The following is a 72,089-nucleotide window of genomic DNA, read 5'->3' as shown; positions in this document are numbered from 1 at the left end:
AATGGCCATGTTTATTGTTAATTGTCAGCTTGACAGGACCAGGAGTCACCTAGATGAGAAGCCTCTAGGAACATCTATAAGTAATTATTTAGCTTCTGATCATCATTGTTGATTAGGTTAATTGAAGTAAGAAGACCCACACTAAAAGTGGGCGGTACCATTCATTCCCTGAACTTGGTGCCTGGACTATATGAAAAGCGAAATGTTAGCTGCATTACAAGCATTCAACTGCTGTCTGTTTCTTGATTGTGGATGCAACACCACTGGCTGCCTTAAGCTCCTCTGGCTTAGTTTCCCTATGATGGACTTGACCTTGAACTGTGAGCCAAAATAATATCTCCCTCTTGAATTGCTTTTGGCAGGGTATCTTTTCATAGCAACAGCAGAAGTAAGTAAGACACTGTCAAAGAAGTGACACGGTGTCCAATAAGCATATAAACATGTTCATCTCTTATCATTAGAGACTTTCAACTGAAAGCAGTAAGACAATATGACTACATACCTATTAAAATGGCCCAAATCTGTAAACCTGGTAACATCAAAGGCTGGTAGCAATAATGTAAGAGTAGAAATTCTTCCATTGTAGGTAGAAATGTTTGGAAGACAATTTGCATGTTTCTACATCATATATGCTTTCACGATGAGATTAAGTGATTTTACTTCTTGGTATTTATGCAAATGATTTGAAAAAACTTATTGATACCTATACAAAAATGTCTGAATGTACAAAGCATACACAATTGCTGAAATTTGGAAGCAATCAATAAGACCTTCAGTGGGTAAACAGGTAAATAATCTGTTGTATTTGTACAAAGGGGTATTACACCAGGATAAATTAAGTTCTAGCAAGCCATGAAAAGAAATGGAGGCATCTTTAGTGCATATGGATATATCGGAAAATGATGAGACTATATCCTGTGTGTTTCACAGTATGGCATTCAGGTAAGGAAAAACCATGGATTTAATAAAAGATTATGAATAATTACTGGCAATTCAGCAGGATTACAAATGAAGAACTAAGAGAATACAGGTACTTTTTAAAAGACTTACTGCCTTTTTAAAGTTATGTGTCCACTTTTGTCTACATGTGAGCATATGCATATGAGAACAGATGCCCACAGTGTACAGAAGAGATCAGGAAGTTGTGGACTGCCTGATATGGGTGCTGGGATCCAAACTCTGGATCATCTGGACAAACAGCATGTGCTCTTAACTATGGAACCAAATCACTCAGAAGGAGGAAAACAATTCTGTATGCTTTTTCAATATAAATATATAGTATTAAATTTTTGTGAAAATCACAGACTATATGACAATTGAAACATTGTACAAATTATAAACTTTCATTAATAGTGATTTGTAGCTCAAATCCTAATTGGTCTTAATAATAAAATCCCAGACCCTGATATCAGGGTAAATGCTGAAGATCAGTAAAGGAGCCAGCCACTAGAGAGACTTCTTACCTCCAGGATTTTCTCAGTTGAAAGGGGCTGAGCTCCTGTCTCCTCCTGCCTTGTATTCCTCTCTCTGCCCAGCCCACTTCCTGTCTCCACCTCCCTAGTGTTGGGATCAAAGGTGTGTGCCACCACTGCCTGACTCTACTTCTCTTTTAGACTGGATCAATCTTGTGTAGCCTAGAGTGGCATTGAACTTCTGATCTTCCTGCTTCCTCTTCCCAAGTGTTGGGATTAAAGATGTGTGCCACCACTGCCTGGCCTCTTTGGTTATCTAGCTCTTTGGTGGCTAGCTCTACTCTCTGATCTTCTGGCAAGCTTTATTTGCTAAAGCACAAACAAAATATCACCACAGTGATTACAAACACAAATTCATCATTTAAACCAATATGGTACAATAGCTATGATGCTAATAATAGGGAAATTAGAAAGGGAGCATAATGACAGAAATCTTGGCATCTAGTGAGTACCATGAAAGGATACTGATAGATACCATTGAGCATAGAGTATACAGGGCAGCATTCTCCAGATGAGCAATATCCAGTCAAATCGCTCTCGCTCTCGCTCTCGCTCTCTCTCATTCTTTGTTCACGCACAAACAAACGCACACACATCACTTTTTTCACTTACCAAATTAATTAGAAGTGAAAAATGCCTTTATTAATGTTATTTAACATTAACAATTTAAATAATAGAGATAGCATTTGTAATAAGCATTTTTAACCAATATTTGAATAGTAAAAACACAAGTTTTTTTTTAAAAACAACTGCTTCATTATTAGATATTTCCAAGCAGAGACATTCTTTGATTTCAGGTAATCTAATGATCATATTCAAGCCTGTTAAAACAGGGAAACTTCAACAGTTAGGGTTTTTACCAACTCTTGTTTTTGGAAAAAGACAACAGCCCTAGCATGGAATAATAGAAGATTAAGGGACTCTGGTATCACTAGTAACTCTTTTAGAGCTTAGTTCTGCTAGCAGAGTTCTAGCAAATGTTACATTCTTCACTTGGACAGTGATCTCCCAGTAGGAGAATTTCTTCCCTATAGAATAACTGTAAGCCCAAATACCCAGAGATACAGGGAATCATCCCCCCCCCCCACTTTGGGAGGTCTCGAGACTTTAAGACATTTAAAGGGACATCTATGCATTGCCTATACGGTTTTCAAATTATGTTCTTCACTGCAGAGTCACTGTTAACCACATTTTCCCTCTGTCATTAATCCATCTTACAGCTAAGGCAAAGCTGAAATTTCTAGCTGTGGACAACAACAGTCTCTTGTTAGATGGGAAATGCTAGTACTTGATTGTGAAGTGTTGCAGTTATGCAGAGTTACCTGGACTGAGTGTAGATCACACCTTATGGCAGTCATTATCACTCAGGGTAATTTTATCTCCTAGAGGACACTTGTCAGTACTCAGATGCACTTTAGGTTGTCTTAGCTCAGTGGTTCTCAGCTTTCCTAATGCTACAACCCTTTAATACAGTTTCATGTGTTGGGGACCCCCAACCACAAAATTATTCAAATTATTCTTTTTTTTTTTTTTTTTTTTTTGGTTTTTCAAGACAGGGTTTCTCTGTGTAGCTTTGCACCTTTCCTGGATCTCTCTCTGTAGACCAGGCTGGCCTCAAGATCTGCCTGCCTCTGTCTCCCGAGTGCTGGGATTAAAGGCGTGCGCCACCACCGCCCCGCTACAAAATTATTCTTGTTGCCACTTCATAACTGTAATTTTGCTACTGTTATGAATAGTAATGTAAATATCTGTGTTTTCTGGTAGTCTTAGATGACCCCATGAAAGGGTCATTCAATCCCCAAAGGGGATGCAACACACAGGTTGAGAACCACTGTCTTAATTGGTAGAAGGATTAATCCTAGAATTTTCTAAAGAGAAACAAGTCATGCTAAATACCTACAATGCATAAGACAGGTTCTTACAGTAGAAGGTTATCCTGCCCGTATATCAGTGTTGTTAAAATTGCAAGACACTTCTCTGTGCAGTCTCGTGTCTTCGTAGCTTTGGATGGATTTTCCAACTTGCACATTACATAATAATAACTTATGCAATTATAGCTTAGAGGTGAATTACTCAGATATTTTCTGTGCAAGCATACAGTTGTCCAGAAATATATGTCAAGCCATACAATATTAGAAAATATTTTTGTTGTAATTCTCAGCAAGCTTGGAAAGAAATTTTAGCAGAGTGGGTGAACTTTCCTAACCAAAGGTCTTTTGACATTCAAATTGAAAAGGTATCTTCTGTCTTCCAGAACACATACATTGAACATAAAATATATGCTGGATGAAATAATGGGATAGGAGTCTGTCTCTGTAATAGAGTTCTTTCCTGTTATAAGTTAAAGCCCTGGGTTCAAGTCTCAGTAACATCAACCAGCTAAATCATACTCATCATTCAAATATTTACAACTGTTACCTACTAAAAGATTCTCTTCAAGTGCTATGATAACATTGTGGTTTTTCTTATAAATTCCTGGATAAACTGTGTATGTTGCCTCACTTACCTCTAAACTACCATTTTCCATAGACAATTGCCTGCATTTGAATTGCACAGAAAGTTAAGGTTATTAATACAGTTGAAAGTTCTAAAACTGATCACTAGAGTTAAATGTCACTCATCACCCACAAAAAGCCCCGTTTTAAGTGATTTTGTCTGGTATTCTCAAGATTTATGCACTGAAACACTTTAACGACAATTACAAAAGGTGGTCTTCATTGTGCTCCTTATGAGTACTGGTGATTATCCTGTGTTTTATAGTCATTTGAGTGCAGCTCGGTTGCCTTGGAGTTAGCATAATAATTTAACATGTGCCTAAGGAAAACTGATATTTAACAAACTCACTCTAAGAGTGGTGTGGGTATTTATTGTAACCTAGAAATTTTTTAATCTGTAATTAAATGCATAATGAGATTTAAAATGTATATTATTTGTAACTAGTATGGAAATGTCAATACTTCACTAAAGCTCTTTTGCTCTAGACACAAACAAGGAATCAATACTGGAGTCTATTGAAGCCTGGAAAAATAGAGACTTGAATAATTGTCTAGTTAATTTAATAAATGTTGACAGCTGACTGAGATAAATCAAGTTGTAAAGAAATCTTTTACCTCATTAGCATTTTGGGCCTGAATTATCCAGATAATTATTGCAATTTTCCACATCACTTTGCTCATATTGACAGTATCTTTCTTTCAATTTTTCATGTAAATGTATTTCTTCTATTCTGCCCCAGCTCAGCAAGGTGTGAGAGCTTTATGATGCAAATCTAGCATTTTGTTGTCTTGTTGCTACTTTTCAGAATGCTATCCTTTCTGTTTGTATGACCTTTCACTTGCTATAGATAATTTCACTTTGGCAGTTCCCAGGGATCCACTCATGTGTGATACAATACTAAATAGGGAATACCTCTTGAGGGTTCTTTCTATTTTTCTCCATTTCTGTGTAGTTTATTTGAATTTCCACAGGACATGTCTTTAATGTTTCCTTCTCTCATATTATTTCCATTCCTGTGGGAAATTAGTTTTATTGCTCACTTGGTTTATAGCTAACTATACCTATAGCAATGTTGTTTTCAAGGCATTTTGAGTTTTTCCTCTATGCCATAAAAACTAATGTGATTCAGTTTATCTATGTCTCATCAAATAGTGCTTTTCCAGTTAATTCCAGACCAGAAAACATATAGAAAGCAGACTCTATTGTATATTGCATCATCATTTCTTTACCTAAAGACCAATGGGAGCAGGAGGTAAAGGGTCTGCATGCGAGGTACAGAAATCGGATCACAAGCGTTGCTTTATCACTGTATATTCTCATTCACCCAGCCATTATTCAGCAATGCATAACAAGTCGTCATGTCACTATACACATCATGATTTTGTTACATTAGGGGGAAAAACCTGAACTGAGAAGATGTAAAATTCTGAAATCTATTTGCAGAGTATCAATGATTTCATTAGTACATCATTTACATTCTGTTGCAGTGATAAAACTCCATGACCCAAAGCGACTGACAAATTAGAGTTTCTTTGAGCTTGTGGTTCCAGGGGAAGAGTTCATAGCGGTGAGGAAGGCATGGCAACAAGTGATAAGCATGTGACAGGAGCAGAAAGCGGAAGAATCACACCTTCAGACAGAAACATTAAGCAGACAGGTGGAACCGGAAGTGGGGCAAGGTTCTAAACTCTCGAATCCTACCCAGTGACAAACTTCCTCCAGCAAGCTTCCCTAAACATTCCCTAAACATGACTTCCTTAAACACCGCCACCAACTGCGGACCAAGGGTTCAAATACAGGACTGTATGGGATACATGATCACTAATGCCAACATAGGCAGGGAGCCCAACTTTGTGTATTATTATGTTGTTTCTATCTTCAATAGTCAAGTACATACACAGGATTTTAAAAATTTTACTACCAATCTTTTGATCTTTTTGTATCTTTATTCCTTTTCTTCCCATTTTTTCTTTTTCTTTTTTTTTAAATGTGTTGTCATGTACCCCAGGCTATTTTGACATGGGCATATTATACTCTTGACTTTTACCTTTCAAAACTAGTACTACAGGCATGTGTCACCTCACATAGGATCAAACCCAGGTCCTACTGCATGCAAGGCAAGCATTCAACCAGTTGAGCTATACCTTAGCTCCAACATGGGTTTTTCAATTGCATTCACTTTTAAACCATTCTAAGAGTTAACTAATATTCTATAACACGTATTGCTCAGGCTCAGTGGCTTTCAGACAAACATCTATTATGAGTAAAATGTTGGTAGGAAAACAGAGACTCCTTCTAATCTTGTACATGGCTTGTACATGTAATTGAGGTCTTCTCTTGGTATACTGAGAACTGGATCCTGACTGGTTGCTCCACTAGTAAGTCTGAAGGCTAGTTCTCAGTGGTAGAAGTCTGAAAATCTGGGACACTTAGCTGTTATCTACCCACTGATCTTTTTGACACACAGTCTCAGGCCTCAAAGACAAAGTAGAAGAAATGAGTAACTTAGTCATTCAAAGAAAATGTTAAAACTAAAAGCATCCAGGCAATCTGGGACATCATGAAAAGACCAAATCTCTGAGTAACTAGTATAGAGGAAGGATTTAAAAGAAAGATCAAAAGCACAGAAACTATTTTTTCACAAAATCATAGAATAGTTTTCCCAGATCTAAAGAAGAGATGCCTATTAAGGTGCAAGGAAAATACAGAACACCAAATAGACAGGGCCAGGAGAGAAACTCCCCAGAATACATAATAATCAAAATACTAACTATACAGAACAAAGAAAGTGTATTTAAAGCTCCAAGGGTAAAAGACAAAGTCACATATAAAGGCAAGCCCATTAGAATAATATCTAACTTTTCAGTGGTAAAATCCAGAAGAGCTTGGACAGAAACTCTGCCAACTCTCAGAGACCCCAATGTCTATACCCAGAAAAACTATCAATCATAATCAAAAGAGAAGGAAAAATGTTTCATTTTTTAAAAAAAAATACTTTCTGTCCACCAATCCAACTCTTCAGAAAGTACTAGGGGGAAAACATCAGTCTGAAAAGGCTAATTACAGACAAGAGAACACAAGGAATAAACAATCACAGAACAGGTAACCACAGAGCTCTAAGAAAATACCACCATGCATAATAAGAGCAAAAATAAACAATGTTTAATAATAACTCTAAGTATCAAAGTGTGAAATCCACAATAAAAAGACATAGACTAACAGATTGGAATAGAAAACAGGATCCATCTTTCTGCTGCCTCCAAGAAGCACACCTCCAGGTTTTAAAAGAGAAGAGCAGAAGCAAATAAGGTTTAGTGTATATGAAATATGATTCCTCCTGTACTCACTTGATTTACACAATCAGAAAGGTAGCAACAACAAAAGGAATAAATGCCACTATTTGTAACATGATCTGAAATGCTGTATTTCAGGTGGGGTATTGGTACAAGAAAAACTTAATTATAACTCTCTTGGGAAATATAACTTATTGTTATTTTTTTATATATTGTGGTATTTTGTTTACCTCTCATTTGTTTTGGATTTTTTTCTAAATGTTTGAAGCATATTATATATTTCAAACCATGCAAAGAAAAACAGCCTGATTGAAGCTGAATGAAGAAGTAACAGAGTGCTTGAGGGTGACATAAAGAGTAGTAACTGAAACAAACAAAAAACCACAGGACCTTACAAACAAGTGGAGATTAGATCTTATTCTGCAATTAAGGGTAAGCAATAGCAGGCTTGATGGGAACACACATGGTCAGTTACATTATATAAGGAGAGAAGTATGTTACGGGAGGGATGCAGGGATTATGGCGTACCAGCAAGGAGATAGGCTATCTGGCATCTATGTAACTGTTTGGAGAGGCAGCACTGTCTTGGGTTAGATGAGATGACCTTGTGTGAAAGCTGAGCTACAAATATCATTACAATGTTGGAATAATAAGCTTTGTCATGAGTTATGTGGGCTATATGTATTGTATATTACATGTGTAATATATTATTCATATTATATATTTATGCAATGAGTTATATGAAATGAAGAGACTGGGGAAAGGTTACTTTGAGGCATGTGATCCAAATCATTTCATGAATAAATGTAACTTTTAAAGAGTGGGAACTAATTTTTAGGAATTGTCTCAGTCAGCTTTCCCTCAGCACAACAAAATAGGTAGAAAATTAATGTATAAATGGAAAATCTTTTTTTTTCTCCTGATGTGCACTGAATAAATTTATTTGTCATATGAACTGCACCAATAAAAACTCTTTGGTTTGTTCCCTTGTACTTCAAATATCGTGTCTCAGGCACTGATAGACATTACTTCTCTCCCTGACTTGATCTTCATACCCACTCTTTCTAATGACATCATCATTTGGACATCATTATTTAAAAGTAGAATTGTTATTCTGCCTTTCCTGACCTTCACTTGTTTACTCATCTGTCTACATTTCCTGGATAGAAGATGATCAGGAGTCCTCCAATTGAGACTGCTCTAACCAGCACCTCGGGGGCTCACACATCCTTTCTTTTTTCTTTTGTTTTTTTTTTTTTCATTTTCTTTATTAAGAAATTTTCTACTCACTCCACATACCACCCATAGATCCCACCTTCTCCCTCCTTCCACCCCCCAGCCCTCTCTCCCAAGCCACCCCACATCCCCACATCCCCCAAATCAAGTTCTCCCATGGGGAGTCAGCAGAGTCCCGCACACTGAGCCTAGGCAGGTCCAAGCCCCTTATAAAGGGAAAATCTTTATTTTCACTAATGGTTCAGGAAGTTCCAGGCAAAATTCAAGTGGCCTCAATTTGGGAACCTCCAGTAAGATATTCCAATCCACACCAAAGGCAACTTAGGAAGGAAAGGTTTTACCTCAGCTTACATTCACAATCCCATCATCAGGTAAAGTCAGGGCTGGCACTGAAGGTGGGAATGAAGCAGAAATCACACAGGAATGCTGCTTACTGGCTTGCTTTCCCGGGATGGCTCAGCCTGCTTTCTTCCTTCCTTTCTTTCTTCCTTCCTTCCTTCCTTCCTTCCTTCCTTCCTTCCTTCCTTCCTTCCTTCCTTCCTCTCTCTCTCTCTCTCTCTCTCTCTCTCTCTCTCTCTCTCTCTCTCTCTTTCTTTCTTTCTTTTTTTTGTTTGTTTTTTGTTTTTTTCGAGACAGGGTTTCTCTGTGTAGCTTTGAGCCTTTCCTGGAACTCACTTGGTAGTCAAGGCTGGCCTCGAACTCACAGAGATCTGCATGACTCTGCCTCCCGAGTGCTGGGATTAAAGGCGTGTGCCACCACCGCCTGCTTCAGCCTGCTTTCTTATACAACCCAGGACTGCCTTCCAAGGGTTTGCCCTCCCGCAGTGGGTTAGGACCTCCCATATCAATCATTAATCAAGAAAATGCCCTACAAACAAGCCCACAGGCCAATCAGATCGAGGCAGTTTATCAATAGAGGTTCCCTCTTCCTAGGTAACTGATGTTTGTGTCATGTTAACAAAGCCTAGCCAGCAGATAAGGGTCACATATCTCAAAATACCTCATGGAACAAGAATGAAAGAGACTGAGAGGCCAGGGTGCAAAATCTCTTAAAGAAATCTCTGGTGATTGGATGGCCAAACACCCTAACTGTCGTGGTAGAACTCTCATCCAATGACTGATTAAAGTAGATGCAGAGATCCACAGCCAGGCCCCAGGTTCTTTCGGGGAGAAAGAGGAGGGTTTGTATAATCGAGAGATGATTGGGAAAAGCACAGGGACAAATAGCCAAACTAGTGGAAACACATGAACTATGAACCAATAGCTGAGGAGTCCCCATCTGGATCAGGCCCTCTGGATAAGTGAGACAGTCGATTAGCTTGAACTATTTGGGAGGCCCCCCAGGCAGTGGGACCGGGACCTATCCTCAGTGCATGAGCTGGCTTTTTGGAGCCTGGGGCCTATGCTGGGACTCTTTGCTCAGGCTGGGTGAAGGAAGGAGGGGACTGGACCTGCCTGGACTGAATCTACCAGGCTGAGCTGAATCCCCAGGGGAGTCCTTGACCTGGAGGAGATGGCAATGGAGGGTGGATGGGTGGCGCGGGAGGAGGGAGGACAGGGGAATCTGTGGCTAATATGTAAAATTAAATTAAATTATAAAATATAAATAAATAAATAAATAAATAAATAAATAAATAAATAAATAAATAAATAAATAAATAAAATTTCTAACTCGAGTTCCCACTCTTCTGGCCTTCAATAGGCACCAGGCATGCATATGCATGCACACAGATATACACAGAGACAAAGCATGCACATGTAATCTAATACAGTATCCTTGAAATAACCTACAGCCTTCACAATACGACTCTACATCTCAAAGAGATGACTAACTCTCAACAGCACAACTCTGGGATATGTGTGCCAGTAGGAAACCCTCATTCAAACCCATAGTGGTGGAACAGTTGTTACTTGGGTACTTGTGACAGTTTAATATCAACTTTTGTTTTTTGCCAAGTCTCATTATCCTCTGGAATCAGTTTTACTGTTTGTCTGCATGCATTTTTATATTTGGAGCTTTTAGATTCCATCATAATTCTGATTTTTCTACCCTGTTTTCCTTTTTTAGATATGACTTGTGCTGTGCACATTTCTCAATCTCCTGCATGTGAAAGCTCATTTTCAGTAAGGCCTCTCCTATATTTATTAGTATCTACTTTATTAATATCTAGTTTTTCTTCCTTGTGGTTACCCTTGAGAATTCATCAATTTTGTTCATTAAAAAACAATACTGTTGGATTCTGTGGTGGTTAATGTCTATTAACAACTTGGTTAGATTAAAAATCCTATCAGGAATTAAGGAAGCATTCCTTTGGGTATGGCTGTGAGAGCTTTCTATCAAGGGTTTACTGAGGAGGGAAGACATCATCTCATGGGCTGTATGCCTGGACTGAGAAAACTTACTGAGCATCATTATTCCTTGTTTCCTGCTTCTTAGGCAGCTCAGATCTGAATGGTTCGAGCCATAGGCTCCAACTACCTTCAGCTCAACCATGCTTTCACCTCCTGGGTGGGCAACACCCTGTTAAACTCTGAGGAAAAGTAAATTCTTCCTGCCCATGGAACTGGTTATTTCAGGTATTAGTCACAATGATAAGGAATTAATATAGAATCTTAAGTTCATTCATATGCCATTTATTTTAGTGGTTTCTGCTCTGTAATGCTTCCTTTTAAGTTTCATTACTTTTATTTTGTTGTTCTCTTCTCATATTTTAAATTATCTACTTACTGAAGTGAATTTCAGTGTTTTCCCAAATACAATTTCTATAACTATTACAAAGTTTGCTCTAAAGAAGTTGCACTTTTCTAAAATATTTTTAAATGTTATTATAATTTATACTTTGATTATAAGATATTTAAATATATTTTTTATTTTTCAAAGTTATTTCTTAAAATGTAATATCCTTTACATGCACACATAAGTATATATCACTGTGCTATTCACTAAATGATTGCAATGCTAATATTATAAACATCGCGGTCAAGAAAGAGATCCTGGCCAGTAGAGTAGACTGCCTCCTCATTTCACTGCAATAACCAGTGGACAACAATACACTCACCTCTGGAATTACAGATTGTCTGTGGTCTAAATTTATCCCAGAAGGCTCTCTTCTTGGAGATCCCCCTTTCCCTACACTGCGTCTGTGGCTCTATCCATGCTGTAGCACATAGAGGTGGTTGATTATACTACATTTACAATAGTCATGAATGTTTTGTCTTTCTGGTGTTTTTGTGGTAACAAATACTCTTTTTCTGAACATTCTGGAATTTTCCTTTTGGTGAACACAGGTGCATGCTTATTCTGCATATTCATGTTTGATAAACAACTCCTAGAAATTTTAAGGATAATGCCAATTCATATATAGACAAAACAGGTTTGATTATACTGCCATGTTCTAAAAAGGTAAGATCCACACAAATCACCCAAAGCCTGAAGTTGGGTCACAACTGGCCGTGGTAGAGCACAGCAGTGAACCACAGGCTCTGTACCTATATAGAAGTTCCTAAATGAGGCAGCCTACACAGTGTAGGGAGACTTTGATGTTGTTGTTGTTGTTGTTACCTTGAACAGAGCTGGAACCTGGAAAGGAAGGAATGGCAAAATGGGGAAATCCTCAGGATGTTTCTCACTTGAGCACACATACTGAAAATGGGTGCCTGGAAATTGAAAGTAACTAGGTAAAAATTAAAATAATTCATTGTGTATTGGTGGACCCCAGAAACCTCTGAAAGCACTGAAAGGAGTCCTAAATTATAGCACACTGGGGAACAAAGCTGCAATCATGGGTACATGCATTTGTTCTAATTTAGTGGATGTCTCAAACAGCTTTCCAAAGCCATTGCATCAATTTACAATCTTACAAGCTGTGTGCTAGAATTGCACCGTCTATAAATAGACCTGTGCGCACATAGTGTCCTGTTTTGTTGATCGAGTGAAACAGGTGGAGTGGAGAAAGGATGGTCTCTGTCTTTAGTGGCATGGTGATCAGTTGTACCTGCGTAAGGGACAGGTCACATTTAGAATGGCCCCCATCTCACAGCTTCCCTTACCAGCTGGACATGAATTGTAAATCTAAATGTAACTGGTGAAAACAAGACATATTTTAGGGGGAAAGGCATAGGAAAACATCATAAACATCATGATGATGTTATAAAAGGCTAAACTTTAAACAAAAAAACCAAAGCACTGTGATTTAACATGACCAATTAAATAATATAAATTAAGAAATTATTCATCAAACACACATGAAAATGTGAACAAGTCAAAACTAAAGGATATTTATCATATATTTATATGTACACACACACACATATATATATATGATCTGAAACAGAAACTATACCAAAATATAAGACATTCTACAACTCAATAAAACACAGAGAGAATTGATTCACAAGCATATTTCACAAAGAGCTAAAACTGTAAGATACATGTTGGACATCTTAAGAAAACTGAAAATGTTCATCCAATTAAGAGAATTATGCCAGGCTCAGAAAAAAATAGCACGTGTATTCTATCATTGATGATTTCTAGACTTTATATAGATACATATAATTATGTATATATGATATAAAAGTAGAAATGAACACATCTAAGGAGACAAAGGGAGTTAGTGGGAGGGAGAGGAGTGAACAGCTGAGTAGGGGTTTATGGGAGTAATAAACTCCATATACAATATATACTTGTATGAAAACTTTAGAATATATGTGGGTAGCATGCCCCACATGAATGAAGTTCTGAATAAATGTGTGCTGATGACATGGAACAGCCATGTCAAGGATGCCAATGTCTCAGCCCCATGGGAATGGCATCACCCTCTCCAGGCAAGGCTCAGAAGGATGGCAAAGCCTTTCTCTGATTCATAGATGATGTTGTTAGTGTGTGTAGAAAATGCTTACAGCTCAAAGACGTTCCCCTATGGAGAGTACTCCTACTGAGGTCAGTTAGACCTGCCTCCTTGGTTAGCTGTATTTAAAAACCCTGAATCCTCATTTATCTGCATGTGATAACCATCATCCTTGTTTAGCTGTGTACCTTTCTGTTCAAATGGATATAAAAAATGCACTAAACTTATGGAGGTGCTGTGGTTTCTTTATCAGAAAACCCAGTTCTCTTTATCCCAGCTTTTCTGTGTCCATGTTTTTGTATGTGGGTTTGTCTTTTCTTGGTTCCTCACTTGCTCTAGTCAGGTCAAATCCCTGGAAACCATTCAAGGACATGGCAAGTATAAATACTATTAAAAGACAAGTACCTTGTAAAGTATGCTGCAGCAAGATTAAGAAAAAGTGTCTAGCGAGTTCTAAGGGAATTGCCCATAAAAGATAACAGATTATTTTAAATGAAATACATATTACTTCATTAGGTCACAGCTTAAAAAAAGGTACCGAACATTATAATAAGGAAAAGAAGTATGTTTCAAATAAATATACTCTCACTAGCAGCCTCTGCTGCTGATTTATACCTAATTTAATCAACATCTTTTCTGGGTGAATCTGTCAGGATTTATCTTTACAACAGTTCCAAGAACATTTTAAAAGAATATGAACATGATTGCACAATATGCAAACTATTGATGTTTTAAGAACTATGTGAAATATTTGAAGGAAGTGACCCAAACTGACTTAGTGATCAGTGATCGCTACATGAAAAAGCAATTAACGAAGATGTTGTATAGCCAGCAATTTTTTTAAGAAATCAAAAACATCATGTTGGTGTTTTTTATGCATATAATAAAACAATGAAAACAGTGCACTCAGTAGTCAACATTCATTTCTAATTTATGCATCTACTGAACATTGATTGGATCAGCCATGGTGATATGCCTGAGGTTGTATAGGCTTACCTCCAACTTACAAGCTCTATTTAGGTCCCATTCATGCTTCTGGAATGAGTGGAATACCCAGGGGATATTCTGAAACAATTACAAAACTACAAGGGGAAGTGCAAGGCACATTGTTTTTAGTGCTCCATTTTTACCTGAGCTAGGGACATTATTTGGTTCATATAATGGCACAACCTGTAACCACACATGAAATTAACAGGTTCAGGAATAGCTTCCAACTCTAGGACCTGAGTATCTGTCAATAGTTTCTCTAGTCTCTCTACACTTGGGAGGTTTAATTCCTGAGTACTTTCTACATGATCCCATAGAGGATACAAAAGCATATGGAATCCCTATTACTTACAATAGTTCAATAGCAAACCACAACTTCCATCTTTTCATTATAGTTTGTAGTAGTGTTCCCTACTATTACTTGGAACATAGCTTACTATGAAATTCTCCTTTCAAGGGAGTTCAAACTAAACCATGTCTTCCTTAAGCCAACCAAGTCTCTGATTAACTCTTTCCATAACATATTACTCCCTTTCTATACACCTTCATGTTCTATCAGTGACTCACACTTATGTTTGCTAATTCTTTCTTTTACTGTGTTTGCTGGTGTGCTGATGTCATACCATGTCATTAAGTAAGTTAATCCTGTAATTACTCATATTTTGGGTATTGTGATTGCTAACCTTGATTGTCAACTTGACTGCTGCATCTGGAATCAACTAAAATCAAGTAGCTGGGCATTCCTGTGAGGCATTTTCTCAATCTGATTATTTGAAGTGAGAAGACCCACTCTAAACCTGGGGAACACTTCTTGGTGGCAACCCAGATATAATGACTTAGGAGAAGAAAGATTTTCTTTGTGCCCATTGCCCCGACTCTTGATGGCAAGTCCATCTATCTTATTGCTGCATCAGTCCTTCACCAAACTTAGAAACAACCTCCTCAGAGACACTCCAAGCCCCTTCTTCAGCAGTAACTGAAAACCAGCAGCTCTCCAAGGGATTCCCTAGGACTTCAGTGTCAGATTGGGGCTACCCAGATGGCATCCTTTAAGCCAATCCAATCCATATAGTTTTTCATTGTATCAGTTCTGTTTCTTCAATGAACTCTGACTAATGTAGATGTGCATTATTTTTCTTTTTAAAATACATTTGATTTTTATTCTTAAAATCTTGTCAAATACTATTTTTATGCACGTTCAGTGTTCAATAATGTCATTGTTTGTCTTCTTAACTCCTGGTTCTATTAGTTATGTTTTCTTTTCCCCGCAAACTATTATATATAAGTGTTTGTCTCTGCATAATTTTGGTATTTTTATTTTTAATTATAATGAACTTCTCATTTTCCTTGAAATTACACTCTTTTTGATATTGTCTGTGGACATCTATCTAGGTGATTATGTAAGATAATTATAATTTTCAATATCCAAAAAAATCAAAAGCAAATAAAACTTCTCAGGCAAATATATCAATTCCCCACTACATATTTGCCTGTCTACTTAGTATGCTGTTCTTGACTACCAAGGTTGTCTGTGTCAGGTAATTACAACAAGGTAGATACTAAAAAGAGTCTTTGAGTAAAGTAAAAATTTCAAAGTACCCCATAATACATTTTTCTAGGCTTCAATTTTGAACAATATTCTGATTATTTTTTAAGTTCCCTAACCATCCATGAGTTTTATGCTTTTTATGTCTTCCCTTTTTATTCTGTTGGAACATGTTGATCACTTTCTGTAGTTACTCACTATGAATTATTTTAAGTACATAAAAATAGTTTTTATAATCAAGTATATCAAATATATATATATAAACATATATATGTGTGTATGTGTGTGTGTGTGTATGTAGTGTTCAAATAGGAACATGATATTTGTAAAATTTTTCTTAAATTTTTTAAGGTATATAACATTATATCTTATTTTATATGGTTTTGATATATATTATTACAAAGTGAAAAAATATATATTTCTGTTTACCTGTGAAGGAGTTCTTAATTGCCACTTCTAATTTATGTATAAAAAAAAGTTTGAAAAAATGCTATTGTATTGGCTGAAAACAAACACCTTCATTATTTCTATAAGATTGATTTACTTCAATGCTTTTGATTTTTTCTTCCATCTAATCGTCTTGTGTATTCATTTATTAATATATTCATTCTAGACAGCATTTCAAAGATGCTGACTAGATATACTGATTACAAATTAAAAAATATAGAATACATCCTCTCTGCAATAATGTAAGGCCATTTAAGGACACAAAATATATAAATACAACCACAAGGCAAAGAGGAGAGAAATTACATAGTGATGGATCTAGAAGTGGTTTAAGCCACACCCTAGGTAGTTACAGGGCACAAAGAAGGAAAGACATCCGTCTCTCATCTTGATTTGCAGCAGAACCTGAGGAGCAAAATCATAAAGAAAACAATCTTTGTTCCAGCCATTAATTGGTTTAGCTGGGATTTGGTCATAGAGTGCTTGCCTACCAACTGTGAGGCTCTGGATTCAATGTCCAGTACCACACAAAAGATGGGGGGAAGATAGCCATTAAATATATAGGAACAGAAGCACCGCCAGTAGATTTCTACAGTTTAGGTAGGAGGTTTAATAAATATGTCACATTATTAAGTAGGAAGTATTCTTGAAATGCAATGCCGTGTTGAGTGTTACCTCTGGAGCCAGAACACACATTGGAGTCTCAGTTCAGGCATAAGCTCACTCCAGGACTTTAAGGCAAGAGTCTTTTGAATTCCCTGTGCTTCATTTTCATTCTAAAAATGTATCATAGATGTTTTTCTATCTTTTCTTTTAGTTTTCTACTTACACATAAACTGAAACAGAATTAATGACTTAGTTATTCATATTTTATTGCTATTATAACTACAGTTGTTATTTATCTAATTCTGCCAAATTTATACATGTGATTTGAAAAACTGAGTTATTTTTCTCTATATTAACAATGATATGAACTCAACTCATAGCATTTAATTAGAAGACATGTAAGACTCATAAATAAGTGCCAATTTAATTTAAATATTTAAATATTTTATTCTTTTTTTGAAATTTTAATTACTTTTATTGAAAACTGCACTGATCACTAAATGTCCACCTTTACAATAAACAAATACAGTAATGGTAACTTACACTAAAACAAAACATACTTCTGATAGCCATTATTTTTCTGTTTGGGACAACTTTAAAGTTTTTTTTTTTGTCACAAAAACAGAAATGTACCTATACAAAGGCTCAAAATAGGCCATCTTTAAAAACAAAAAGGCAATGATTCACAAAAGACTATGAATAGAACATGTAACTAGCTGATACAAATCTAATAGGATTTGTTAAAATCAGTCACATCTAATAGCACATCTGAAGTGTTCTTGTATAAAATATCACATGAAGAAAAGAATTTATCAATGTCTAACAAAGTGGGTTTGTTCATAGACAATCTGACAAGTTACCATAAAAAGCGTTTCCTGAGACATAAGGAAATGCAACATTATTCTTCTTGAACCCTGGTCTCCAGGGGCTGATGGCCTCCTTTGCTGGTAGGAAGATAAGCTGGGGAGGACACTGTTTGCCTGTGTAGACATCTACACGCACAAGGATTGAAGACAAAAGCTACCGTAAAGAAGTGTCTCTCAACTCTGAGCAGGCAAAGTTGGTTGTGAGTTCAGTAAAACCCTCTGATGATGCAAAAACAAAAACAAAAACAAAAAAAAAGGAAAAGAACAAAAAGAAAAAAGTATTAAGTTTCACAAGCTGTTTGTACTCAAATATATTTTCTCAGTTTCAGATCCTCAGCTATTTTATTGAGTAAATATTTTATTCTTAAAGTACCTAAATGGACACATGTTGAAGTGCAGAGAAGGTAGGTCTGCTGGGGCTCAAAAGAATAGAAATAAAGAACTCGACTACTCTAAATAAAAATTGAGCCTTCCTCAGAAGCCATAGTCAACAACCAAATGTTATTGGACATATTCACTTCATATTTCTAAGGTAAGATTTGACTTTATTTGAGGGTTAATGTCTATCTTTAACATGAGTTTTAGTCAGAGTTGATCAGGTTATATTGTAGTTAAAATAGTGCCCCCCAGATCAATGACAACACACAATTTTGTTCTGGTTTTCCTGTTCAGGAATTTGCTTGTCAGGACTTGCTCATTCTTAGGTCAGTCTATGGCAGGCACTGGCTCAGCATTCCAGGATGCGTTAACTCAAGGGCATTTTTCTCATGAGTCGATGCTGTGATGACTGACAGTAGAAGATACTTCTGGAGATCTAAGGCTTGGTAATTAATTCCTTCTACCTGGAAAAGATATGGATTACATCTACTCTTGGTGCATTTCCCAAAGTAATTCCCTTGACAAGTTCTATTTCAAGAGGAGCAGGGAATCAATCTTCTCATGAGCCCATAAATTATGAGCTGGCACTTGTATTAATATTTGACATTTAGCCAGTTTTCAAAAGAACCTTCTAGAAGTGCCAAAGCCTCCTAGTATACTGTTGAGGTGTCTATTTGTCTCTGTGTATATCTCCCTTTAAAATATTGTGAGTTTCTTATAATGAGGGCTTCCTGTCTTTCTTCATTTCCTAAGTGCATACAATGATACTGATGGTTCACTATTTGATTTCCAATAGTCATTAAGGTATGTCATGCTTACAACTTGCAATTAGTATTAAAGACAAACACCAGAAAACATTTCAAGAGCCAGGTTCGTAGGATAAGATTCTACATTCTTTTGTGTTGTCTTTTGTAAGAAAAAAAAAATACATTCTAAAAATGCTACATCATGCCGGGCATTGGTGGTGCACGCCTTTAATCCCAGCACTCGGGAGGCAGAGCCAGGCAGATCTCTGTGAGTTCAAGGCCAGCCTGGGCTACCAAGTGAGCTCCAGGAAAGGCGCAAAACTACACAGAGAAACCCTGTCTCGAAAAACCAAAAAAAAAAAAAAAATGCTACATCATTATATAGTTTCAATATAATTTACTTAGTACTTAAGCTAAGACTCACAGATCCATGGACAATTTGGCAATTTACCTAACTGGGTTTGCAGAGGAATATCTTGTTCTAAGACATCTCACTTTTCAGTTCTAAAACAAAACCAATACAGAAATAAGTTTAAATGGGACCACATGTTTCTCAAAAGCTTAAATGTTTCTCAACAAAATAGTGTTATGTGTTTTCTTTTTATCACTTTACATTACATGTGTCCTAATGAAAATTTTCAATTTCTGTCTATTTTCACCACAACAGTGCAAAGAAGCAAAATAACCTAAAGAGGCATTGCATGTAATCACCATCCAGTCCTGTCAGGTAGCTCTAATGGTCCAATGTGTGAATGGCAAATCTGCTTCCCTGTTCTATATTACTCAACCATCAAAATATACATATGGGAAAAGGAAGAAACAAAGAGCTAAAGAGGCCCACAGAAATCCACAAAGATACCCCCACAAAAGACTGCTGGCAATGGCTGAGAGACAGCTGGGACTGACCTACTCTGGTGATGGGATGGCCAAACACCCTAATAGTTGGGCCAGAAACCCCATCCAAGGACTGAGGAATCTGGATGCAGACATCCACGGCTAGGCCCCGGGTGGAGCGCTGGGAGTCTAATTAGTGAGAAAGAGGAGGGTTTATATGAGCGAGAATTGTTGAAACCAAGGTTGGATAAAGCACAAGGACAAATAACCAAATGAATGGAAACACATGAACTATGAAGCAAAGGCTGAGGGCCCCCCAACTGGATTACGCCCTCTGAATAGGTGAGACAGTCGATTGGCTTGATCTGTTTGGGAGGCATCTAGGCAGTGGTACCAGGTCCTGGGCTCATTGCATGAGTTGGCTGTTTGAAACCTGGGTCTTATGCAAGGACGCTTGGCTCAATCTGGGAGGAGGGGACTGGACCTGCCTGGACTGAGTCTATCAGGTCGATCCCAGTCCTTGGGGGAGACCTTGATCTGGAGGAGGTGGGAATGGGGGGTGGGCTGGGGGGAAGGGGAGGGGGTCAGGAAGGGAGAGAATAATGGAATCTGTGGCTATTATGTAGAACTGAATAGTATTGTAAAATAAAAAAAATAAAATATATATATTAAAAAAAAGAAAAGGAAGATCTGGGTCGATATATAAGCTGACAGTATTTTGTAGCATGTGTTCATCTTCCAGTTATTAAAAATTCACTGTAGGGTACATATCAACCACATTTGATAATTTTCATCAAAGTTTTTATTTTTACTCTTGTCCAAATAAACTAAAAGTTCCTATTTGCAAAAATATATATATATTCATATGTGTATATATATATATATATGTATATACATATGAATTCCCTCCTGTGTGTCAAGTACAGTGATACCTATGGGGCACATAGAGTAGAAAAGTACCACCATGAAGGTGGTGGCATCTGCCAAACACACTACATTTAGCTTCATGGAAGGGTGACTTTGTAACTCTGATTCTACACCTGAACTTCTATAACTAACTTGGAAAGGAAGGGAAATCCTGGGGTTGTCTAGTAATTACCAGATTATTGGTGGATCTGGGTTACCTTAAAAAAATACCAAATCAATCTTCTATGTAGATGCCCATAAATCCTATTTGTTATTAAGAGTAACAGAAGTAAGATAGGTACTTCAAACTTTTCCATAGGAAGAACTTGTTATTGTTACACACACACACACACACACACACACACACACACACACACACACACACCTTAAAGAATAAAAATTTACTAACTAATTCTGAATCTATGAAGTGTTCAAATGTCTCAGGGTTTGTGTTTTACCATTTTATGAAAAGATACACAATAAGCGTATATTTATATTATATTTACCTGTATACAACAATGCAAGAGAAAACATACAGAATTGAATGAAAGAACATGATTTTCCTCCCATTATCACTTAACTATTTTATTATGATAAAACAACAGCAATAAACTAACCCAGGGATGATTAACTTTCTAAAAACATCCCTTTTGTATGAAAGGCTCTGGCCTATATCCATTCTAAGTAATTGAAAAAAGCATCCCTAGCTTAGCAAAGCAATAAAATATAAGAAAGTGATCTCGACTTTAATGCTTCTAAGCATGCCTCCAGGAGTTTGTGAAAAACTGAAAAATTGCCAGCTGTACCCCAGAGAGCCTTCCATGGGGGCAGCTATAAAATCCTTAAGTCAATTTTCTTATAAGAACTCTAGGTCATTTGGAAGGAATGCTCAATCCTGAATGAGGAGAAGACTATAATCACAGATAGAACAGAAGTGGAAGGTAAGGCAGCTTGGGATTTGGGTTCTACCTCTACCCAAAATACTACAGTGTATGTGAGATATACTGCTAGGCAATGAATAGCTATGCAATATCAACTTAAAACTGAGCACCTATAGATGTAAAGATTCTGTGGATGAGGAATTGCAGCGTTGATTAATAAGATTCTCTACTCAGGTTTGTACAAGGCAGGTAGGATCAGGTTCACATTTAGAGCTTCAAATAAGAAACTGTCTTTTCAGGCTTCCCAGATTGGCTAACAGAAGACACTTCCTTTAGGTGGTAGGTCTAAGCATTTCACTGACAGTTATGCAGTGGCTACTCTTGCCTGCCCAAAGTTCTTAGAGTCACCAATAATCCCTGATATCTAGGCTACCCTAATGTGGACACATAATTCACTTGTCCAGTGAGAAGACTCCATGGTAGAAACCCATTGTCATGAATGAAAAGGGATATTTTACCACGTGTGCCATACTCCATTTAGTTAGAAGAATGTAACAGATTCCCTTTATTCCCAAAGTGAAGAAATGGACAGTGTGTGGACTCTCGACAGTGGTCAAGGGGAGCTACTGCAGAATCTTTCAGACACAATGGAGCCTTAGGTCAACTGTTTAGCAGCATTGATTATCAATTTTCTTTTCAAATAACAAACTGAATAATATTCCTTGGATGGGGAAATATATAAGGATGTTGGCATGCCATAGCTATTGTATAAATACCATATACACTAATAAAAGCCTCAGTAAAGGAAATGGCAGTCACTCAAGAAACTGCTTATCTGCAAAATCACTCCCAACTTGAGTCTTAATGTCTAAAACTTAGGTTCATGCATTTATTAACTACAATGTATCTCCACAACCAAACACTTTTTCATGACTGTCACACAATGTGTTTGTTGAATGAATAGTCATCTTAGTAAATGGCTATTTATTTATTTATAAATGGGTTTTTAAAACAAAAGGATGGCCTATCAGCCACTAACTCATTGAAAAATAATATCAGTTTAAAATGATGCCTATGGATGCAGCCAGTAAAAGTAGAAACAAAGAATCCCAATAGGCCATACAGGAAGTGTTTCAGTGGGGAAGAGTATGCCAGCTATCCTGTGCTTAAGAACAGCAGTTCCTTTTCAGCTTCGAACTCAGATGCCTGCTTTGACAGCTGCTATGTAGGTTTCAAGGAATTAACCAGCCATGTGCCCTGCCTGCCCCTCTCGCTAATACTCAGATCCTATCATTGCTCCCAACTGGCTGTTTTCATCAGCACTCTCACTCCACTTTTACAACATATAACAAAAAGTAAAGATCTGAAGATAATTGTTTGGAGACTTAGCCCAAAATCTAATTAAGCAGGAGAAACTAAAGAAATATTATTCAAAATAATCCCCTTTTATACTGTATGTATGTGTCACATTTTTTTTTATTCTATCAGTTTCTTTTTCTGTTGCTATGTTTATTCAGAGTAAACCTGGGTAGGTAGAGATATAAGAATTAGGATGTTAAATGTAGTAAATACCACAGATAAAAAAAAACCTCTACTATTCTTCTCCTATCAATACATACAGGACACAGAACAATAATTCAGCAGAAAAAAATCAGCAAGGGAAAGTACAATATGAGATTTACTTTTTAAGCCGATAAACCATAAGCTCTAAAAAAATCATTTTTTCCTTAATGTGCCACTATTTCTTAGCTAATCTCTTCTGTTCCTGACCTCTCTGCATTTACTGTGTAAGCCCTTCTGCTCTGTTCCTTGATAAGCTCATTAAATTTATAATCTGTTGTTCTATGCAGTAATATCAAACTCATTATGTTGAATAACTATCTCAGTTTGTCATATTCTTCATTTATTTAGTATTGTTTAATTTTTTGAATATTTTTTTCCAGCAGTCAATTTTTCCCCTTAAACACGTATTTCCAAATTACTCGGTACATCGGCAGATATTTGTAACTGTGCCATTATAAAAATATAAAGTCTATTTTAACAAGAACTTCTTGAAAAAAAATGGATGTGTGAGATTGACAGGTAGAAAGAGATGGTTACTCTGAAAAAAACAATAAAACCTGCAGAATTTAGTCATAAAGCGTTGCTTCAAAAAGGAATGTGAAGGCTCATTAGCTGATATGCTCAGGTGTCAAATGCTTTTGTGAGAATTTTACAGAGAGTGGGCTTGTGTGGGAGCCGGCAGAAGAACTGACCCTGGGGTCTCTTGCTCTTCTGATCCCTATAGTGAGGCGTGCTGACTCCATACTAGTTTGAAATGTTTGAGTTTAGAAAGAAATGAGAATAAAAATGCAGAGCCTTTCCCCAAACCATGCAGACTCCTCTTGTCATACTTAGCCATCAGGATTTTCTGTGTATTTTTTATTGTCCTTACAAAGGCATCTGGACCTTCCAAACATCTGCCCAAGTGTGGGTAGGACAGATAGACACACCTATTATATGGTCCTGCACAATCAGGGTATATATAAACAGGAATAAATTAAAATCAATACAAAGCTTTCAAAGATTAACCTATGGAGTTTATCTAAATATATGAAAGAATCAATAATTACTACTACTGCCTGATTTCACATATCTCTTAGTTACACATGCAAATTTATGGTTTGTATGTGTAAAATGTGTAGGATTATATACTGTGTTATTTTCCATAGTTAACAACTGATGTAGCTCTTTGAAACTTCAAATTCACTTATTTATAGAAAAGTATATTCTTTCTGACTATCCTCCCACTAAATGTTCTAATGTGTGTGAGGCTTGACTTTTCTGCAAGTTCAGCTTTTCTACCCATGTATAGTTCTTCTTTCTATTAAAAATGAACCATAGTCTATTCAGCCTAGAACATAAGGGAGGATCTTTCAGAAAACAGGATGTATCATTTATCTGTTTCACTCACACATTAATCATGAAGACCTTGGTGGCATGGAAGCCAACATTGGTATATCAGCACATTTATTTTAAAAGAGTTAATTTCCAACGAATATTGTAAGTTTTGAAGGTTTCTGGTCTTAAACTCTCAACATTTTTAACTCCAGGGGCGGATAAGATGGTAATAATTTCAGTAACAATTTCAAAGTCTACTTATTTACATAGCTGGCCAATAGTAGTCATGTGTAGTCACATGCTTTGCTTATTCAGCTTCAGGATTAAAGAACATAGCTCGTTCTGTACCTGGTATATATATTCTAGGATAATGCATGATGGTTTGGGCTATATTGGTTAGTTACTAATCTAGTATGTCATATATTGAAGTGTAAACAGTGGGGCTGGCTTTTTCAGTTTAGTTTTTCAGGATATATTATCTATGAAATGTCATTTGTACCCATATCTGCAAATTTTGGTGCCCGTTGGCAGATGTTAAATGTTCTGCATTGTGTTGTCCTCTGCTCTACAGTCCTCTGGGTTCAGGTGCAATTGGTAGTAGAGTCCATCCCCTGGGGAGCCATGAAAAGCCACAGTCCACCTGCTGATGCTCCTCTAACATCTATAAGTATAAAGACAATGTTCAATGTGATGGCTTTAAATGTAAAACTCCATAGTGCAGCAATCTGCAGGGGCAAGTTAAACTGGAACAAAATATCACAAATGAAAGACTTAATATTGTTGTTATCTGATATCCTATACACTGATTAGAAATATTTCCTACACACAGAAAACCTCCTAAAATGATACTGATCATTTTTGCATTACCTTATGGGCATTTTTATCATTAACTTTTTTTTTTTTACAATACCATACGTGTGTACATGTGTATTGCAAGCATATGCACTTCCCATCACCCTCTCGTATCTTCTCTTACTCCTGCTGGCTCCTGAATTCTTCCCCTCTAGCCCCTCTCCAACTTCCATGTGCTTTTTCCTCAGGTCCTATGCAGGTGGCCCCAGCTGCTCTATGTTCATGATTGTAACAGCTGTGTTATAGCCAGATGATATCATTCCCAAGCATCCCTCCTCATCTTCCAGTCTTACATTCTTTCTGATCCTCTTCTAGGATGCTCCCTGAGTGTTGGAGGAGGTGATATCCATGCCATATTGATGGCTGAGCTCTCCACGTCCACTTAGTACTAGCGCTTTCACCGGTTGTGAGACGTGTTTACACTTTCTAGTGAGCTTAAAAATAAAAGGTATGAAGAAAAAAGAAATATGAGTAACTTTGAGTACTGCAGCTTTTCCCTGGATCATTTCCTCAGAAAGTACCCTGTCTTAGTAGCATTTCCTTTTGCTGTGATAAAATACCCTCACTAAAGAAACAGGAAAGAAAGAGTTTGTTTTAGCTCATAGTACAATCTTTCATAGCAGTCACATGAGAGATGACAGTAGCAGGAGCTTTAGAAGATTTGTTGCCTTACAATCACAGTCAAGAGCAGGGAATGATGTATTAAAGCATGCATGCTACTGCTCACTTAGTTCTCTCCTTTCCATTCAGGCCAGGGTCCAGCCCATGAAATGATGCCACCCACATTCATGGCAGGTCTTTCCAATCAGTTACCTCAATTAAGACAATCCCTCACAGGCATGCTCACAGACCAATCAAACCTAAACAATCCCTCATTTAAATTCCTTTTCCAGGTATTTCTACACTGTGTTGAGTCTACAATCAAAACTAACCACCACATAGCCTATCAGATATTTCACATCTTAACTATTTCTAAACAAAAGTTTATAATTGACACAAAGAAATGTATTTTCTATTAAATCACAGAAGCATTTTCTTGCTCTGGGAATTTCAAAGAAACAAATAGGTTGGAGATTATTTTTATGAGGTTTTAAACACTCCAATTTATATAAGAAAGCTCTTTAAATAATTTCTTTTCATAAATTAGTTAAAAGTATAACACAATTTTAGTAGAGAAAATCTAAAATAAAAGTGTGTGTTTTATAACTGCTATCTAACATGTTCCTTCAGGAAAAGAATTGTGGATGAGAAAATAAAGAAGGCAGGAGTTGGGATCAGGTGATCTTGCATAAACTGATGGCTTATGCCAAGCAAATTTATTAAGAAGTAAGCAAGATAATATATATATAATATATATATATTATGTATATATGTATATATATATATAATCTCAGAGGAAAAATGGGACAGAATCAGCAGAAAGCTTTCATACAATGAGAAGAAGACAGCAGGAAAAAATCAAACAGGATTGCATAAAAGGAGGATGTCTCAAGTGCATCTCATGGACTGAGTGCTTAGCTGCCTTGGGGCTGATAACTACTGCCCTCAAAGTGGGGAAAAGTTGAGTTCCCAGGATCCTATAGGATAGCTCACCCAAGGACCTGACTCCAGGCTATTACTAGCTTAGCCAAACATGTTCCTGGTTTTAGACAAGGATCTACCTCCCTTAACCCTATATTAGGGCCCCAGGACAAGCTTTGGACTTAGGACTGTCTCCCAAAAATATACAGCAGATGTATCAGTGGTAATAAGTAGTAACAAAATTAAGAGTTAAAATCATAAAGATTCTGCCAATCCTTTCTTGAAAAGCTGAGGTAGGCTTCTAGGAAGAGTAAGTCTTGAACTGCTCAGAAGTAGAATATTGCTGGGTTGGAACAGAGAGTGAGAATGTTACACAGAGACAGAAAAGTAAGGTGAGTGTACTCCAAGTTTTGAATATAGTTCTATCTCAAAAAACAGCCCCAAAAGTAAATTAAAGTCAAATAAATAGCTATGTATTCCCTCATAAATTGTATCATTGAATATGTTTTAATAAAAATTCATTCAGAAAAGTATGCCAGTGGTAAAGTTTCAAATGAATGAGACATGCAATATGGTAATATTACCATTCATGGAGACTATTGCAACTCTGTATTCCAGACCTTTATTAATAACATGTTTAGGAAAAATATAGTGATATAGAAAACTCTTAATGAGATGTGTATAAATACTGATTGATTGCAATATAAGTGCTACAATGAGTGAGATGTAGTATTACGAAGTTTTACCATGGGCTGTTTACTGACTTGGAGAGAACAGGATATATTTATTTAATATATGAGTTTTTGTTCGTTCGTTTGTTTGTTTGTTTCTAAGATGCTGTTAAGCAGGGAAGGGAGCCACTAAGTGAAGGCAAGAAGGAAGACTGGTTGCATGACTGGACAAACGTGAAAAGACCAAGATACAACATTCCTCAAGACTGAAAACTGAGAACAGTAGATAAAGGGAGGGCTGGGGCAAACGAGGGAAAGAGGCTTGTGAGGGGCTTATACAGCGTGATAAAGACTTTTGTCTCTAGCCCATGAACAATGGAAATCCAATTCCATGAGGAATAAATCTGGGTTTTAAGTGAGAAGATTATACATTGGATTAAACTTTCAAAGACACTATTGCACTTGGGCATTAAGATAAGATTAGAACTTACATGAAGGAAAGATCACATACCAATACAGAAAGAAGGGAGTTCTCCACAATGCAAGCAGTGAGGTCCAGGAGAAACCAAGTCTGCTGGCAGTTTGATCTTGGACTCCTAACTGTGGTGGTATTGTGCTCCCCAAAATATTGTGCACGCTAATAAACTTATCTGGGCTCAGAGAACAGAACAGCCCCAAATAGATATAGAGGCCAGAAAATAGGGGCACACACAACTTTAATCCTAGCATTCCAGAATCATAAATCCCTCTGGATCTCTGTGAGTTTAAGATCACAGAGGAAACAGCCAGGCATGGTAACACACGCCTTTAATCCCAAGAAGTGAGCCTTTAATCCCAGGGAGTGATGGCAGAAGGCAGAAAGATATATAAGGCATGAAGACCAGAAACTAGAAGCATTTGGCTGGTTAAGCATTCAGGCTTTCGAGCAGCACAGTTCAGCTGAGATTCATACTGAATGAGGACTCAGAATCTTCCAGTCTAAGGAGACAAGATCAGCTGAGGAAATTGCAAGGTGAGGTAGCTGTGGCTTGTTCTGTTTCTCTGATCTTCCAGCATTCACTCCAATACCTGGCTCCAGGTTTGATTTTATTAATAAGATCTTCTAAGATTCCTGCTACATCTAACCTCCAGAACCATGGGAGAATACATTTCCATAGTTGAAAAGACCAGAATGAACACAGGAGTGTGAGGCAACTGGTAGCATTCAATGCCCAGTCATGAAGCAAAGAGAAGAATTTCAGCATTTAGATAACATTATCCTTTTTATACAGCTCAGTATGATGGGTCGTCCCACTTCAAGTAACCCAATCTAGAAAGCCCCTCTGAGGAATAGCCAGTGTTTTGGACTCCCAGGAGATTCCAGAAGTTGTCACCTTGACAGCAAATATTAACCATTGAAAGACCCCAACCCTCCAGGCTTACACCCCCCAGGCCCCAGGAGAATAAGGAACTAAAAAGAAAACTAGTTACAAGGGCAACCTGACTCAGCCATTATTCAACCACCCCTGCCACAATGTAGCAATGTAAAGAGATTTCTGTTAAGAGATGTGCTCAACTGTGACTGGGATAGTTGCAAGTGGTCCAGGAAGGACCATTGTGACCTTTGTGTAAACTCCACTCCTGCCCTGATACCCACCTTGAGGTTTCAGGAAGAATGTATATGCGGACGTGACTGTACCCACTCTGTGATCAGACCATGATCTTGTGAAACAAAATTGTATGGGAATTTTAATCTTATGGCTTTTGTGGGTTTTTCCTTTAAAAGTATCTATGTGACTGTAGGGCAGCACGACTCTTGCTCTCTGGAGCTGTTTGCCCGACTGTACAGCCACATTAATAAACACCTCTTGCTGTTACATCACCTGGATCAGAGTCTGGGTTCTCAGGGCACCCCCTCGAGAAGGTAGTACCCTGGGTCTGGGGTTTATTACCATGACACAAACATAAGATTTTCAAAATATTTCACACTGCCTTAGAAGATCTAAGGTAATATTAGTATCATATTAATATGCCATATTTAAATTATATTTGTGTGGTTGCTTCTGAAGTCCCTTTAGAAATAGGCAAAGTAGATATTCAAGCTTGGTAGAAGGAGAAGGGGTTGAGAAACAGGAGAGGGACAATTGTGTCTCCATGTCAGGATAGACCTTTCATCATAATTTTGAGTAGTTCTTAAATATTAAGTTTTGTTTTCAGTTGTTTAGCATAAAAGTATTTCATATTTTTAATTTAAATTGTTTTTACTTCAAAAGAATTTTAAGTAAATTCTTTGCTCTTGGAAAATGCACCAACTTTTACTAAAAATTCTTTGCCAATTTTCTCTCCTGGGACTGTTTGATCTCCATTTAAGAAGCTAAGACATACATTAACCTCAGGATGACCATCTAGCAAAGTCAACACCAGAGATAGAGACTAGCATGTTAGAGAAATACCATCATAGAATGACCATGAAAACCTCGACTTTACATTGCTAAAGATGAGCACAGCTAGAATTAGGAAGCCATTGGCAGCAAAAATAAAGATTTACTTGTCACCTCTTAGCATCAAGGTAGTACATACCAGTTTGGTTAATTTACACTATCATAGTATTGGAGAAATTAAAACACAATAAAACTCATTTGGTTCTCAAATATAAACAGGGGTCACTGAATGAATGCTATGATAGTCTATTTCAAAATGGAGCAATTGCAAAGAATCAACTACAATGTTAGTAGTAACAATACTTTATCATAGGCAGTATATGAACTACCTGCTGCTAAGCCAAGGCAAATGAAAGTAAATGCATCATTTCAAATAAGGAAACATCTTTGGGATTATTGAGGATCATGATAAGTCTTGACAGAGTATTTTGTATTTAAACCATTCCACAAAACTTCAATTAATATGAGTTGTGAGGAAATATGAAAGCATTGCATATGAATTCAAAATAAATTAAATTCAACTTTGGAAACTATGTAAAAAGAAAGTAGTGTTGGCAACAAGCTTTAAAACTCATATCTTGACTTCAAAGAACAATTAACATTTGCAGTTGTTTGAGTCACAATTGTTTTTATACACAATACTCATTTGCATAAAATAAGTGGCATTTTTGGGTGTGTGGATTCACTGGTTTTATAAAGCAAAGAAACTCATTCTGTGTAATTGCGAGTGCTACATAGACAGTTAGTAGTTGATGCTAGTCATGAAAAAGCCTGCCAAATTCTCTTTCTTTCCTTGCCAATGTATTGTTCCTGTCCTATTTTTGCTCCTGACATCTTCACGGGCTCTTCTGCCAACTAGAACAAAGTAGAATAAAATTGAGGTTTACTAACTCTAAAATGTGTGTTTTTAAAAACTGAGGTAAAAGTCACATTACAGCTATGGAATACATTTCCTCAATTATATCCTATAACAAAGAACTAAATAGAAACCATGGTAACACTGTGTAAAAATAAATGCAAAACAATGACCACATATAAAAAGATAAAATAAGAAATGAGATACTTTGTACATTAAAATGAAATCTGTATATTTCATTTTCATGAAAGACCCAAACTACTATATATATATATATATATATATATATATATATATATATATATATATATACATAAATCTCCAAGTTATCTGAGAGTTAGGTTATGTATTCTATTATATATCCTAGAGCAAGAGAAGACATAAAGACTATCTTTTAGGAATCTCAGATACTGATTCTACTGATAGAATTGATGCAACTTCGTTATTTTTTCTGCATTTTGGTAGAAAATGGTTACCCTGTTTTGCAACTAGAAATTATACATATTTTAAAGCATCATGATAGCAAATAGTCACTAGACATAGACCACAGGCATCAGGCATTTTAGTCTTTTCTGAAGACACTCTTCACATTAGAGTATAATAAGCAGAGTCCCGATGGTACAGTGGGTAAGTGGTTGAGTCCTCGACCTGGGCTCTCTGCACTTAAACTTCTGCTTTATCCTTCAATAACCGTCCAGACTTGGGAAAATCAACCTGGCACTGTGAGCCAAATGAACTTTTCCTTCTTGGGTTTTTCTTGTAAGGTATTTTGTCACAGTAATTATTGTATTAGTTATAACCTTTCTTTAATTTTAGACAAAAAGAGAGGAAATGTGGTGGTATTGTGTTCCCCAAAATATTGTATACCTTAATAAACTTATCTGGGGTCAGAGAACAGAAAAGCCACAAGTTAGGCAGTGATAGCACATGCCTTTAATCCTAGCATTCCAGAGGCAGAAATCCATCTGGGATCTCTATGAGTTCAAGGCCACATTGGAAACAGCCAGGCATGGTGGCTCACGCCTTTAATCCCAGGAAGCAAGCCTTTAATCCTAGGGAGTGATGGTAGATAGCAGAAAGGTATATAAGGAGTGAGGACAAGAAACTAGAAGCATTTGGCTGGTTAAGCATGTGGCTGGTAAAGCATTCGGCTGGTTAAACTTTCAGGCGTTGGAGCAGCAGTTCAGCTGAGACCCATTCTGGATGAGGACCCAGAGGCTTCCAGTCTGAGAAAACAAGACCAGCTGAGAAGTTGACCAGATGAGGTTAGCTGTGGCTTGTTCTCTGATCTTCCAGTTCACCCCAATACCTGGCTCCGGGTTTGATTTTATCAACAAGATCTACATGAATAGCCTGGTCATGAGTGGGAACAATGAAGGGCGACAGTCGAGGGAAAGAGTGGGAGATCCTAGCTGGATCAAGAAAAGAGAGGGAGAACAAGGAATAGGAGACCATGGTAAATGAAGACCACATGGGAAGGTGAGAAGGGGAGGAAGCAGAGAGCTAGGGAGGCCCACGGAGATCCACAAAGATACCCCCTCAAAAGACTGCTGGCAATGGTCGCGAGACGGCAGGAACTGACCTACTCTGGTGATGGAATGGCCAGACACCCAAATAGTGATGCCATAAACCCCATCCAAGGACTGAGGAATCTGAAGGCAGACATCCACGGCTGGGCCCCTGGTGGAGCACTGGGAGTCTAATTAGTGAGTATGAAGAGGATTTATATGAGCGAGAATTGTTGAAGCCAAGGTTGGATAAAGCACCGGGATAAATAACCAAATGAATGGAAGCACAGGATCTATGAACCAAAGGCTGAGGGGCCCCCAACTGGATCAGGCCACCTGAACAGGTGAGACAGTCAGTTGGCTTGATCTGTTTGGGAGGCAGCTGTGCATTGGTGCCAGGTCCTGGGCTCGTTGCATGAGTTGGCTGTTTGAATCCTGGGACTTATGCAGGGACACTTGGCTCGGTCTGGGAGGGGGGAATGGACCTGCCTGGACTGAGTCTACCAGGTCAACCCCGGTCCTCGGGGGAGACCTTGATCTGGAGGAGGTGGGAATGGGGGGTGGGCTGGGGGGAGGGGTGGGCGAGAGGGGGAGAACAGGGGATTCTGTGGCTATTATGTTGAACTGAATGGTGTTGTAAAATAATAATAATAATAATAATAAAAAAACCAAAAAAAAAAAAAAAAAAAAAAAGAACTTTTAAGATTCCTGCTACATTTCAACTCATAAATGCACTAGCTCAGAATGACCAAGGGAGGAAGGAGAGTAGTTCAGCATCATGCTTAGACCAGTCTCACGTTTTACTTCTGTCAAAGACCATTTCACATGACAGTTCCACTTTTCTCCTTTAGGTAGCTTTTAGAGAACCCAGCACGTCTATAATCCAGGAGGCTCACATCAGTTCACAAGAAGCACTAGAACTGCTTCAACTCATGCCGTGAGGATGATAAAACATTAATGCCAGCACCTATCTCAGTTTGGGATGCTAAATCAATTGAAGGAGGAGACAAAAATGACTTAAGGCTGCTATAAGGCCCAGAGTAAGAGTGGAAGCTATCTTTGGGGCTGCTCTGGGGTGAAGGCAAGATGGATGATTAAGGGGTAATTATAAAGATAATTATAAGCAGATCTGGAAGCCTTATGAATATGGTCCAACACATTATGATGTTGTTCATTTATTCATAACATTACAATTTTTGGCTAATTGTACAGCTTCAGATTTGTATCAATAGATGCTCTTTCCTTTTCTTTTTTGTTAAAATGTAATCCTATCCTCTTTATATATAAACCACCATCTTACTCTTTACAGATATAAAGTTGACATGGCATATTTCCCTTAATTGAAATGTTTTACTCTGAAATCACATGTACATTAATTGTAAAGTCATTCTAAAATTTGTCTGAATGTACTTACTTTGGGCTGCATGCTAGAATTTTTGTTATTGATGTTCCTTCGTGAGTATTTTAATACCACCAAAGAATCATGTTTATAACATCCAGGCAGAGAGACAGAGGACCACACATGAGTAACTTTAAAGACTCCCTACTGTTCAGCTCAAGGAAGCAGGAAGAAAGTAAAGACTATGATGCAGAATATTTACAACAGACAAAGCCTCTCCCACAACCATGATGGACTGTTGACCTAGGAAGTAATACTTTTTATTATGCTAAATTACAAAAAATATAGAGAGTATGCAATCTCAGAATGCAAGGCAGTCTGAAAGAAAACCCCTCAAAATGGGTTCTTAATGATACTTAAATGTAAGAAGAATTCACAAATTTGTAGACATCAGAAGTTGGAGAAACTGACAAGAAAAGATGCTTGGGTTTTAACACTTCAGAGAAATTATTAACATCAGACGTAAAACAGCAAGAGGAGAGAGAGTTCATTCCCTGAATCCAGATTGTATAGCTATGTAGAAAAACTCTGATGAGAGCTGTAGACTTCAATAGAAGATCTTTTATTGTCCAGTTTCTTTCTAGTAGCTTCTCAGAGTGTGGGAGGAAAAATAAATAAGCCTCTGAATATACCAAAGTGAAGAGAAGTAGAATTCATTGACCTAGAAGAAAAAGAGAGCAAATGGAGATAACCATCAATGTAGACTTTTCCCAGTGTCATCAAAATTGTTATGAGATGGTTGCTGAAACAACACAGCCAAGACATATGGTTGGTGTAAAGATGAGGTAAACAGAGAAGCCTGAAAAGGTACCCATTGCATCTGGTATAAAACATTTGATATTTCAATTTTTACTCAGAAACCCACTAATGTAATCCCAGAAAGAAATGGAAAATACAATGTTAAATAGCATGTGATTGTTATTGACAACATTTGGCTAATATCAGAGGAAAAGAAAGAGATCAAAAATCATTCTGAAAGCAAATAGGAATGTCCCCAAATACAAGGACTTGTTGGATTGGAAACATGACTACACCTCAGTTCCAAATAGTAGAACATAAAAAGGAGAGACAGTTTGAATTTAAAAGCCCCCTGAAAACTCAAGCTCTTGGCAAGCAGTAAATAAAAGACATGGCCACTCAGCTCATTATTACAGACTCTGAATGATGTGTGGCTGCATAGGCAAAGAAGTTTTTTTCAATTAGTCAAAATGTTTCCCAAAAAATAAATTAAATGTTTGGATTTCCTACATGAAGCAGATAGGATTATGGTACCTGCAACTGAGTCAAGAGAGTCACTGTGTTTCAGTCTACAGCATGTGAGCAGATGAAGCCTCTCAGAGCCAATGGAGAAGTTGCCAGCTTCTCTTCATTTTGTCACACAGCAAGCAGAGACACAGGTGTCAGGATGACCTGCTGCAGACCTCCAGTTGACTATAAAGAGGTATTATAGACATAAAGCAAAAGGCAAAGACAGGAATTAGTTCTCAGTAAGCCACCTTAGCTAGTTCTTGTTTATGGTCTAACACCTTAAACAGTTTAAGTCGGTTATCAACTTTTGAAATTGAAGATGCTGTGTTATATTTAACTATGGCAACACAAACTAAAACAATAATAGGCAACCAATGTACAAAGAAGAGAGGTAGAAACAATAGCAGCCAAGTTATAGAAATTGGTGCAAACCATCGGACTTATTTTACCTTTTGTGAATGTAATGGTTAGATATAACTAAAGATAAAGATTGCAGTCCCAAAGAATTTTCCACTTTTATTCTTTTACATGCACAAAAGTACATTTCTAACATTATCATCAGTCCATTCAGTTTTAAATAATTTTTCAGAGATATTATTTTGGTATGTTGAGATCACACGGGTCCTGAGGAAGTTGTGGAAGTTATGATTTGTGTACATGTAATGCTTGGAGTTTAGGGAAGATTCTGTGGTAGAATAATAAATGTGTGTTACTGTTCCATGTTTCAGCTACAGATACTGAAAACCCTGTTACATCCCGAGTAATGAGAGTGCCCTTTAACTCATATAAAGCTTCTTTGGATCCTGCCTCAGTTTGTGATAACAAATTGATTTATGGCAAAACCCTAGATAGTTTCAGAAGAAGAGTCATCCATCTGAATATAAAGTTAGAAATTTCAAACCATGATCTCAATCTCCAGGATTTGGAAGTAGACACTGAACTCATCCATTCACCAGTAGCTAGTGATTCATCCAATCATATTTCTAGAATAAAATCATTTACTATTTGGTTGTTTTCGAGCTTGTTGATGGGGTTGGCCCTAGGTTGGTGGACACTGATGTACTAAGAGGATGCCAACCCTAAAGAGGGTATAAAATGATACCTTTACACCAAACTGTGTCTTGTTTATCTTCCAGTTGGCTTTTCCTGAACTTCATGCTCTATAATAAAGCTATTCATAAGTACAGCACTTTCCTGAGTTCCGTGGGTTATTCTAGTGAATCACTGAATCTGAGGAAGATATTATAATAATATCTTATTTTAGTAAACCAAGAAGTACTGGTAACATATAACCTATTTTAGAGTGTAATGTAAAATGGGGATAGTTCTGGTGGACTAAGTCACATGACTTTTGTATCATCTGTACTCATGTCAAGTTATTAGTGTCAGAATTAAATTACTAAACACACCAGTTGACATTAGAAAGGTTGGGAAAATGCAGAGACCTAAGTATTCTCCTAAATAATGTACCTAGAGAAGGAATTCTGAAGGGAACCAAGTGCTCCTCAGGACATTTAACACAGATAAATAATGAGAAAAAGGTAAACATTATATACAGATTGGAATGTAAAAATGCATCAGTTTTTAGAGACTTGAAAATCCTTGTAAAATATATAAAATTTCCATTCATGAAAGAAGCTGGAATAGAAGTATGAGAAATAGCAACCATAATTTCAGCAAGGTAGTGCACACCTTCGATCTCAGCACTCAGAAGAAAGAAACAGGCAGAGCTCTGTGAGTTACAGGCCAGCAATAGAGACATTAATTTGTTAGGGGGGGTTGTATTTTGATATATCTTTAATAATTTTTCTTCATTCAACATATTCTTTGGGAGCCTAATATTTTTACTAATGTATTTTATCAAAGTATGTCATCCTTTAACTTGTCCTCATTGTTGGACACAGAATCTGGCCACTGTCTTTCTCTTGTGGGCTGCTATGTTTAAGCTGTGTTTAAGTACACAGACGACAGTGATGTCTCATACCTGTAGATACGCCTCCCTCACTTCAAACAGCTTATTCTTTTCTTTCTGATGTGCTGTGTTGCTACTGTGAAACAGCATATGTTCAGTAGTTTTGAATTTCCTCTTAGAAAGTTTAGCCCATATGATTTCATGGCCATAACTTAATGGACCAAGGATGAGCACATAGCATGACCAATGCAATTCCTTTTCCTAGAAAATGAGAATCCAAGCCAAGTGAGCACACTATCAGATTTGGCTTTTCTTCCTTGAACAGAGATATATAGATATGTGATGTTCCATCTGCCACCTGGTATGCTGCATGTAAGAAAACAAATCCAGTATCCTGAGAAACACAAAGTAGATGTGATGGACTAAGAAGTAATCAGACATGAACAAAATCCTGGAGTTGAGTTCTCTGTATTTTTTTAATTTAAATAATTTTTAAATGCAAACATGAAAAATACTGTCTAGCCTATTCATTTCTTATCCATGAGAACTTTTCTGTTGCAGAAGCATTCATCAAGAAACTACGCAAGCTGAAAATGTGATGTGGATAACATAATTGCAATTTAAAATTCACAGATATTTTGTAATCTGATTGAAGTGATATACTATCATTGGTGTTTTATTCTATCAGTAAGGATCAAGTTACTCAACAGAGACAGTCCCCTAATGCAAAAAATAGTATAAGATGGGGTATACTGGGGGTGATTTTGGACTCTTATACCATAGCAAACTTGTTGGTAAAACTTACAGCTCACTAGCTAAGTCAATATCATGAAGTCTTCTGCTTTGTTATCTGTCAGTATCAATTATTAATGTAATTTCAAATCACTAAGCCTTTCAATTAGATATTCAGACACTGTTCAGTATTGGAAGAAGATGATTCAGAGGTTTGAGACATGTCCTGGGACCATTCAAATACAGGACATGTCTCAATCCGCTGAGATCACTATAGTGCAGGTAGTAAAAGAACTACTTAAAATGTGTTAGATGCATCATGTTCTGCCCACCATTCTTTCCCTGGCTCCATTCTTCCCAATCCATCGCTGCACTTGAACTCTTCACACAAATGGAATTTTCTTTACATCTGCTACATTCAGTACATACCACATTGTGTGAAACAAACACAAAAACCTTCTGATGCTGTTTACTTTTTCTTTTCTTATAAAATTAATACAAACTAACTATCCAAATATAAAATAGAGAACATATGACTGCAACAGATGGTCTTTAAATTAAAGCTACTCATTTATGTGAGGAACCATATATTCCCAATCCTATTGTCTTCTAAACATAAAAATAAAATAAATTTTCCATTGTTTATCCTATTCCTTTGAAGTCAAAAGAAAAGTTACTGTGGAATTGTCTTTACAGAGCAACACTTTAAAATTCATCTTTGTTACAAGCAAAAGCACTAGATAAGTACAGATAAAAAAATCTCTGGGAATGCAATTTAAAAAGCTTTCATGATTTCGTACTTATCTTCAGGAAATAGTTTTCGTGCCATTAGCAGGTACTAATTGCCTGGTATCATTAAGATACGATGGTAACACAAAAGGAATTAACCCTGGATTTCTATCTATAAAACAGAATATTTTTATTGCCAGGTACATCCCGGTAATAGAGTTCATTCAGTTCTCTAAACATGCCAAGATATTTAGTTGCATTTGCAAGATTGCAATACGAGTTAATGAGGATGCAATCATCAGACTCATGTTTACATGCTCTTCCTCTTGTTTTTATTTTCAGCTTCTTTGTGTCTTATTTTCTATGATAGATGCTACTCTGCCTAACTCTTCTGTTTCATCCAAACAAACTATGTAATAAATAAAATTGTTATACAAGAATGAGAATTGTTTATTCTTCCCTTTGAACCATTCAACCCACCTCTGTGACAGACAGCAGAGTGAGGTCAAAGGAAGGCTGAGAGACATCATGAACTCATCAGAAAAATCACACAATAAGGTTGGATATTATAAACTAGAATTATATTAGCATTCTGGTCACTAAATCTTCTTAATTTAATTTTATTTTATTTCAACCTTACATTATAGTAATTGTACAGCAAACACATTCCCTGCCTTTCTGTTCTAGGGAAAATAAACCCTTATTCTAAAGCAAGTCAACAATTTAAACTTTCAAAGTCAAATATATCACTCATATTAAACATATCAGTTTTCTCCCAATTTTTTGTTTGTCTTTTCTTCGAATTCTTTAAGGGTAGTTTTCATTGCCTCTTTAAAAGCTTCTGTCATCTTGTTAAAGTCATTTTTAAGGTCTATTCCTTTTGCTTTTTCTGTTTTGGGATGTTCGGGTCTTGTTGATGTAGCGCCACTAGGTTCTGATGGTGCCATATTAGTCTTTATGCTGTTGACTATATTTTTGCACTGGCGTGTATCCATCTCTTCCTCCACTCCCTGCGAGTGCTGTCTGTGTCTGAGGGAGCCTCTTTTGGTCTAATGGAAGCTTTTAGTCCAATCTGTACCCAACTGGAGCAGGGTGTGCTTAGGTCTCCAGTTCACGGGCGTCGCAGTGCGCTGTTTTCTTGGCAAGGGGGCCTGGTAAGTGGCAACTGGCTGGACCCTGTGGCCCCAATGGCTTGGAGGAGGGGCCTAGGGGATATAGACCTGGTCTTCCCATTCTAGAGATGGGGTCTTACCTGATCCCAATCGGTGCAGGGTGGGCTTTTCTTTCCGGTTTTCACTGGTGTCACAGGGGGCTGTTTTCTTGGCCAGGAGGCGGGGGAAAGGGCAGCCAGCCAGTAACTGGGGCTCCAATGGCTTGGGGGATGGGAACAGGATCTAAACATGTCATTTTTATACCCAAGAAAAGAAATAAATACAGTCAGTATCTTATTTCCACAGTTCCATGCTCCTGTAGACCACTATAAAATAGTGAATTATGTAAGATCTGCTATATGTTAGTCTCAGCCTTTCATTCTGTTTTCCTTTTATAAAAATGTGTTCATTGTACAGTCAAATAAAGCCACTTAGGCTGACAACACAAATGTGAAGACTGGGAAACAGAGATCCACATTTTAAAATTTAGCTAAGTGCTTTGTATTTTGTTAGGGTCTAGTGGTCATGATATACTGGAGAAATGTAAAGACAATGCCTATATGTAATCCACTACAAAATACAGACTAGAGGCATTGAGAGCTTTCGAGGAAGGTCTTCCTACTGGAAATATATAATACATCACTGAAACAAAGAAATTGTAACTAGATCTTTGGATATGGTTAAGATTGTGTGAGAAGAAATAATTCAAGTACAGGAATTTCATGAGCTTTGACACAGGCAAATTATTAAATTTGACTGAAAATATCATGAAAGGAATTGCTAAAATATATATTTAAAACTGGGTAATTTGAGTGAACTCAAAAAGTGACAAAACTGTATTAACATTTTAGTTTTAAGAAGCCATTCAGCTTTTTGAATTGTGCATAAAATGGAGGAGATTAAACTAATATTTATACTTTGACCTCTTTTCAATGCTATTCTGATTATTCACAATTACTCACTATCATAATCAAAGGGGAGTCATGATCTTGACTATCAATTATCTCTGATTTAAATAATAAATTTAAAACAGAAATACATATGAAATATAACATACCTTGGAAATTACATTTTAACTGCATTTTCTGGTCCATTTGAGCAAAAGTGAAATAACACGTGTGCAGTAAACACCTAGGGCTATCTGCTTTAGTTGACTATGATGACTGTGGTATGACAATGCAGGGTCACGTGCTTGGGGTAACGAGAAGATGATAATAATTCTTGCCTTTAGCTTGAGGCACTGTTTCATCCCCATGTATAACTGTTGTTACTCTTATTTTCTTAAGAAAAAAAAACGTAACTGGAAATTATATTATTGCTTTGAAGTATACTGAACAAATACATCAGTATTTATTTCACTGCGTTCAGGTTGTTTGTGGAAACTGGGAACATGAATTTTGAGTGATACAAATTATATCCTTTCTCTGATAGGCCAGGCTATAAACAAAACATAGAGACTGTTCACCATGTGCCGAGACTTTTTATAGTTTCATATGTGAAATCTGCATGATTTCTCCTTGTGACCACTTCATTGGTAAAATCATGAAGTACTTTAGTTTGAGTATAAAAACTTACAAACACACCCACCAAGGTTTTAGGTGTTCCTTCCTTTGTATGACACCATTTCAGTCTAAGACATAACTTGACACAATGAGGCTGACACTGAGGAATAAAAATTAAAAAAAAGACTGGCAAATATAAAGAATGGGAAATTTGCCTGCTTGGGGGTTACTGTTGAGAGATATAGTATGTAAATATATATGTAGATATAATATATAAAATTTATCCATCTCATTTAGATAGTGACAGATTATCAGCCTTTATTTTAACATACATTTTTGACTGGACATATCTCTGGAATTAATAAATTCAGTACTTGAAGATTTATTTCATTCTTCCCTTTCAGGTACACTTCTAAAGAAAGTCTTGTGAGTCCTTTAGAATTTAATTAAATACTGTTAATTCTACCATAGAATTCTTAGATATGTATTTATAAGGAATTTTCTTTCATTATTCAATATTAGAAATAGATTGTAAAATATACCATGTAAGTTTTGTTGTTTAATGTATAATTTCCACTATAGAATGTAGACACAGTTTCCAAATCATGGCTCTGCTAACATTTTGAATAATACATAATTTTGCTGCCCTGAAAAGTATGGAATGCCTAGCAGTATCCCTGTCCTTGCTAAAATTGAGAGTATGAATAATTTACAAACATTTCCAAATTGTCAAATATCATATGTTTGAGAATATCTAATTGTCAACAATTATGTGATGAATCATCAGTAAACTTTGCTCCTTAAAGAGAGGCATTTGTGCCACAGTATCCATGAGTCAAATATTTGACAACATAGAACATGTTCTACTTAAGAACCTCTTGACTCAGTTAAGTTTTGGGGAAGATATGGGGTCTCATTTGAAGGTTCATCTGGAGAAAGATCCTCCTCTGGGCTCATGTAGCAATTGGAAGCATTCCATTCTGTAGAATCACTCCTGTGGACACTGGAGCATAATGTAAATATTCTTGCTGGCTATTGGCTGAAGGTCAAATATTATTTTTAATCCATATTGACCTCTCTGACATGCAAGCATTCTTTATGAAATTCTGGAAGTTGAGAATGTAATACTGAGAATATACCAGCCTGACAGGTATCACAATCTTTTGTGATCTTATTGGAGTGATACCCCTTTATTAATGTTAGATTCTATCAATATGAATAAAGTTATTCAATAGAGGTGGACACCTTATGCCATGAACAGCAGATTAGATATATCTGGGATGGTCATATAAGCTTCTTTCTTAACAAATATTTTAGTAAAACATTATAGCTATCTGACTATGTCAATATTACTTGGGTCTTTTTGAAGCAATTACAACTACCTTGCACAGCTGCCCAACACTGAGAAGAATAATGCATATTCTATACGATTAGAATGTATTTATGAAGAACTAACTACCAAGTAAAAGAAATTTGGGGGTGACAAGTTAAATCTAAATTGTTAGAGTAGAGGTAGTCCTACAAGGTGATGGCAAATGGTTATGTTGAAACAGGCTCTACATGTAAATAAGATGAGGAAGGAGAATAAAGTTAAGCAAAAGAAAAACAAAACAAAACAGTTTGTGCTTTCAAGTTAACTACTCCAGTCCCTTCAGCTAACAGGAAAAGAAATAGCTGAGTGGGGCAGCTTGGCTCGATATTGAGTTCAAAGTTGTTTCAGAGAAGTCTCTTCTATCACATTTCCCAAGGTCCAGCCTCTTTTAGCATCACAGCTCATAGTGAGCAGTACATTGTATTTCATGGCACAGCACAGACATGAACATATACACACCACTTCGGTAATCATTTCATGACTTCCCAATCTATACTGAGTCCATCCTAGTATAATCTAATCTTCTTCCTGATTACACTATTATATGCCATTTCATTTCAAAAGGGATGGCCAAGATCTACTGAATCATTAAATTGATTTCATGTCCCACTAATTAGTATTGATTGTCTGTTTGGAAAGCACTCACCCACTCCAAGATGCTCATGTTCTCCTCATAAGTAATTATATCCATGGGATCTAGTCAGCATTTGGAGGCCTCATTAGAAACCCTTCCATGCTGCTTTCCTGGGTGTCTAAGCATTACAGCCTCTACTATAATCTCACTTATTTTCTACAAAATCCATAGTTGAAGCGGTCAGGGATGACTTTTTTATACCAGAAGTTCAGCAAATAAAAATAATTTATGTCATTTAACATAGTCCAAAAGTTAATAAAACAGAGAGAGAAAGAAAACACAAGACTCCATTGGGTCAAACATGTTGACATTATTATGTCATAATCTTAAGTGTGGTTTTGCTCAAGACATGGCCAGGATAATTTCTTTCCTATTAAAATGTGATATGCTAGAAGTGTACTTCAAAATATAGATGATTGCATGTTATCAAACCCAAGTATCTCCATCAGTTCTGTCAGTGGGTTTTGCACTGATCCATCAACCACCCAGGTATTTTGGGTGAGCCCAGCATCTGTGAACAAGTCAAAATTCAGGAAAGTGAGCTGTGGTCTTGGAGGTCAGTTGGGGCTAACTGGCCCATTACATTATGTCCTGGAGAACTTGGCCTCATTAGCACTTTGAATGCTGACCCAATGATCTATGCAAAGAAAGTGAAACAGTTCAGGATTATTAGGACCTTTGGATCAAGTACAAGGTTAGAACTATTTCTTAATGTTAAAAAGTTTTATACAATTGCTTAAATATTACAGCAAAAGTACATACCTCTGCATTTCTGGGAAGCTGATAGGGAAGATAAAAATGGCTGGAGCATATATTACATAGATTAAAATCCTTGGAAGTACTGTTCAAGTTTTAAATCTATGGCTTAGAAATTCAGTCCACATGCAGTTTTAGAATACTTTGTTCTCAATACAAATCATGTCTATACGGGGTATGAAAAGGATGCAATCTCAGTTTCCCAGGGTATTTTCCCCCTGCTATACTCTTTGCATGTTATAAATGAAGACTGTTAAGGAAGTTAAGAAACAACCTCAGAAGAGGTAGAGACACAATCATCATTCCCCTCTTTTTCTAGCTTTGACTCTCATTCACTTTGATTTTTGTTTTCATTTGATATATTTAGTAAACATGGCACATAATGCCATTAAAATTACTAGTTAGTATGCTGATAGTAGCAATTACCCTGCATTTTTTTATTTCTAATGTATATATGAATGACAAAGTAATGTTAACCTAGTTAATATTTGTAAAGAAATAAGTAGTCCACTGGATTTACTAGTGCCTTGCAAATTATCACTCTCATTTTAAAAATGATACTTGGTAGCTGCATTTCATCTTGCTATCCCTTGTTTGTTAAAATAATGTTGAATAGATGCTAAAGAGATCTTGTAACAGGTCAGGCTGTGAGTTCCAAAGATGAGTGATAACTCAGAAGCAAATCTGGATACAAGTTGGTGATAGTATCTGGAGCAGAATTTTTAAATAATACAAAAATCAATAATAAACAATATAAAATATAGCTTGCAGAAGATATTTCAATAGCTAGAAACTTAGAAGAATTTGAGAAAATAGGGTAGAAAGGTCAGGTACACCCTCATGCAATTTTCTACAATATTTATATTTTATATGTATGTTCCACAGACTCAAAGCCAGGAAATTTAACATTAGCAAAATGAAGGAAAGTAATTTTATGCTATTACTACATTTCAGTACCTACACCAAAATCAACTCTTTTACAGCCACAAAAACTTTTCTTTCCTTTAATCTCTCATTACATTTTAGTTTACAATAAAATAATCATGAGTACTTCTTGAACATGGAAGTACATAAATACATGCTGTAATTTTCAACCAAAAAACAACATTTGGAAACTTCTAAAATGGAATTTTATTGTATTTGCCCATATTTTTACTGTCTTTAGATTTTTCTTCACAATTTGTTTCTAAACTATCTCACATGTTTTCCTTTATGTGACAGTTTTGTGAGCATTTTCCCCAAAGGATTTCTCCCAGAGGTAGAAGTCTGAGTGATTTGATTCCTTTTCTCCTACAGAAAGGTATCCCCTTTTTCATAATATCTAATCTAGTATTCCCGAATCTAATATCCTTTGTTGAGTTCCCTGCCTGACCATGACCAATAACAACTTGCAATCAAACCCCCTAAATAATGATACATAAACATAATACACCAAACAACCCAAAACCACCCACCTCACCTCTTGGGAATGTGGATGTAGTATTTTCTTGACTGTTTCCTGTTGTCTGGGGGTCACAACATCTTTAGGGAACCCTGAGAAAATTGAAATAATGGTCAAGTCCTGGTAGAGCTAGCTATTGCCCAGCTTTTGTGGGATGGGAAAGTGCAGGTCTTATATAAAGTCCTTACTAGAGTAGTCTATGGGGCTGGACCATCTCAGCTAGCTGCCTTGAAGTTTTCCTGAGCAGTTTGTAGTCCAAAGCTTATCTTTGGATGGTATTTGTCAGAATAATGGTGTTGCCATAATCCAGGTAGAGTCATCATAGGGCCCTATCATCCTTTTGAAGACTTCAAAGGTCACTGTTAGGAATGGTCATGGTTCACTGCAGAAAACTTAAACATTTTAAATGTCATATGCATCAGATTTTAATGAGATTAAAGGACCACAGTCTATTAAATACATTTGGGTATACAAGCTTAATTCCTAGTTACCTGATTCAGACTCAAGCTCGAAATCATGTACAGGAAGCTAGATGAAGCCTATTTCTAGAACTAGGTAGTACCCTATATGACCATTAATATCAAGACAGAAAGTTTAATCTTATAAATTAATTATATATTAATCTTAGAAATTTTGATATAATATATATACCTTAAGAAAAGTTTTAGCCGGGCGGTGGTGGCACATGCCTTTAATCCCAGCACTCAGGAGGCAGAGCCAGGTGGATATCTGTGAGTTCGAGGCTAACCTGGGCTACCAAGTGAGTTCCAGGAAAGGCGCAAAGCTACACAGAGAAACCCTGTCTCAATAAACCAAAAAAAAATAAAAATAAAAAAAAAGAAAGAAAGAAAGAAAGAAAAGTTTTAAAGAGTCAAAATAAAATAAAATCAAAGAATTATGAGATTAAAGGGAATAGAATAGCCCCTGAATTTGGGGCTTTCTTCTCTCCCATACCAGGTGGCTTTTCTGACATGAGAAAGAGATTTGGATTTTCCTTTAACAAGCATGCTTGAGTTTAGAGAAGGAAAGAGCCATGCTCAAACTCCAAAGCCAACTTTAACTTTTAATTGAACTGAGACTACAAAAAGACCATTTGCCTTATATGTCTGTAGAGAACAGCAGAATATAACATTTGGGAATATTTATGAAATTTTATCCAGTTGGGTATGTGTAATATAATTAGGCCAGTTTACTCTTTCTCTTGGGACATTTTTCAAGATGATTCATCCTTTTCCTTCAAATGTCTCATTTGCCTGGTGGTCTTCAGATTCCTTAGTTGGAAGCCTTTATTCTCTGGGAAAGACCAAAAAAAAAAAAACCTGCCCCAACCCTACCTTTGGGGAGTTTTGATTTTTGGCAGCTTATATATGATTAAATGAAAGTCATTTGTTGGTCTTATAAGTTAGTTTAGATTGAATGGCCACACTATTTGAACTATCATCTCTTCTAATCAAAAGGCCACTCCTGTTTGATTTAATCTTTACCAATTTTGATGATATCCAAGCTTTTCTTCCCCAATGGAAAAAGCAAAACCTCTTCCCAAATGTAACACATATCCTGGTTTCCATTCTGAGGTCAATACATCTTTAAAATACACAGGCTGACCTAATTCAAAGTTTTTTTCTACTATCCAGTGTCTCTCTTCAGGTATCGTTCCTTTATCATTAGTATTTTAAAAAATTAAAGGTAATAAAGCATTATGTAATCTATATCTAGGGGTTTGTATTACCCTTTTCTGTTTATTAAGCTTGTCTTTTAAAGTTTCATTAGACCTTTCTATAACTGCTTGTTCTGTAGGATTCTGTCATATCTGTAATATGTTTTATGTTGTAATATGCACAAAAAAAATGTGTTTCATTTTACTAGAAACATATATTGGAGCATTGTCAGTCTTAATTTATAGAGTATTCCCATGATGGCCATAACTTCTAATAAATGGGGGATTACAGAATCAGCCTTTTCAAAACTCAAAGCAGTAACCAATTTAAATCCTGAATATGTACCTATGATACAGTGCACATATTTTAATTTTCTAAACTCTGTAAAAGGAAACACATCCCCATTTACCAAATTTCATTTTTTGAGTACCTTTTGGGTTACTACTTGAAGATAGTAGAGTTTAGTTACACAAAGAACAAGTAGAACATTTTCTTTTAATTTTGCTTGCTTATTACCAATTAATATGTATTTTTAAATCTTTGCTACTAACATTGTGTTTATTATGAAATTCTGAGGCTTCTAGCACATTTCCTAAGTTCAAGGAAAATTATATAAAACATCTCATCACTAAATTTCTGAAAAATGAAAAAAACATTATGCTTTGTTTGGTATAGTGATATCACAATAAATAAAAATTTAAAGCAATTTTTATTTTTAATTTTTTTCCTTTGGAAGAAAATTACATTTATTTTATTTATGTATTGGTTTTTTATTAATATTTTTTCATTCATTTTACATACCAACCACAGATCCCTTCTCTTCCCTTCTCCTTCTCCCTTTCAACCTCCCCCTCTAAACCACCCCCCATTACTTCCTCTGACAAGGTAAGGCCTCCCATGGGGAGTCAGCAGAGCCTGGTACATTCAGTTGAGGCAGGTCCAAGCTCCTCCCCCTGCATCAAGGCTGTGTAAGGTGTCCCACTTTAGGTAGTGGGTTCCAAAAAGCCAGCTCATGCACCAGGAATGGATCCTGATCCTACTGCCAGGGGGCTCCTTAAGCAGATCAAGCTACACAACTGTTCCTTATGCAGAGGGCCTAGTCCACTCCCATGGAGGCTCCACAGCTGTTGATCTAAAGTTCATGAGTTCCCACTAGTTGGTTTGGTTGTCTCTGTAGGTTTCCCCATCAAGATCTTGATGTCCCTTGCTCATAGAATTCCTCTTATGTCTCCTTAATACACAACAAAATTTACATCTGTAATTCTCTTTATGTAAACTGTTCTTCAGTATTTTATTTACATTGTTTAGGCAACAATAACCCAATCAATAACTATATTATTCTAAATTTACAAAACCAAGGCTCTCTCTTCCCAGTGAACACTGGATTTTTATCTTCCTTGCCTGGCAACCATGCCCACACTGAGGAATTCTCCATGGAAAATCTTTTTTGAATAAATGCATACTGTTATCTCATAAGTCACTGAAATTAACATTGAACACTTAAATTGGGGTTTGTATATTTACTGAGTAGAGGAAGTTTACTTCTTAGGATCACAAACATGGCCCCTTGGCCTTGCCCAATGGTTCTCAACATCATATGCATCAAAAAAAAATGCACAGAAAGTGGCTTAAAACCCATATTTCTGGGACTCTTCCCCAAAGTATCTGGCTTAGTTAGTTTAAGATAGGGATCAGAACACAGCATTTCTCAGTAACTTTATAAATGCTTCTACTGCTAGTGTGCTTATTGGCATACCCTGGAGGACTCACACTTGGTACAGGAAGCTACATCTTTTTTTTTGCCCAATTGTCCTGCTATTTGTTTATTTCCCACACACTCCCATTCCCTCCTTTTCATTTCCTCTCCTATCTCCAAACAGTTATTTCCTCTGGAATTCACATGATCTTTCTTTACAAAACCTACTAACTCCATTTAGTGCTGCCTGTCTGTGCCAGTGTGTAGAGCTGTCTGCAGGAGGATGGACAGCCTCACAGGGGCTGCATCCTGAATTAAAGCTGATTCTCCTCCCCCAGTAGTCATTTTGACAATTTTTCCTCAACTAGAAGGAGAGAGTTCAAGAACTCTTCCCCGTACAAACTGGGATTCTGGTTGGCTTCATCTAGTGCAGGTCACACGCAAGCATTTACAGCTGCTGTGAATTCATTTGTACAATGATGTTGTCTTATTGAGCAAATACTGTTTTGTTTCACTACAGATCCCAGTTACCACTGGCTCTTAAACAATTTCTACCCCTCTTCTGTGACGAACTGCAAACTTTGGAGGCAGGGAAATGATATAGGTAAACTATTTAGGACTCAAGAGCCTTATTCTTTGTGGGTTGACCAGTTGTTGGACTCCATTAATGCTATTGCTGCGGAAGAAAGCCAGATGAGGGCTGCAATATGCACCAATCTGGTGGTGTGAGGAAGGGACACAAGATAGGCATCTTAAAAAAAAAAACTGAAGGAGTAAGGGATTCCTTAGGCCAAACAGTTTGTAATTAATTTAACCTCTGTGTGTTTATTTGGGACCAAGTGGCTTTGAGACACATGAAAACTTCTGGTTACGCCTATCAAAGCAGCATCACAAGCATGAGATCCAATCTCAGTTGTATTTTGGATCCATTCATCTGTGGGTGTTGATTTGCCTTTAAAGGCCTAATTGCCATTTTGCTTCTGAATTAGCATTTTCAAAAGCCAAAGATTCAATTAATATTTGTCTGACTTTTGGATCTGATAATCTATTTACAGATGAAGTAAATGTTTATAAAAAAAAATCAGTGAAGACTTCTTTTGGGCCTTGTGTAGTTTTAGTAAATGATTCAGTCCTCTTTCCTGATTCTTTAACCCTGCCCCAAGCATTCAAAGCTGCTATATGAAATAAGAGCTAAGGTGTGATCACCAAACATAATCTGCTTTGCAAATCATCATACTGGCCTTCTCTGAGAAGCTGTTCTTTGGAAATTTCAATACCTCTAGCCACACTTTTCTGTTCTATGACCCTAGCTTCCTCTATCCACCATGTTTTCCATTTTAACTGAGGACCAGATTCCAATACTGCTATAGGTATATCTTTCCAGTCTTGAGGAATAATTCTGTTCCAAGTTGCCCATGAATTTAATATCTGCTTTATAAAAGTTGAATGTAGACCATATGAAAGAATTGCTTCCTTAAATATCTTCAAGTCTAATATTTCTATAGGATCCCAATTAACTTCTGAATAGCCTTGGAGGTACATACCATCAGGTGATCACTCTTAAATAATAAACTGGATAAACTAAGTTTGGTTTTCTAATAACCTTGGGATGCTCCTCTTCGGTTTCATAGTGTAATGGTGTGGTTCAGCTCTAAATTCCACTGTCTGTCAGTACTTTTTTTATTTTTGTTAGTAGTTCTTTCTAAGGGTTATATCTTATCAGTCATTTTTTTTGTATTTGGCACCAATATCAAACAGCTTTTTAAGGATAAAACATAAATTATCAAACTAATGGTGATTATAATAAATATTTTATCAATCCCAGATAAGCTGATTATCCCTTCATTTATTTTTCCCATCTTTAAACCATCTATTGTGGAACTGTGCAGAGAACTAACTCCCTGCATTGTAATACTGTTCCCTGTTCTTAATGTAGAGAACACTTTTTTAAAACTAGTTTCCCATCTTAAGAATTCCCAGGTGTCTCACCACATCTGCTGACAATGACAGTGAGGTGTGAGGCTGGCTGTCACTGTGCAGCGCAGCTGGGCAGAGAACATGGGTGGTGCATGGTCTTGCTGAGGGCAGCTGTAGCAGCTTACATATAGCTGGGGGCTGAGAACGTGCGGCAGTGGCCGCGATAGTAAGAGACCAAGCAGATGTCTAGGTGGCTGACCGGATGTGGCAGCACACTTAGGACGGGGCCCAGGAGAAGCCTGCAACCCACAGGGAGAGGAAGCCAGCTGCCTGAAAAGCAAACACGGGGGGACATGAGGCAGAAGCCCATGTGGCAGGAAGTGAGGGCACAGAGATGCCTGAAGGGCAGAGCCACTGCGGTGGCATTAGGGGCCCAGCTGCCTGTGGAGGTTGGAGATGAGAAAGGGAAGCAGGTGGAGGCTGCTGTAGAGAGGCTGCAATGGGAAAACCCCAGTCTCATGCAGCAGACTGAGGGGAGGGAGGAAGGGCCAGCTATAGCGGTAACTCAGATGGCTGAAGAGCCAGTGGCAAGTGGCTACCTCATAATCTGTTGCCCTAAGTTGGATGCCAGATGAGGCATTTATCTAGTTTTTCTTTATCAATAAAAATTTGGGGGTCAGATGTCAGATTAAGAACCTGAATGATCAGAGAAGTGGCAGAGAAGTCACCAGTGACCTCCTCTCTCTCATTCCTTGGTCCAAAAGGGGCCAAGACTCTCTCTAAGCCTAACTTTACTAACTTCTGTGTCTCTCTATCTGTCCACAGTCCTCCAAAACCTCTATGGCTAATTTCAGTCAGCTAATAGCTAGCTCTGCCCTCTCATTCAAAGCAAACTTTATTGTCAGTCTTGAGAGCATCGGAATGTGATCAATATATTCCACAACAGTTGGGAATTATATGATTGAATGCTGAATGTGTGTGACTATGACGTATGTATGTCTCTGTCTGTATGTGCATGTGTGTATGTGTCTACCTGTGTTTATGTATCCATATGTGTCTGTGTGTGTCTGTATATGTGCCTGTGTTTGTGTATGTGTGTTTCTTTGCCTGTGTTTGTGTGTGTGCCTATCTATGTATATATGTGTGTATATGTGTATTGTGTTTTTATGTTTTTCTATATGCTTGCATGTGTGTGTGTGCCTGTGTGTGTGTGTGTGTGTGTGTCTGTGTCTGTGTGTATGTCTGTGTTTGTGGCTCTGTGTATACTTGTGTGTATTTCTCTGTAACACAAATATTAAATGGTCTTATTAATAAAAAATCTGGGGCCAGATATTGGGGTAAATTCTGAAAGATTAGAGAAACAGAACAGGCCACCACCAACCTCACCTCACCAACTCCTTAGCTGATCTTGTTTCCTCAGACTGAAATCCTCTGAGTCCTCACCCAAATGAATCTCAGCTGAACTGCTCAAAAAGCCTCTAGTTCCTAGTCCTCATGCTTTATATACCTTTCTGCTTCGTGCCCTCACTTTCTGGGATTAAAGATGTGTGTCCTTCCCAAGCAAAGGCATGAGATCTCAAATGCTAAGATTAAAGGCATGTGCCACCATGCCCGGCTCTGTTTCCAGTGTGACCTTAAACTCACAGAGATCCATCTGGGTGATATAATTAAAGGTGTGTGCTACCACTGTCTGTCCTCTATGTCTAATCCAGTGGCTGTTCTGTTCTCTGATCCCCAGATAAGTTTTGTTTGTTAGGATACAAATAAAATATCATCACACTTGTCTGTTTTTGTGTGAGTTTGACTGAGTGTATGTTATGTACCCATATTTTGCAGGCACATTTTCTCATGGAGGCCAGAAGACAGTGTTCTGCTTCCATCATTTTCTGCCTTATTTCTTTTGAGACATGGTGTCTTAGTGAGCCTGGAGCTAGGGTGGATGGCCAGCAAACCCAAATGATTATCAATTCTCCTTTCTTGCTTCCACCCAAACCATCTTTTCAGGCATGAATGTCTACACCTGGCTTTTAACATAAATACAGATCCATACCCAGAACAGCACAGCAAACACTCTTAGGCACTAAGTCTTCTGCAGTCCTTAAATTGGATATCTTCTTTAGCTCAACTTTAAGTTAGCAGATGCTTTCATCTTGTTTAACAAATTTATTGATGTTTTTATTTGGTTTTAGTTATTGTAATTTTTAATCTACTATTTCAGTGTGTTTATATCTTATACTTTCTTGTTGCTTGGATGAAATCTTCTATGTTCAATGTGTTTAAATCATGTGAACATTCATAATTTCTCTTTGAAGCCTTTCTGTAATTGTTGCTTTAAAATCTTTGTCATTTTGGAGCTGGCCTCATTTCTCATTCTTGCTCATATTATTGTACATCTCTCATATAAGTACATCTCAACTGTATCCTGGATATTTGAAGTATTAAGTTATTAGACTATAGATATTATTTAGGTCTTTTTTAGGCCTCCTTTGGCACTGTGCCAGCAGAGACAAGTAGCCCACTGTCTGTTATGGAGAAAGGCCTCACTCCTTACGAGGTAGCACTGACACCTGGGGAACCTGCACTACACTGCCACTAGGAAAGAGGAAGTTCTCCAGCTTCCAGCAGTTTTCCCCCAGGGCATCTTGGGGTGGGGCAGGTCTGTTGGGGATGCACATTATTGATAGCAGTGCTCTGATTCTATGTGTTTAGCGTTTCTGAGCTTGGGGCATAGCCTTTCACTGTGGTGTTTGTCTTGAATATGACTGTTATCCTGAAATTTCCATTATGAAAATATCATCTTTTTTTTTTTTTGGTCCTATTCCTACAGTAAAGAGACTTTGTTTCTTAATATCTCCAGTTTGTTTGTCTGCCTTGATGTTTCCGTGTTCTGGCTTCTGCAGTTCCCAGTCCTGGGCAAAGTAAACAAAAGGAAAACCCTTTGCCATTGCTAGGTTCTGAAGGCTCATAGTTGTTTTTATGTCTTCTCTATTTTGTAATGTTTTCTATTGTCTGATTTAAACACATTCATTAAGAGTTTTTAGCTGTGCTTATTGGTATTAATAAGGAGAGATGAGTTTATTGTGCACATACTCAGAGTAGAAATCTCTACCCTGGCCTGTTTTGAAAGAATAATGCACTTCTAATAAATGTTCTTTTAATATTGTTAAATTCTTCATTGTAAAAGAGTATTTCATGGATGTAATTTCATACATTTGTTTAGTGTTACACAGATGTAGGATGAAATTTAAGAATTTCTGAGCTAGTTCAGTATTTAGTACTTCAGCACCTATTCAAGACTAATGACCTCACTTGTTTCTGCTGCTGCAATATTAGTGCTCAGGGGCTTCTGATCCCTTTATGTCACCTTTATCACTGTTAGCCATCAGTATGATGAAACAGCATCCAGAAGCTTTCTTCTCAAGTCCCTGAGGTGAAATACTAGCTCTATATTGTCCACAGCTTATAGTTGATAATAAATGCACAATGTGAATATTGTTCAATTAAATGACACAAAATGAACATTAGAAATCCCACTGTGTAGAAGATATGCTTATAATTACTAAACTTAAACGTTTGTGACAATACCTTTACACACAAATTCCAAATGTTATAATACAAATTCTGAATAATATAACTGATATCCATAAGTTTTATGATTATCCTCTTTACTCATGATTTTGGAGACAGTTCTTCATTAAGCAAAAGTATTGAACATACAATATGTAGGGGTTAGAGTTTATTCTTTCACTTATTTCAACTATTACCAAATATTAAGTAATGATTATTTGAAAGTTCTTGGAGATACAATGTTAGTAAAATACTTTATGGGCCCTCCAAGCTTCAAGACTTTGAAATTCCTTCAGGGAGATAAAGACAATATTTATGAGAGCATGTCAAATATGTCCCAGAAAAAGATGCAAGGACAGCCATCTATAATTTCAGTTTGACATTACCTCAAGACTTTTCCCAGAATCATTTATTCCTTTATCTCCCCCAGCTCATTCTCTTTGAAACCTCCTATCCATATGCCAAGTGTCAAGAGAAAGGTAAGTTTTCACTGAAGATAAACTTTTAGACAAGTAATTGATCAAATTTTTTTCTCAAAGTTTCATATTTCAACATCATCTACTTAAAATATCTTTGAAAAATATTTCCATTTCAATAAATTGCTAATTGTTCAAACAAGCATTTTTATAATCAATTTACAAAATAAATGCTATAAAGATCTGAGGGTCTCTGACTCCTCTCAGCAGGAACCTACTTATATAGGAGTGGGCATGGAAGTCTTCCCAGTCTTAATTTCCACTGGGCATCTGAGCTGTCACCATATGATCCTAGTGAATAGCAGCCTTGGCTTCAGAAACTTGTTCCAGCATCAACTTTGTCATGTCACACCTGCATGACTCTGAATTTAACCTCTTTAATCACTTTCTCTTATCTCTAGATGACTTTGTGGAGAATATTAATTCTAGTGAAACAGTAAAATTGTTTGTTATATTGCCCTTATGGTCTCTGTCAGACTTCAACTGAAAGCAATAGACAAAAGCTACTCCTAGAAAGGATGGGGTGTAAGGGCTAAATGGTAGGAGATATTCTCATATTAGATCATAAATAAGAATATTGATAATATAAAATAAGGGCACTATTACATAACTAGTAGAGTCATATGGCTTCACAGAAGTGAATAAATGGAGTCTGGCACAGGGCTTAAACCTAGCAATATACTACTCTTTTATGAGTGTGTTCCAGTAGCAACTGATGACTGAAGTGCATACCCTTAAAAGTGTGAGACTTAGAGTTAGACCACAACATGGATCTTCAGTATCACTGTGATAATTTTGCTTGAAAGTTTATATAACTTGTAGCATTTATGTAGCTCTACTTTCAGTGGGCTGTGGATTATGTTCATTATTTCCCATTCTTTCTCTTCCTAGTTTAAAACAATGCTTATGGTGCTGAGACAATTAAAACACAGATTACATTTTACAATAATGTCTTTTTTTCAAATATTCATTAGTCTCTAACACAAATTAAAATCATATTCATTTTTCTCTAACACAAATTGAAATCATCCTAACTTATTCCAATAAGGACACATGTCTGCCTGAGTACCAACAATAACATTGGTTTTGGTACTATACACATACAGACATTTAGGTTAGTGACAATTCCATAATATTCTAGGTAAAGTGAAATGAAATTCATTTAAAAGCTCCCAACATGATAAAGAAGATCATAAAATACACAAGATACACAGCAACAGATAAAAAGAAAAATTTCACCAAGCTGTCTCATAATTTCTGTCATTTATTAGAACAAGCATGGGTAAAAATCAGCTCTGAAAAAAATTCTACCTATGGCATAACTTTCTAATACACATTCTACTTAGAGTTTGATATTTCATGTCATTAGCACTCTTTGGAAATCTGAGATATAAAAAAAGAGACTCTAGTGTCAGCATCTTCAAACACCGTATAAGACTGGTATATTAGAAAGCTTCAGTATCATTATGATATAACCCCATTTCCCAAAGCCAGTATAAATGACCAATTACACTGTGTCCAAATGGGCTCAATAGACTTATAGAAGTGCTGTGAGAAGACAAATTCAGTATTACCATTCGAAGCACTCCTATACATAGTTCTAAAGCACATCTACTCTGTCCTTCCTCAACCTCACTGCTGCAGGATATTCTTCTGAACAGAAACCCTTTTCACTTTCCCCAACACTCACATTTTGCCCGGTGCGCTTGCTCTATTTCTTTAGAAGGCGAAGTACGTCATGTGAAAATTATCCCGTATTTAAGTACTTAAACAAATAAAGCTACAAAAATGATTCATTTTATAATCTTGACATTTCTGGCCAGAGCCAGGAAGCTAAGAGTAGACAGTGCCATGATGCTGAAGAGTGATTAGCAATTAGGATCATTTTAGCTGAAAGAAAATCACAGTTACAGTATCCTGTTTCTCTAGACGAGTTCCTCCATTAAAAGAGTGGATAGTGACATTGGCTAGTAAGAGTCATTAAAAGAAACCTAATACACTGTGCAAATAGAAAGATACTGCCAGAAATAAAGCTGTGCCTAAGAGCCCTGCCACTGTAGTTAGCAATAAAGAACAGTGGCATTTTGCACAGTAAATCAAATTTACTGTGATGTTGGGATGGAGAGATTGTTCTCAAACATGTTCTACCTCCTCCCCAAACACCTAATTGGTCACTGGAAATTACTGATCCAACATTGATGGCAGAGATGGAAAATGCATTTTAGAAATATTTTTATATTGTAAATATCAAGTGTTACCACATCATTTAGAAACTGTACTTTCTCAAACTTAATGAAGCTCATTATTCCTTCCAAACATACTAGTTACAGACTAGCACAATAGCAAAATTCCTACTTATAAGCCATTCACTGAGCTACAGTACAGAGTATATTCATGAATCGAGTCCAAGCAACCCCTTTAGGGGCTCACATAGAAGTTATAGTAAAAAAAGAATACACCCCTGGATCTGTTAGTCTTATCTTAGTTAAATATATATTGAGAGAAAGAAGATCCTCATCTTAGTTAAAAATATATCGAGAGAAAAAAAGATACTTATAACATCTTAGGATCTGGACTTGGAATCAATTTATGTTGAGAACAAAAATGTGTCTTTTACGAATATTTATAGGAAAGGATTTCAGATTATGTGCTCAGCACTGAATGGTACATTTTATTCTTATTAATGTTTCATAAACATTTGTATGAAAAACAATATGCTTTCCACTGCTTCTAAGTATTAAGTAGAATTATTGCAGCATCTGCTTCCAATGGTTGAGTGCACAAGCTTTCCATGCCTCATCGTAAATTCCACAATGCATTAAGATGTCATTAAATGTACCTCCTGTGATTGTCTCCTAATTTACATTCTTTGTAAATCATCAGGTAAAATTCAAGTGAACTGGGAATAATCTGCCCCGCTTTCCCTTCTGCCACGAACCAAATGTCATCCATATTCTTCACTTCGTTTTCAGTCTCCTCCAATGCTCCTTGGCTATGCTTTTCCAGGGAACGTGTACAAATGTAACAGTCATCAATGATTCTTAGATGGCCACAGTAATAGAATACACAGAAAGTTAGAAAGTTGGCTAGAACATTATAGACAAGATAGAAATCCTTGTCAAACTCACATCTCAGCTGTAAAGCAAGGGTGCCCCTCCAAGACCCAGCAAGTAGAAGACTGAAAGAAAGATGTAGGTTACAGCAGCCCTTTGCCCTCATTCCCATCTTTAATGCCCTCACTATGTGGTTCCCCAAATCACAGATTCTCAGTATGAGCTAGGACTGGTTCAATTCCCACCCAGTACAGGATTCCCACAGGTCACTGTTCCTCTGTTGCCTGAACATTTCTAGTAAAGGGAGTCTACAGATTTATAAGACTATCCGTCAAGCTTATGCTGTATGTAAACTCACTTCCCCCTCTCACTCTTGTTTTCCAGAGAGGAATAGTGACTTTTCTTCTCTCTTGGACTCATTTTCCCATTTTGATTGCTACTGTTTGGTCAAAGACAGTGCTATTGAGCTATTATAACATTCCTCTGATTTTTGTTGTCTTTGTCATTTACCTTGGAAAGAGCAATTGCTCAATGTAACATGGCTACCTGCCTGTATTATTTAGGGTTTCTATTTCTGTGAAGAAACAGCATGGCCATGGAAACTCTTATAAAGGAAAACATTTAACTGTGGCTGACTTACAGTTCAGAGATTTAGTACATTATCATCATGATAGGAAGCATGGTGGCACACGAACAGATATGATGGTAGAGAATATCAACAGAAAGAGAGAACGATACAGGACCTGGCTTGAACTTCTGAAACCCCAAAGCCCAGTAACATGCTTCCTCCAACCAATCCACATCTACTCCCATAAGGCCATACCTCTGAATCCCTGTCAAGTTGCTTCACTCCCTGATGACCAAGCAGTCAAGGAAATAGCCCAGGGGGCCATTCTTACTCAAACCACCACACTGCCTAAGTGAAAATTATGAGGATACTGTTATCAAAGTTAACAGGGAAGAGAATCTTTTGTGGAGAGATATACATCAACATCCCTATCACAATTTTTGAGAGTTCTTGTAAATGGCTTCTTGTTGAGGCTGTTTCTTTTCTTTTTTCTTTTCCTTTCTTTTTTTTTCATTGCCACTGGGAGTGTGATCATGCTTCAGTGACTATATGGGCAATACAATTTGGACTTTTTTTCTTGTTTTTATGGAGGGGTCACAAGGGGGATGGACTCGGGAGTACTGGGAAATGAGTGGGATCAGGATGCATTATGTGAAATTCCTAAATAATCAATAAAAATTTTATGTTGGAAAAAAGAAAGAAAATCTTTGCATGTTTTGTAAACTACACTCAGAAATTTTTTTGTTTCTAGTGCACAAAAAGCTGTGAATTTTAATATTGTCCATTGTTTTGAATGAAGTCTGACAGAAATTCGACAGGAAAGATGTTTTAGAACAATGTCCAAGTGGATAAATACACATGGATTCTACACCCACGCCTTGCCTCGTCGAAGAGAATATCTAGGACTAAGGAAGGAAGTAAACAATCATTACAGACAAACACAAGAATCCAAAATGTACGTCAATTTTGACAGATAAAACTAATCTGTCATGTTGAATTTATTTCAAATAGAAGTTATCTAATAAAAATAGCTTTTATTTCTAGACCAGGATTTCTCTCCAATGTAATATAACTTCAGATTCTAGTAATTATGAACATTGTAAAATCACAGATGCCACCTGCCATAGTTTTATGTTTGAAGCTAAGCCTCTTGTTTTGCTTTAGAAAGAAGGACATGGTCATCAGGCAGTGGTAAGATTTTAAAGCACCAAAACTTTGTGACACATAGAGGGAATCAGATGATTGGTTTTCCTCTTTGTTTTTACTTAGAGAACATGCCTTGTCATTTACAACAATGAGTCCCTGAACTGATGCTGAAAGAAGCATAGTGAAGAATGAGAATCTATTGTAACCTCCAGCCTATAGACAGAATCAGAACACCATTTTTTTTTTACTTCAATCCCTAGGGAATAAATGAACATAATCCTCAATAATCTAGGGATTAGAACAAGTTGTGAGGAGAGAGTGGAGGAAGTTTTTCCTTTTAGAAGATGTACTAGCATGTTGCACAATGCCTTACTTTTGAGGCACCAGGAGGTAATACTAAGAAACAGGTATCAGGAGGGAAGTGTAGGCAGAAACAAATACAAATGCATGAGATTCTCTGATGTCTGTCCCCTCTTCCATCTGTAAGGTTTCCATGGGCACATTGGGTCTAGGAAACCAATTTTAAATATCACTCTCATCAGAACACAAGCATATTTTCTATCAAATGTAAAAGCAGATTCCTTCTCAATAATAACACATATATAAGATTAAACCTGTCCTGTCAGCTTTTCAGATAAAATTAAGATCCTGTTAATGTCCAGGAAAACAAGGCTCTACTGCCCAAGTGTGAAGATTTAGAAACTAAACTTTCCTTGTCCCTCCTCAGTGATAATTATGTGCAGGATTGAGATGTATTTGTGTACTCAGTGAAAAACTGGTAACCTAGTATAAAAAAGTCACATGGAAAATTTTTATCTTGCTTATTTCAGAGTCATGGTTGCTAACGCATGAAGAACTCTACAAGTTAAAGACACTTGTACACAAACACTGGATCTTTTATTCAGACCCACATTAACTTAAATTAAAATATAGAATACATAAAATCAGTCCTCTTTTCCCTAACCATCAGAAAATAAAAATGAGTTTTAGTGATTTCACTCCACCCATGGATAATTGAATGTTGGGAGTAACACTGAAACCAATGACTATGTTTTTGTCCCCAAGTTCCACTCAATATTCTGTTTTATTTTTACACTGTCCTCTGAAATATTAATCGAATTTGTATTTTACTTTCTGTAACTTTAATCACATGACTTATTAGGATTAGAAATTATATAAATTTTCATATTTTGCTTTAAATGTCATTACCAGGTAATTTATACCATTTATCCTGACATGGTTATTCCAGAAGTTAAGTTAAAAACAATTAAATCATTTATACAATCCCAGTAAATGACTAAGGAATTTAAAGTTTGGAGGAAGATTTTCAGAATCTACTTTCAGGAAAAAGAATAATTCAACTATTCTAAGTTTATAATACCATTATTTTACTCTTTCTATTTTGTATCTTTTTCTATCAGATATTTTTCCTCATGCTACTCATTTTTCTTGTCAAGTCCTTAACTTATGTACTGGAATTTGACTTTCCAGGCAACTCTGAGGATTTAGCTGTCATATATATTGACATCTTCAAAGACCAAAAGTCAAATTCTGAATAAGCTAGTCTCCCTCTATGGTGATTTGATTGAGAATGACCCCTATAGGTTCATATATCTGAATGCTTAGTCACCAGTTAGTGGAATTGATTAGGAAGGATTAAAGATAGGGCCTTCTTGGAGGAGGTGTGTCACTGGGAACGGGATTTAACATTTCAAAAGCTCATGCCAAGACTGCCCCTCCCAACCTTGCTTGTTCCAAGAATATCAGGATGTAAAGTTCTCGGATACTGCTTCAGCATCATGCCTGTCTGCTTCCTGCCATGATCAACATGAACTAGCCCTCTGAAACTGTAAGCAAGCTCTTAATTGCATGGTTTTCTTTTTAAGAGTTTCCTTGGTCATAGTGTCTCTTCACAGCAATAGAAGAGTAACTAAGACACTCTCTTCCTACCCTTGCTATCCGTCCCCCTTCCCAGTCTTCCTCTACCATTACTACATTCTCTTTCTCTTTTATTGTTTCTGGGTAAATGAAAAAAAGCAGAAAAACTGTTGATCTTCCTAATTCTCCTTAACTGTAAGAAGTTTGTTGAAACCCTAGAGTTTAACAAACATGTTTTTTTGTAACCCCTCCCAACACACACACACACAAACACACTCATGCCTAACAAAACCAGTACTTCCATAAGGTCACATACCAAGTTTCAAGCCTCGAATCTAGCACACATGAGGAATAATTAACATTATGTTTAACAAATTTTTCAGAATGGTCTTGAAGTTTTGTGCTATTTAAAACTATTTTCCTGAATGATTTTCTTAATGATTAGCCAGTTATTTGTCTTAAATTCCTGGTATATTTGTATTTCATATGTTTGAAAAAGCCTTGGGGAAATATTATTTTATGTTTATTTTAAAACACATTTATAAGTGTACTTGATAGATTCACAATATGCCCCCAAGATTGGGCAAGCCCGGTTGACCTAGACACTTCCACTTAGCCAGTTCTGGGTCAAAAATAGCCATTTCTAGGTCAAAACGCCTCCAGTGAACAGGACCTCATGGCCTTGCATGGTTGTGTAAAGTGCACAATGCAACCATGTGATTTTTGTGCATGCGTGGAGTAGCCACATGAACCTGTGTATGCATGCAGGACCCAGCCTTTATAAGCCGGCGCCAAATTCCCGGCTTCCTTTTTCTTTATGCATGTGTCCCTTCAACAGGCCTGAGCACACCTGTCTCTCTCTCTTATCATAATAAAACTCTTGTTAGTGGATTCTGTCATGTTTTGTGACATTTCCTCGCAGAGTAAGAGCTCTGCCAAATAACTAACAGTACTAAAAAACATACTTTTTTTTTCAGTGTGGTTAAACTATTTTCTAACAAAAATCCCATTGGGAAACCACCATTTGGATTATTAGTCAAAGAAGACCAACTGATCCCTAAGACAGTAAAGGCTATTGCTTTTTCCCTTGGTTGTCACACAGAACTTGAAGGTAGGACTCCATTGCTGAGGACAACACATTAGGATATTAAACTTGGAGGAATCTAATTCAAGTGTCCTGCCTGGGACTAGTTCTAATATTGTATTTAAAGGAGCTATGCAAATTGTCAAAGGATCCTTTGGGGCTCATTGGTGAGCAAGTTAGCATACTTATTGAGCTTCAGGAATGTGAAAGATCCTGCTTCACAAAACCTGGGTGGACATCAACTGAGAAACAACAACCAAAATTGACTTCTGATCCACCTGTACACCTGCACACATTGTGTATAACCGACCAAGCCAACACACACACACACATACATACATACATACATACATACACACACACACACACACACACACACACACACACACACACACACTGTACAATTCTGGCATGAGAACTGATTAGTCTTGGAGAGTAATAGTAAGCATCTACTACAATTGAGGCTACTGGAGGGCAACTGTATCTAATTCAATATTTGGCATAATACAAACACCTGGTGGTGCTCAATTAGGAAAAATAATAATAACTGAGCAATTACAATGGCATATATAATGTTCTGCCTATGCCTACTTTTCTCTGGAAAACAGAAAAATATTGATGATAAATAAAGCAGTTTTAATAAAATAACCAAGGTCTTTATCAGCTTTAGACAATGATTATTGGGCTCCTAAGTTTGTGTATCTTGATGGGTATCTGATCCTTTTTTATTTAGTCTTTCTCTGATTTCTGGTGCTTTCCCCATAAAATAAAAGAAGCTGGGAGGCCAGTGTCTGATGCCAGTTATACTTAATGATGGAGAGCAGAAGATTGTGAGTAGAGAACAGGTTCCTCTGATCTGGATGTAACGTCACCATGGTAACACACCAGGCCTCCATTATGTCACTAGCAAGGCCTAGCTGGGGTGGCCTTCTGATTGCTGCACGACCTGTGGACTCTGAAGAATCTGGAGAATATGAGGATCAAACAGGCAGTTTATTCCTTAACTCCCTAGATACAGTTAGTAACACACATTAAATGTAGAACTATTATTTAATTCTATATAAATTATTTACTTCTACATTAAATGTAGAACTATTATTCAATTATTTATGCTAAATAAGGCAGGAAATATTTTCAAAGGAGAACAACATCACAATTTCCATCACCTAGAACTATTAACAACCTGGAGGAATGGGGCTTCTGTAGTTAAGGTGGGAAAAGAATAGCAAAGCTCATCCCTATTCAGTCTTGCACCTTGCACTGAGTTAGCGTTTCTCCAGATTCTAATAGTAACTGGGCCCTCATAACAGACAGCATGGTCGGAAGCTTCTTTCCCACCCACCTGATTCTTTGTTCTTCTACCGTCTTACATCGCGGGTCTTGATGAAGTGAATGGAGGAACCATCAGTGATTTTTTAAGGGTATGCTAGCATAAAAGGAAACGAGTTTGGACCATTAGTTTGTAGCCACCCTTCTCAACATAAACATTAACAGGTTATCCAAAGGAAGGCTTGCTGAGGAAATGTAAGCCATTTTTAAACCATTGCCAATATTCCACGTTTTTTAGAATGTGCCTGGTAGATGAATATCATGGCATCAAAGTCCAATCTGGGAAAGATAATTGATGTCTTTCCTCCCTGAGAAACCTACATTGTACCTTCAAACACTTTGAAAGCTGGACAGTAGGAGGAAGTTTCCCATTCAGTTTGAGATTAATTCCTCCATGTCCATTACAGGCAGAGTGTAATGCTTTCAGAAATCTTATCCTACACTACAGTTATGGTGGGGAACTGCATTAGTCACTTTTATGTTGCTGTGACAAATAAAACAGCATGATGAAAAGCAAGTGCAGGAGAAAGAAAAGGTTTGTTTTGACTTAGAATCCCAAAGGGATAGAGTCCATCATGTGGTGACAGAAGGAGGAAGTTTGGCTGATCACATTTCATCTGCACACAAGAAGCAGACAGAGAGATCAGCAAGTGGGACAAAGCCATAAGCTTGCAAGATTGACCCAATGACACGCTTCCTCCAGCAAGGCTGCACCTACTAAGGTTACATCGCTTCCAGGAACAGCATCACCTACTGGGGACAAAGTGTTAATATATATGAGTTCATCAAGTATATTCCTCTTTCATACTACTACCTTCTATCCCGGGAGCCAGTTGGCTTATGGGAATCTCAGGATGCAAAATCCCTTAGCCCAAATTCAAAACTTCTCAGTCCTTAGCAGTCTGAAGAGCCTTCAACAGTTCAAAGTCACTTCTAAATCTCAAGGCAAACTCTTAATTGTGAAATTGTGACTCCTTCAAAAAATAAATACATACATGCATAATTCCATACTATGGCACAGAATATACATTACATAGTTCAGACATTACCATTCCAAAAATAAGGAATGGGACCACAGTGAGAACAGATTGGACCAAAGTTGGACTGAAACCCAGTGGGGCAAAAACCAAATCCTATAGCTTCTTGTTCAGTATCTGAGAGTTTCAGTTTCAAGGATTTAGATAACTCTGTCTTTCTAGCTTTGTTTCTTGAACTATGCCAATATAAGTCTGTGTGTATGGTGTGTGTGTGTGTGTGTGTGTGTGTGTGTGTGTGTGTGTGTGTGTGTGTGTTTGACATAATTGCTCTATATATTTGTTTTTATTGTTGTTGTTGTTGCTATGATAAAGCACACAATCAAAAGCAACTTGAGGAGAAAAGGGTTTATTTGACTTACAGGTTACAGCCCATTACCAGAAAGCTAACCCAGGAAATCAAGACAGGGACAAGAAGACAAGAAATGAAGCACAGATCCACAAAGAGATACTGTGTACTGGCTTGTTACCTCTGTTTCTCTCAGGAATTATATTGCCCTCAGTTAACTGGGACTTTGTGTATCAATTAATAGTTAACAAAACACTCCCACAAACATGTGTTTTGGAATTCCATCTTCCCAAGTATGGCTATTTTTGTGTCAAATTGACAAACACTGGCCAGCACATCCTGAACGCACTTCTCCTAGGCAGATGACGCACAGCTTTGGGATCTTTACCATCTTGTGTGCTCAAACACAACAGAAGCTGTACCACCACAGCCCCATGTAGCGGCCTCCTGGGGCTCCTGCTCACAGACACGGAACCTCTCACATGTTCTTTCACCCAAGCCCCTCTCTGAAATTGCCGTGAAGACCTCATCACCTCCTCAACTTTCTATCTTTCACATCTGCACAGGCAATACCACATGGATGATGATGCTAAATTTGGCAGCCTGCTTAGGATGGACCCTTTCCTCCTTAGAACACAGAACCAGCAACTGTTGTATGCTGAAGCCACTGATTTCTAGCACCAAGTAACCCTTTAGGCTCTCCTTCACAACCTGGAATCTGAGCTAGCTGGGGGTTTTGCTGCTGGACGCTTTCCCAGTTGTTCCTGAGCATAGCAGAACGCTTTCTTGAGCTGGTAGTGAACAATCACTACCTCTTTTTAAGCACAAGCCTCTGAGGTGACCTTTAGTTTCTCAGTGCTATTTTCCTCTCTAAACTGTACATTTTTAATTTCTTATTTGTTGCTTTTTGATGGGAGACCTGAACAGAAGTCATCTGTAATAATCATGGCACTGTCTTCATGCTATGTTCGCTTGAAATTTTCTATCAAAGAAATTATTCTATTATATTTTAAGTTAGCCTCCAATAAATTATTTAAGATAAGGGCAGAATACATCCATATTCTTTTTTCTTTCATTTTTCTTTATTAAGTAATTTTCTACTCACTCCATGTACTATCCACAGATGCCCCTTCCTCCCTCCTCCCACTCACCCCCCAGCCCTCTTTTCCAAGCCACCCCGCATCGTCACATCCCCGAAATCAAGGTCTCCCATGGGGAGTCAACAGAGCCCAGCACACTGAGCCTAGGCAGGTCCAAGCCCCTTCCCACTGCACCAAGATTGTGCAAAGTGTCACACCACAGGCATCGGGTTCCAGAAGCCTGCCCATAGATCGGGGCAGATCCCTATCCCCTTGCCTGGGTGCCCCTCAAACAGTTCGAGCCAAACAACCATCTTCTGTATCTAGAGGACCTAGTGCAGTCCCATGGGGGCTCCACAGCCACCAATCCACAGTTCATGGGCTTCCACTAGTGTGGGCGGTCATCTCTGCACGTCCTCCCATCATGATCTCGACATCATGGGAATAGGAAGAGGCAGGGTGCTGGGGAGGCTCTCAGGAATCCACAAGGTTGAGCCCACCGTGGTCTGCTGGCAGTGGTCCAGAGGGTGCCTGGACCTGTCTAATCTGGTGACCGGCCTAGCAAATAACCTAGCTGTCATCATAGAGCCTTTGTTCAGTGACTGATGGAGGCAGATACAGAGATCCACGGCCAGGCACCAGGCTGAGCTCCAGGAATCCAATTGAGAGAGAGGAGAGACACTGCAGGTAAGGGACGTCCATATTTTTTTTACCAAAATATCACTGTAAAATATCTAGCCAAGATGATTATGGAGACCATTTCTCCTTAAAAAAAAAAAAAAAAAAAACTTCATGCCAGTACATTACTTTCAGCACCACTGTCTTCCTGGGTACTAGCAGAGCACCCTATTTAGCTCTGCTTACATCCTTCAATAGCTTTCCTATTCCAAAATTCCAATGCCTTCCACATTCCTCCAAAGAAATAACAGGGTCATATTGGTGAAATTATTTAGGCCACTCCACGTAGTTAAAAGGGAGGTGTATTTAGTGGGGTAACTTACAAATGAAGGGATAGTTTACAGCGTCTGGAAAAGGTGTGATGCAGTCCAGCGGTGTTCTCTGGAGAACTCTGCTCAGTCTACCTCCAGCGTCCAGGGTCCACGAACCAAGAGAGGCAGCGCATCTGGATCTCAGGTCCTCAGGGTCCACTCTTGGCCTTGCCTTGTAGGTGTGACAGTTACCAAAGCCTCAATGGGGGTTGGAACTTCCAGATCAAAGCTGGAATGGCTACCCACTACAGGGTCAGGCTCGTTACAGCTATAACCCCACTCCTGTTACCAATTTTGTTATTAGTTTTCTGTTACTGAGGTAAAATATCATGACCAAAGCAACTTAGGGAATGACATATTTTTTTCATATTTATGATTCTGGCAGGATTAAGTCCATCACACAGCAAAGGAACAAAATGGCTTAGGAGCAGGATGCTAGCTGGGTTTCCTTACTTGCATATTAAATTAGTTATAATAAAAACAACAACTCGGTCTATTTATCTCACACTCTATCACTTAAGAGGATAATGAGGGGTGGAAATGTAAATAAATTCTCCTTTGTGCTGAAAGGACTGTGGCATAAATATCTATGAACAAAGATAGACTAATAAGGAAAAAGCAAATGAATTTGTTTAGTACAGATTTAAAGATTCAAATGACAGCCTATGAGCAGCTACTTTGTGAGATCAGCTATCTGTTCCTGCAGAGAAAAGGGAGCTACTCCTCTGAACTCATTTTATTTCAGATAAGGTCTCTTGAGGAAATACAGTAAATTATCCAAATCTACATTATACAGAATATTTAGATGCCTTAACATGAACTTCGCTCATTGAAATACTAAATTCTCAAATCAGAGACATTCTTATCCACCACATTTTAAAACACATATTTCAAACTATCAGAATTGTGCCTCCCTTTACATGTGATACTGAGTCTTTCCTATATAAAGATGCATACACTTTTTTTTGCAGTAAAAGCTCCTTTCTTTGTTTATCAATACTTTAGGAATTATCCCTAGTGCTCTATTTCGAAAAGTTTTTTAAATATTTTAATTAAAATGTATCACATTCCTTTCCTTTCTCCAGCCCCTCCAAAATCACCTTCCTCTAACTCTCTCCATGTCTCCTTCAAATTGATAGCCTTTTTTCCACTATTATTGGTAAGTGTGTATGTGTGTGCATGCACAAGTAAACAAATATAACCTACTGAGTCCATTTTATTACTTGTGTGTACATTTTTTGTTTTGTTTTGTTTTTTGAGACAGGGTTTCCCTGTGTAGTTTTGGTGCCTGTCCTGGCTCTCTCATGGAGTCTGCCTGGTTCTGCCTCCTGAGTGCTGGGATCAAAGGCATGTGTCACCACCACCTGGGTTATGTGTACATTTTTTAAGGTCTGTGTATACAGAGTTTCAGGGTCAACTATTTTGTATTGTACAGCCAATTGAGGAAACCATGCCTGGATTCAAATGGTGTGATCTAGTACAAATGGTGTGATCTGATACTAATGGTGTGATCTAGTACAAATAAGCTGGTGACCCTTAGCAAGACTTCATAATCAGTTTCTCTTTTCTCTTTTGCAGCCTTGTGGCGTTGGTTCTGCCTGGGTATAGTGCAGGACATGTGCAGATGAAGAATCTCCTGGAGGAAAGGAAGGCAAGAGTCAGAAAATAGGTTTCTTTAGTTTTATGACATGAGGTTTCCTGCTTCTGAGAATTCCCAGATCCCTGTAAGCACAAAATACTCATTATACCAAAGTGGCACTTTTACAGGACTGTGTGCATGAAACCTAACATAACAATGATGACTTCCATATAGTGGCTGCTTTCATGTGCTGACTACTGCTCTGAAAACATTGGATATGTATGTTAACAAACAGAATTCGAACCAAATCTCCATTATGTGGAAATTGTAATTCCTCTTTTGGAAATGGACAAAATGTAACCCTGAACACCTTAAGCACCTGTAGTGGCCCTCAAAACAAATGAGAAGAAAATATTTAGATGTAGCCAGGCAGTTTCTAGACCCAGTACTTATTATCACTATGCTGTATTGCTTGTGCAATTAAATTCAGGCTTCATCATGAATAATTTTTTGTACTTATTTAATTTCTCAAGTACACCAGATACCACACTGATTTAAATTAACTTATTAACTACTTAGGATTAACTTGAGTTCATTTTTTTGAAACCATCAATAAAGCAATTCAAGGTAAGAATTTGTACATACTTATACATTAAGTAAATTGTTAAGATTTTCTTTCCAAGTAAATTGGAAAGAAAATTGTTACATGAAGTATTTTTAAAATGCAAATATTTTATCAATATTCTTCCACATAAGTCTAACAATAAATTAAAAGAAAGTATCTAATTCAACTAAAATGTATTAAAAATATTAGTGGTAAATAACAACAGCTGAATTCACATGTGTGCTGTATAGTCACAGGCATTTGCATATTTAAAGAGAATCTTGTTGCCAAATGGGTATCACTTTCCTAATACCTGCCTTTTCATTTGTAAAAGTAGTCTTGGGCCCTCAAAATACTAGTGATTGACCTAGAGAAAAGTAGTTTTTTTACTTATTCAAATTGCCTTAGCATTCAAATTGAATGTGGATTAGACTTCAATTCTGAATTGCTGTTAATTTTATGAAGGTAACTATCAAAGGGAAATATGAGATCACAGGTGTTCATCTTTAGAACCAAACAAAAATGACAGCTCTGGTCTCTTTGGAGATTCACTTTTCATGTACCTGGAATGCTTCATTACGCAACATTATTCATTATAAATGTCTCATTGTTCTGTCTAGCAACCAGATGTGCTGATGACAACTCTTTCACTCAAGGTAAATTATGTGATAATGGAAAGAAAGAAAATCATTTCATCTTGCATTCAATAGGATGTAATCTTCATGTTGGCGTGTGCAAAAATAGCCAACAGTGACTTGAGACTTTAAGACAAGTATATTTTCCTGGAAACTACTGGTTTTTTGTTTGCTTTGAAAGGAAAAAGAGAAAGAAAGAAATGAATTTGCAATTACAACATAATAGGATTCAGAAAATGCACATGGCTAATTATATGCACACTAGACAGGGTTCAGCTGGCCTGGAGGAGAAATTTTGTTTACTTTGTGAAGGTTCATTAAGCCTGAGTTTTCAATGTAGCAAACAAACATTGGAAAAAATAATGTAACAGTTTACTGTGATGGGGTGTGGGAATAGAATAATCAGGTGAACCTGGTAACTATTCTGATATAACATTGTTCATAACTGTGATATTTTTGTTTGTTTTAAATACATGCATATATATTATATTATAATGATATTGTATATATATATGTATATATATACATATATATATTAATGATTACTAGTGGTAAGGGGGAAAGTAGTACTTTTATTACCCAGTTTTAATCATAGCTATATAAGGAATGGGATCTTGGTTCATGCCTATATGTTTATGAGAAGATGAGGCTTAACAAGACACATTGTTACACACTCAGGCAGGAAAGTAGGCAGAATCATGTGCATAGGACGTTGTTCATGTGTTTGTATCATCAAATTCTACAACTTGAAGACATAAATCATAGTTATAAGAATAAGTCAGAAAACAATCAGGAAAAGGACATTATATTTTTATTGAAATGATACAGTAATGTTACAGATCAGAACCTCCTACCCTAAATTATGTCATTTTAACATAAGGTTTATTTTGAGCTGAAGGTAAATGATAAAAAGGAGACACAAGTAAAGTCCCATGACATCTTCCACTTGCCTATACATAGGCACTTGCACAAAGACTCTCTTACCCTCTAGAAATAACAACAAGGGTAGGTTACTGAGGACAAATGGAGACCCTTGTCAGCCTGGAGACAGCACAAGAAGAATTTATACAACAAATTTCAATTTATTTCCAGCACCCAATATGGATCCTAAAAGAGAACTCCTAGCCACTGAAAGAGTAGTGTGTGCTGTTAGCTGCTGAGCCATCATTATTCCAGCTCCTCCACTTCACTTTTTGAGCCAGGGTCTTTCATTAGACGGAAGCTCACTGATCCAGCAAGACTTGCTGTTTTGTATTACAGGTGGACACTACCTTGTCAACCATATAGGTTGCCATGCTTTCAAGGCAAGCACTGCCAGACTGAGTTATATCCCCTTCAATCTCTTTTAATTTTTTATAATTATTTTATTAACTGTGTATCTTCCAAGTATTTGAAACACACATGTTTAAAAAATTATTTCTTATGAACCTGTAATTTATACCCAGGCTCTATCTTAGTTAAGAGCTATGAAAAGTAGAGAAAGAAATAATTATATTCCCTTTGTGCTGCAAATGAAATAGAAACAAAATATAAGTTCTGAGACAACCCAAAGTTAGTTCCAAGTGACTCTTCAAAGGATAATTGTAGCAAATGATAATACTTTGATCTGGAGAAACTTGATTATGTAGAACAGACAAACTCAACAATGAAGGTACTAAAGCAACGAGAAATCTATACTCATCTTATTAATTATTGAACTGCTTCCTTAATCATCTTAAGAGACCCCAAATTCTTCAATGAAGCCTTCTTCTGGGTATAGATCTAGATCATTGTACACAGAAACTGATTAGATATGTTAGTGCTGATTTATAATGTAAAATATAATAATATGATTCAGGAACTGCTTTTCATGCTTAATCTCGCCTGTCTTGATACTCCTATGTAGTATTTATTCAGTGTATATCTCCTGTGTATGTGAAGCACATGTATTAATAAATGCTTTACTGTTTTTAGGGGCTGTAGCATTGTTTGACTGGTTGAGAGGACTGGATACTCAACCATAGGATGCTGTGGAACAATCCTTCTGTACACTGTGTGAATATATATCACTAGGATTGGTTTCATAAAAAAAGCTGACTTGCCAATAGCTGAATGGGATATAGTTAGGTGGGGAAGCCAAACTGAGAATGGTGGGGTGAGGAAGGACAGAGTCAAAGGAGTCAACAAACAGACAGAGAACAAGTTGGACACACAAAATGGGATAGAGGTAAAAGACATGAGCCTTGGGCAGCACATAGATTAATAGAAATGGATTAAGTTGTAAAAACTAGTTAATAACAAGCCTGAGCTATTGGCTGAGCATTTATAAGTTATACTAAGTCTCCAAGCCAGTTATTAGGGAAGCAGCTGCCAGTTATTTGGGAGCAGGCAGCTGGGATAGGGA

General features: G+C 37.1%; 1 long non-coding RNA gene across 2 annotated transcripts; it reads right to left on the bottom strand.

Annotated features, from left to right (window-relative positions):
• Positions 1–33,530: 33,530 nt before the first annotated feature.
• Positions 33,531–67,038, bottom strand: LOC143274003 (uncharacterized). Of its 2 annotated transcripts, none has more exons than XR_013052396.1 (6): positions 66,901–67,038; positions 45,144–45,217; positions 43,691–43,850; positions 39,522–43,565; positions 34,921–35,079; positions 33,531–34,309 (listed from the first exon to the last, which is right to left on the bottom strand). It is a non-coding gene; the product is annotated as an uncharacterized LOC143274003 (long non-coding RNA). The 2 variants fall into 2 exon arrangements; XR_013052397.1 differs by having other exon boundaries at positions 39,522–39,663.
• Positions 67,039–72,089: the final 5,051 nt, after the last annotated feature.

This window comes from Peromyscus maniculatus, chromosome 6, assembly GCF_049852395.1.
Source record: "Peromyscus maniculatus bairdii isolate BWxNUB_F1_BW_parent chromosome 6, HU_Pman_BW_mat_3.1, whole genome shotgun sequence".
Taxonomy (NCBI): Eukaryota; Metazoa; Chordata; class Mammalia; order Rodentia; family Cricetidae; genus Peromyscus; species Peromyscus maniculatus.
The sequence above is the reverse complement of the archived record's forward strand: the minus strand, read 5'-3'. Positions and strand labels throughout refer to the sequence as shown.